Source organism: Myodes glareolus, chromosome 2 (genome assembly GCF_982192425.1).
Source record: "Myodes glareolus chromosome 2, mMyoGla1.1, whole genome shotgun sequence".
In the NCBI taxonomy this organism is placed as follows: Eukaryota; Metazoa; Chordata; class Mammalia; order Rodentia; family Cricetidae; genus Myodes; species Myodes glareolus.
In genome coordinates, this window is record NC_142027.1 from 70,588,797 (window position 1) to 70,656,933 (window position 68,137).

At 46.4% G+C, this 68,137-nt stretch overlaps 2 protein-coding genes across 2 annotated transcripts; one reads left to right on the forward strand and one right to left on the reverse strand.

Annotated features, from left to right (window-relative positions):
- Nucleotides 1-11,481: 11,481 nt before the first annotated feature.
- Nucleotides 11,482-14,667, reverse strand: Fam43a (family with sequence similarity 43 member A). Its single transcript, XM_048453970.3, has one exon. The coding sequence runs from the start codon at nt 13,649-13,651 to the stop codon at nt 12,371-12,373; it is 1,281 nt and encodes a 426-aa protein (XP_048309927.1). The 5' UTR covers nt 13,652-14,667; the 3' UTR covers nt 11,482-12,370.
- Nucleotides 14,668-26,768: 12,101 nt separating this feature from the next.
- On the forward strand, nt 26,769-55,580 carry Lsg1 (large 60S subunit nuclear export GTPase 1). Its single transcript, XM_048453969.3, has 14 exons — nt 26,769-26,929; nt 28,633-28,759; nt 32,838-32,958; nt 33,522-33,608; nt 34,567-34,653; nt 43,615-43,675; nt 44,724-44,888; nt 46,418-46,816; nt 48,433-48,534; nt 48,621-48,764; nt 49,532-49,655; nt 51,968-52,047; nt 52,520-52,693; nt 55,133-55,580. Exons 1-14 carry the CDS (start codon nt 26,831-26,833, stop codon nt 55,310-55,312), a joined length of 1,950 nt encoding a protein of 649 aa, XP_048309926.2. The 5' UTR covers nt 26,769-26,830; the 3' UTR covers nt 55,313-55,580.
- Nucleotides 55,581-68,137: the final 12,557 nt, after the last annotated feature.

The window sequence follows — 68,137 nt, forward strand, 5'->3', positions numbered from 1 at the left end:
TACCTGAAAGTGATTGTCCACCACTAATCTATGCTGAAATTATAGTGAATCCCTTTTTGTCCTGTTTCGTAGAGGAGCAGGGACAGACCAATTACCAGAGCAGCTTTTGTGGGTGACACTGGAGGTGCAGTGCCTATTTCAGGAGTGCCATTCGATGCCCAGAACGCAAGATCAGTCCCTGAGCAATGCACTTGTCATTAACAAACAGGTATTCGATCAACAGTGGTAGACGGACGCAAATGGGCAGGTGACCAAACCACGGGGGACATATCTATCCTGAAGTGACGTGGAATCCTCTGATGACGGGAGACCCTGAATCAAAAAGCATGACTTACTTTTTGTTCCCACCACAGACAGAGTTAGCCAGGGCCACCACTGACCAACAACCCAGGAAACACGGCCTGCTGGGAAATGGACGAAACCAAAGCCCACAGACGTTTGGTGAACTAAATCACATTAACAACATCTAACACAAAGTCCTTGGTGTTTCTAAATTAATTTACAGATAAGACTGTACATTTCCCTTGCCTGCCATCTCCTAGGACAGCCTTACTGATTAGCATCGTATTGAATTATCCCATATCAGTTCGAAAACAGCTGCTAGCCCAAGCTCCTCCGTGGTGTCACCAGGCTACCATGTCTCCTCCGTGAACCCTTCCCCTCCTACGTTCACACGTGCCCATGATCTAGTTACTAAAGAAATAACACTTTGCTAAGTAAGGAGAGGACCTAAGGCAGGCCCCTATCTGGGCCAACGACTGTTTAAACTGGGGGTGCCCACACCCTGCTCTGTGCCTAATACTTTGCTATCACTGTGGTTTTCTAGGCTGAGTCATTGCACACAGCCATTCGGGGTGCCTGTGGTCTTTGTGTCCACACTTGGACAACTGGGTCTGGCTGGAGGGGACCTCGGCATAGCCACAGGGCAACTGCCTAGAACCTAAGCAGGCCCTGCATTAACCCTGAGGGAGGAGTAGGAAATGCCCTCTGTGACTAGCACTTAGTGTGGCCTCTTTCCCCTCAGCTTTGCCCCAAAGCCCCACATTAGGTGCCTCTTAAAACCCAGGAATAATAATACCTAACAGCTATATGGGCAAGTCCTTAACCTCCTGTCTGCGTCCCAGTCCCTCAGCTCAGTCCAATGGCGAGAGATAATGACCTATCTTGGGTTTAATTAACATCTGGGCCCTGCTGCTGGGAGAATCTCAAACCCACTTCTCCCTGTAATTGCAAGTCTTTATTTATTTGGACACTTTAATGACGGTCGCATAATAGAAGCCATGGCCCCAACCCCACCCACTCCCTTGTACTTTCCAGCTGTCTTCCTCCCCATATTTCCCTCCTGTCTCTAAATCTTCTCAGTGCTCCTTAGCCATTCCGTCTGGCCTGTGCCATTCTGCCCTTATTGAACACTTAGAATCAGGAGTCTTGGACTTCCAAGCCTGGGTCTGCCGTGGATTATTCCCTTACAATGAGATGCTCAAGCCTGAAGTTGGCAGTACTTTGCTATGTACAGTGTGCACTATCTAGCCCTTCCTGCTCCTCTCCATTCTTTGCCCCCTAGGTCTTTTGCCTAAAAGCTGAGTTATTAATACTCTCCTAGCTGTGCAGCTCACCGGATGGCTATAAACATCATGTAGAAATTAGCCAGGAGCATTACTGTGTTAGGGCAAATGTGCCATGCACACAAAAAAGTGACTTCCTCAGGACCAGCGTATGGATGTGACCTGCTGACTGCAGGGTCTAGCCTTTACTATCATGAGTCCCAAGGAAGCACTTTGTTTTGGGATATTGTAGTTGGTGCGGGAGTTAAATGAAACAGAGAAGGCAGCAGTGATCAGAATTCCTTGCTGGCATCCGCCTCTGCCCTCCACCAGGCTGAATCACAACCTTAGCCTGGTGATCCCATGAGATACGACTTCTGTTCATGATTTCCTTTGAACTGAACAATGCCACAACTCTCCCTATTTACAAATGGTCCTGGGTTGGACACCTCAGAACTCTACCACCTGAGACATGCAGAAGGAGCTGCTAACAGTCTCTGAATTGCTGGCAAGCTTCCCCTCTGGGTTGTGCATTCACCCAGCTTGCTTCCTTGGCTTTCTTTATTCTTTTCACCCCTTCTTCCTGTCTTCTTTTGTTTCCTTGACAATGACACCTTAATTTCAATAATTTACAGATTCACCACTAAAGCTAGCAAAAGAGAATTGTGGGGAAAAAAATCCCCGTATTAGTCAATTTCCAAGCTATCCTTTTAGGAGCTATAAACATATTGAAAAATGTCATGCTAAATCAAAGTTTTCCTGGATCATATTATCTGCCTATCTCCACCTACCACTTCCCCAAACCCCGACACTGTGCTAGGGGTTACAGGCGTGAGACCATGCCCAGCTTTTTACATGGGGGTTAGGGGTGATCCAAATTCAGGTCCTCATGTTTGCTTAGCAGAGACTTTATCAAATGAGCCGTCTTCCCAGTCATGGAAGAGAATTTTTAATATACAGGCTGATTAAAGTTTCATCTTTCAGGATTCAAATGTGCAGCATGTGGAATGACCAGCCATGCCCCCATTTTGGCATGTTGCACGCCCTGTACCTCTCTTCTCCGCATCTCTTTCTGTCCTTATACTAGAACTGAGGGGGGAAAAAACTCAGTTGATACAACGCCTCCATCAACTTGCCTACAGACACTTGTCCGTGGGGCATTTTCTCGATTAATAGTTGATATGGGAGGGCTCTCACCTATCAGTGGCACCACTCCTGGACAGATGGCTCTGAGCTGTAAAAGAAAGCAGGCTGAGCAAACCATAAAGCACAAGCCAGTAAAATTAAAACCACTCTCCATGACCTCTGCTTCGGTTCCTGCCTTCAGATCCCTGCTTTGAGTTCCTGTCCAGCCTTCCCTTCACCATGGGTTGAGCTGCATGATGAAATAAACCCTTTTGTCCCCAAGTTGTGTTCGGTCATAGTCTTTATCACAGCAGAAGAAAACCAAACCCAGACACTTTCCTCTTCTCTAAAGAACAAATATGACTTCCCTTGCATTGACAGGTACAGCTCCACTCTGGGCTCTGGCAAAGGAAATGTGGGCAGAAGCCATGGGCGTCACTTCCAGGCTTGACCGATTAGAGCCTTGTGAATGGCCGTGACCACTATAGGACCCTCTCTGCCTGGATGTAGAGGGAAGAACTCTTGTGTCAACATTTCATCTACAAAAACAAGAATCTTGCCTGAGGAAATGGCAGAGCCACAACGTAGAAGGAGTCTGGATTCTTGAATGGCTGACTCCCTGACAACCAGAATTCTTCATATTTAATGTCACCCGATGGAACATAAATCTTCATGCCATCAAGCCAGCAAAAGTATGAAACTTGTTCATGTAGCTAGTATTCTTTACCCTATTTCATTAGGACTGCCATACTCTCTCTTTGCAGATGCCAAGTTTTAAAAAAAGTGGACCAGTTGGGTGGTGGTTGTGCCTGCCTTTAATCCCAGCACTCAGGAGGCAGAGGCAGGTGGATCTCTGTGAGTTTGAGGTCAGACTGGTCTACAAGAGTTAGTTCCAGGATGTGTTCCAAAGCTATAGAGAAACCCTGTCTCAGAAAAAAAAAAAAAAAACGTGGACCAACCAAAGTGAACCAAAGTGGAGGTAAAGAGGGAGAGAAATGGAATGTTCTTCTAGAGACGACCTTAGCTAGCACTAAAGGGTCAGGAACTTAGCTGGTTGAGAACTGGTCTAGCATGCATCCCTGTTTGGTCCACAGTACTGTATCAACTTAACATGGTGGCCTGTACCTGTAATTTCAGCACTCAGACGTGGCCACATGAGACTCAACTACATAGTGAGTTCAAGGCTAACCTGAACTACACGAGATTCTGTCTCAAAATATTTTTTCAGCAATTTATCTAGAGAAATACCTCCGTGGTGCTGAATTTGCCTACTAAGCACAGAGCCCCGGATTCAATCCATGGCACAGCATAAACCATGCCTCCAGGCCTGTAATCCCAACACCAGAGGTACAGCCAGAAGGAAGAGAAGTTCAAGGTCACCTTCAACTATGTGGAAGTTTAAGGCTAGCCTGAGACACGTAAGCCTCTGTCTAAAAGCAAAACAAAACAAAAACAAACAACTCTCTGGCAGCCAGGCTTCGCAGTATGTGTCTTTATCCCCTGTGACATAACCCCACCACCACCTCTCTTCCTCTCTCTCTCTTCCCCTCCTCTCCTTCATTATACCTCTTCTCATGTTGGAGTGGTATCACATGCTTGGTACATAACAAGGGTGCTTTCAGAGCGGGAGAGAACTGAAAGCAGTGAGAGTCTGCACACACTCAGATGGAAACTGCTTAGGTTGCGGATGGGCAGTAGTATCGTTCTGAGAATGGAAGGTGCTTTCGCTATAACTATGCAAGGGCATCGGGTATGTGCCAGGGCTGCCTTGCGCAAGCTGCGGTCTGCAGCAAGTCTGATGGTCTAACGTTTCTCCAAGTTATGGCCTTCGGCAATATAAAGCATTCCCAGAGGGAACTGGTGATTTTTGATTAGCCAAAGGACCCCTTAATAGTAAAAAAGCAAACAGAAATTGAGACCGGCATGGAGAGGAAAGGGTGATGTGGTTTGGAGTTTTTCTTGGCAGGGATCTGGGAGGATCAGTGTGGTGCTCTCCTTGTCCTGCGTTCTCACCATCCATCGCATGGAAGCCAAGCGCGACAGCTGGAGCGTGCTGCACAGCTTGTATTCCGAGCGTCATTCCAGCCGTGCCCACCCACAGGGCGCACACATGTGGACAGACATGTGTGTACGCTCATATTTGTTTGTGTGTGAGCGTGTGTGTGCATGCATGCCCGCGCAACCCCCTACGCACTGTTTTCTCTTCACAAAAGAATCCTAAAAAGGCCTGCGTGTACTCTTTTCCAACATATAACGTCTCCAAGATAAGCCTCTGACCCTCCACACTTCTGAAAGACTCTCTTTCTACAGAATTGCTTTAAGAGGATCTGTGTGCATTTAAGAGGCAAATATTTATGGGAGGGGTGTGTGTGTGTGTGTGTGTAGCATTAATCACACCAGCAATATAGCAACATTGATCTGGAGTGATAATCAAATGATAACATAATACACCCATTCCATGGAACAAATACAAATTCATACAGAGAACAGGGCAGTGTCACACTCCTCGGCCACGGCTGACAGAAGAGACCAGTATATGGATGGCACAGAACCCATGCAGACACCTAACATTTTGGTAGGAATGTTAGCCCACCAATTTTCCTTGTGCCATGTTAACACTTACCTAGAGTTTCCTACTCTTCATTCATGATGTCCTCATCATCACATGTTTGCCCTCCTTGGGCGCTGGAACACAGTTCATGGAAACTGTCCCTGTCTGTGGACACCTGGCTCTCTGGCCAACCGCCATTTCACCTGACTATGGTAGCAGCAACCGCTCTCCTTCCCTACACGCCCTTTCCCCAGCATTTACTCATCCGCTGGCTAGGTCCCCAGCCCGAACACAACCAAGAGAGTGTTCCGTCAGGTTTTAGTATTTCCTTCCCACAGAAAGAGCTGCCCCCAAAGGAAAATCGCTCAATGCAAAAGAGCTGCTCTGTGTAAAGCCAGGGTTAGAACTAGATGAAAAGCTCATTTCTGCTTCAGCTGTGCCTTACAAATTGCCCACGGGAACGTGCCTCTCGCCCACCCCAGTCTCCCAGTCCCACGCCTGATGGCTAACCTTGGACATTTGCTAGGATCTGGATCAGAAGAATTGAATAGAAGATTTGGGGCACATGATTAAAGTCATGAAATCCCATTGTGAACATGTCTAAAGGGGCTGTCTGGTTATGGATTCTGCCCGTTCCTTCACTGACCAATTACTAGCTCAGGTGTGAGAAAGGTTGGTCCACACATGACGTGGTGTGTCTGTAAATCTCTTCCGGACCAGCCGTGTGCTGTTGTCTAGGTTCAAGCAGAGGCTCTTCCAAAGAGTTGCGCTACTCTCCTGGAAATCAGATGTCTAGTTGTGCCTAGGATTCAGGACCCCAGAGAAGAGATGGCCCACAAAGGATGGGTTTCTCCTCAGAGGAAGCCTCGGGAGAAGACATCAGCAGCTGTGGCTAACTGCTTGTGGTTCTCTTGGTCTGTAGGTGCTGTCTGAGAATCATTTGCAAGCCCTGATCTGGAACACAGAACCGAAAGTGTGCTGATTCAGGACCTGGTGGCCCTACCCACCCTCCTTTGAGCTCCCGTGACATTGGAGGCATCCCTTTCTCCTTCTCCAGGAAGGAACTCAATGCAAGATTGATACCTTCAGGAATGTGGCATCTGCTGTGAGGAGAGCATCTGTGACGTTATGGGAAGTACTCCCTGCCTCAAAACATTCCTTACTACCCACTGCGTTACCCTATCTGACTTCCTGAAATCCCCATATTATTATAAAAGAATCCAGGATATCCACTAAGCTTAAGGAGACCAAAGTGGGTACTTTAGCAATTGGGGAGGGAGCAACACCCTTTTCTCTGACATCTGCAGCTGGCACTTGTTCCCAAGGCCGTGGGACTCCCTCATTACTGCTGCGAGGTTCTGGGGGGGGGGGGATTGTAAGACAACTTGGAAAGAGGCTGAACTGGGTTTGCCCCAAATAAATTCTAATCTGGGCTCTGCTGTGGGTTTCTTGCAACATGTGTCTAAAAATCTGTCTTGGTCTCAGTTTCCCCCATCTATAAAATTAAGGAATTAGAGTCTGGGGTGCTGTGTGGCTCTCAGAAAGGACAGAGGACCCTGGAAGTGAGCCTAAGACCTTGTCAGCCATGATTGGCTCACCCTGGAATTCCAGCGAGGAAAGAATATATTGTTGGGGTCTGAGAGTTGGGAATGGGCATGAATCCCAGAGAGGCGAGCCCTACTGTTGGTGTGAAGCATCACCAAGATCGCCAGTTCCTACCTATGTGTAGACTTGCCTAAGATGGGTCTTAGGTTCTGCTGTGACCAAACCACCCTGCTAATCAGATGCCTGGTGGTCCTTGACAGCATGCGTACTTTGGTAAATTTCCTCAGACAGAAATTGAACTGCTTCCAAATTAATGAACACCATATTCTATGTATGCAGAGTCTAAAACCTGGACTCAAAGAGTCTCAAATTCCGGTCTAGTTTACTGAGTGATTTTAGGCAAAGATTTGAGCACTAGAATGCTCAAATTAGAAGCAGGATACCAATTTGTTTCAGAGCCAATTCCAAATGAATCACCTCTCCCTAGAAGGCTGGGGAAGTTACAGAAAATAATCATGGCAACCAAAGGTCAGGCAGAAGTGAGAAATTGAATCAACTTCCCATCTCACCCAACACAGGGCCTCGGAACTTGAATCTTCCGTCTGGGTGTGACCTTGAGATTTTTCAGACCCTACTAGCCTGGAGTAGACTGGCGTCTCCCCCCCCCATCAGAGTCTTTTCTGGGCACCTACTAGATGCAAACCTCTACGTGCTACAGAGCGACTCAGAGACACCTAAGACACATGGTTGACCTTGAAGAAGTCTGTCCAGCAGGAAGGATACAGATGATTAATCACCATGATGCAATGGGAAGGACTCCTAGCTCTTGCCTGAGACCTGCTCTTCTAGGGCGGGGTCTGGCTAGGCTAGATCTCAAGGGTAGAAGAGCAGATTAAGCTGCTCTCAGGGCCGCCTGTCGCCCACCTACCAGCAGTCTTCTTCTCGAAAGCAGGCCCTTGACGCCTCTCACCTCCAGCCCTGTGCATTTTGTTTCTATTCGTTCACATATAGTGGTGGTGTGCTAACCAACATCAAAAGCATCTATCCTCGAGTGTCTTCTTAATCATGCTTGAAGGGTGGAAAAGCTTCCAGTTCCTGGCATCCAGGGGCCAGTGAAAGCAACTTTGACTTAGGACCTGAACCCTGGGGCCTTCCTGTGTGGCTTTGACCAGGACAAACCCTTTATGTTCCAGTTTCTTCATCTCTTAAACTCGGGAGCGGGGTCACAGAGGGGGCCTTAAAATTTCATGAGCGGCGATGACTGACAATAACTTTCTTTCCCTTTAACATTCGGGAGTCTTATTTTGCTTTTGGGTAACTGAGTTTCTGAGCATATCTGGGGAAAGATGGGAAGTGAGGCCAGGACTGGGTGCAGATTATAGTGATAGAAGCTGAGTTCGCAGTGGGAGTAATGTATTAACAGAAGGAAAGGGGATGGGAGAGAGATGAAGAGGGAGACAGAAATGCAGTCTGCTGGAAGGGCCACTGTCCTTGGGAGCTGGAAGCAAAAACTTTCATTGGTGCCCCTGAATACCACAAGACAGAGGAATGTTGGAACAGCTGCCACCTAGCTATTCAAACCACCAAAATAGTGGCTAGCCATGACTGTTCAAGTTGGGTCGCCTCAGAGCTTGCAGAAAGATATGGTGGTGGCAGGGACCTTTGGGCTATGAATAGAAGGGAGCCGGCAGGAACAGGAAAATCCCTGACTCACAGTAAAACCAGATCCAGATGTGACCATGTACACAAGAGCCAGGAGCAGCCAGCACAGCATGCCCTGGCCCCCACCTGCCTTCAGCTGGGAGGAGTTTCCCAGGCATCTGATGTGGCTGACCTGGCTCCTGCGGTCCACGCTCACGGTCTAGCTCTGTCACGCCTTCCCAGGTCAGCAGTTGCTGGGACTACTGATGCAGGCCACACAGAGGGGAAGGGTCTGCCGATTAAATTACCAAACCCTGTTAGAAAACAGGGCAACTCACTCCTAATAGAATTTTTAATGTGTCTCATGATCTTCGATGACTCCTGTGAGATTTTGAAATCTCCAGTATGGTGCCGAGGGGTAGTGTCTTCCCAAGGGTTCATTCTCCTGCAACAACAGAGCCCTCAAACACAGCTGTGTTCCCCGGGAAGAAAATGTGCTCTCTCAGAATACCAGAGCCTTTCTAGCTTGTTTAAGAGCCACTGCGTTCCTGGGGTGGGAATGCAGAGAGAGAGGTTTCTTTAAGGAGGCATATGTGTGGGGATAAAGGTGTGGGGTGAGGTGGGGGGTGGTGGGGTGGGTGTTCTCTGACCCTACCATAGCTGAGCATGTCTGTCACGCCATTGTTTATTTTATACAGTCCCACTCCTCCCTCGTTCTCTCTCAACACATTACAGATCCCGACACGGGATGTTTGCACTGGGAGAAGCTGGCAGATGCCCGCTCCAGGGACTCAGCCACCACCTCCTGCCAGCAAGCTCTCCTTCCTCCAGAAATCACTTGGGGCTCACACAGTCAAAGCTGCACTGCTGGACTCGGAGCATGACTTAGGATGCAAAAGAATGTGCAGGGTCTTGATGCATTGAAAACACCACCGGGTTACATGCATGAGGCACCTCGCCTTGCAAGAAGGAAGACGTCAAATGTGAAGACTAAACCAGCCTTCAGGCCGCTCTGGGATGTGTGTGTCACCCAGTGGTCTGAGTTGGCTTGTGTCACACCATTACAGCACCTCCAGGTACCAGAAACAAATGAAGTTTTGTTTTGTTTTCATTCGAGCCGTTTCTTCTTTCTCTAATGATATCATCCCTGGAAGAGGGAGACGCAACGAGAGGTGAATCATGTATCACTTTGCATCTCTTCTAAAATTACGTCAGCCCGAGAGCCCTGAGGAGCAGTGACAAAAGCCGAAAAGCCAAGAAGGGCCAGGCTTTGGAGGAAGGGAGCCGGTTCTTTTCCCATCTGTGTGGTTTTCATGCTCCTCAGGCCACGCCCTGCCTGCTACTCACAAAACCAATAAGAAGAAAAGGAAAACTTTAAGGAGATAACTGCTTTGTACTTTTTGGTGGCATTGCCTTAAATGCCACCTATCCTATGTACATCCATCACTGATGAAAGGCAAACTGGCACGTTGTCTGGTTAACAGTCAAGGCCCCACTCCCCAGCAGTGGCCCCGTCATCTCCACTGTCTTATGCCTGGCAGAGGACGTTGGCAGTGGGGAAATAATGAGAAATGCTAACTCCGTTGAACAGAAGTTCAACAATGTTGGTCAAACGGCCCATGTGGCTACCTGCTGGGACAGAGAAGGCCACAGCCGGGTGGGATGTGCATTTCCTGACCTCCACCTGGACATTTAAAAACGTCATTCGATGAATATACACCTGAGGTATGCTGCGAGAAGGACGAGAGCTCAACCAAGACAGAATAGAAGATTAAAAGGTGTGGCCTGTGGCCTCAAGAAGACACTGAGTTGATTAAAAAAATATTACCCACCCCCACCTCTTTGCTTGTCTTTTTAAAAGATAGACTTATTGCTGAACCACTCCCATTGCTTAGGAAGAAAATTTCACCCTCCCTTCCTCTCTGAGTCCAGTGCATTCCAGTCTCCTTGGGCTCCTTGGGCCTAGCTGTTCAGAACATATTTATGAAGAAAACAAAGCAAAGTGGCCTCTGGACACCGGGGAAGGCCGGGAGGCAGATCCATTTCTGCAACACAGGAAAAGAGGCCCAAAAGGGCAAATGGAAGAATGACTGGCAGCGGGCAGTGTTGGCAGCATCGTAATACCACTTACAGCTGATTGGGTGTAGCCCAACTAGAGACATCTGGTTGGAGTTCACAACAGAAACAAACACAGAAAGCAAGAACAACCTGCAGCACACACCCCCACACCAAGCCAACAGCTCCTCTGCTTTGTTCCCTGATGGGTTCCCACTGGGCCAGGTTGGGCTGTAAGGGAAGGAAACAGGCTATCTGAGCTGCCTCCCCTATTCCCACCTGGGCCACGACTCACTTCTGGGTATCTGGAGCCTCTAACCTTTCTATTTGCTTTTTTTTCCCCCAGCGAAAAACAAAGCAGGTCCCACTCCACCGAGTCCCCTTTAGGGTGCTAGTTGGTCTCCAGAGCACCATGGCAAGCTGCAGAGGAAAAAGATTATGTATTATACTTGTACTTGATCATTAAGCCAACCACAGGAGGTGGGGAAAAAAAAAACAGAACATGGCAGTCACTCAGTAAACACCAGACCCCTCTAAAGAGCATGGGCAATTGGGTTTACTCTGATCTCTCCAAAAACTGACTTGAAGAAAAACAGTGCATATGTCAGCATAGTGGCTCACATCTTTGATCCCAACACCTGAGAAGCAGAAGCAAGTAGATCTCTGAGTTCGAAGTCAGCCTGGTCTTATTATGGAGTTCCAGGCCAGGTAGGGGGTTACAGAGTGAGCCCCTATGCTCAAAAGCAACAAACACAGAAAACCCCACACATACAATGAGAATATGAAATATTCAGAAGCATCCTGATCGTCTAATCAAAAAAAAAAAAAAAACAGAAAACTCTAGAAGACGGGTAGTAGGGTTTCACCTTCTCCCTCTCCAAGCCCCATCCTAAGGGTGGAGGCACACCCCCACCACCACCTCACCGCCAGTGATCTTCGGCAGCATTTCCAGAGGCTGTTCTAACGACTTTTCCTCTTTATTCTCACCCCACTGACATGCACACAGAACCAAAACAATGCTGCTCAAAAAAATAACAAAATGTTTTATACACATTTCCGTATGTACAACTGAACAACATTTTACAGCTATCTTTTGCACAGCAAAAGATATATAAACATTCAGCTCTGAGATCACAGTTATGTACAAAAAAAAGTCAAAAATACTTCACAAAGGTGCAAAAATATCTTACACAGCATCATGGAGTATGCTCTTTGGAACAGGAGGAAGGTGTGTATTTCTAGAGGACAGTTCCTTTTTATTTTTTAAAAGGTATTAGATGTCTTTAACTGTAAACAAAACACAACTTTCATACTCTGCCCCTCACCCCAGTAGAGTTATTTGAGAAATTTGGCAATCTTTAAAGAGTTTTGAGTCTGAGGTAAACAGCCCAAGCTCTCATATCCGAAAGAACTGGGGGCAGGTAAGCTGGAGCCACGAAAGCCTCCAATATTATGAGAGTGACTTTGTTAATGAGATATTGGTGACAGAGAGAGGCCTCCCAGTCAGGGGGTCTGGAGAGGAAGTTACCCCTCCTTCCCAAGCCCCAGCTGCCTCACAAACAGGAAACTGACCGCTGGGCACCTCTAGCCCGCCCTTGGCCATTTCCAACTTCAGCCAGCTTTCCCTGTCCCACACCCTCGCTGCCCCCCCCCCACCCCGGCCCCCGCCCGAAGAAGGCCTGTCTCTCGTTTGTAGTGTTTCTCTCTCCTTCCACATCTCCAGACTCACAACCTGAACCACCTCAGAGCCAAAAATACTGGGGCAAGATGGGAGAGAAGCCCCTGGGAACTCCAAACCCAGGTCTGGCCCTCAGGTGCATAATTTTCCCTTTCCCGGAGGTTAGGGGAACAGAACTAAGCTGGGGAGCCACTGTGGGGTGCCGGGCACACGGAGAAGGTTTCTGGGATCTTAGCCGGAATAGGGCTCCTCTAGGCTGGTGCTGTCAGCAGGGCCGGAGGGGCTGCCAGAGGTGGCAGAGGTGGCGTCCAGGACTCCGCCCTCGATGGAGCTCTCACTGCCCGTGCTCTCGCCCGACAGCAGGCGTGTCACCCTTAAATCGGACTCCAGGGTGCGTACATCATTGCCAAAGCTAAGGTCGCCCAGGTCACTAATAAGTTGCGACAGTTGGGCCTTCATGTCGGAGGCACAGCCTGGCAGAGGAGGTGATGTCCCAGAGCTAGGGCCCAGCGAGACCCCGCTGCCCCCCAACGCCTCCTCGTGGCCATTCTCTAGTGGATCCAGCAAATCCCCACATTCCAAGTGCATAGCCACCACCAGCGCCCTCTGCGCCTCCGCCTCTTCCTCTGCTGGATCCCCATCCCCCACACGGTCCTCTTCTTCCTCGTCCTCCTCCAGGCAGCCCTCGAGATGCTCCTCTTCTTCTTCCTCCTGCAGCTCCTCCTCCTGCTGTTCCCCAAGCAGGTCCTCGGTGATAGAGCCCAGCTTAGGAGCGCTACGACTGCGCTCCACCGGCGGCTTGTAACAGCAAGGTCCGTGCAAGAGCAGCTTACGCAGCGGCACTAGCGGGATGGTGTGTGCACCCACCAGCTCCTGCTGCTGGTGACGCGCATCGTCCCGCCGCTTGAGACGTTTAAACTCTGCCAGAGCGTTGGCTGACGTCTGGTAGAGCAGCAGGGCCATGGCCTGAGCCTTCTCCGGCTTGGACACCAGCACCGCGTGGCAGCGTAGCATTACCGCCTTGTGCTTCAGCTCATGCCGGTACACCCAGGCGAAGACTTTGGGCAGCCGAGAGTCTGCCACACAGTAGGTGACGCGGTGCAGCAGGTAGAGGTGGCCGGGGCGCCGCAGCGCTCGCTCCTCAGCGTGCACCATGCGGATGCCTTGCGCGCTCACCGTCAGCTTCATCTTCGTGCCTTGACGGCCTGCCTCACTCTTGCTCCATATCTTGCCCACCGCTAGGTCCGTGCAACCGTCGCCGCGCGCCTGGATAGTAGTAGCATTACCCAGGTAGAGCACAGTGTAAGTGGGATCTTCACTGGTGATGTGCAGCTTCTTGCGCTTGGAGCGGAACATGCTGCCCACCCGGCTGAGCGCGCCTTCCGGGCAGGCCCTCGCCAAGGAGCTGAGCGCAGAGTAGTGCAGGCTCACAGCGTAGCCCTTAGGCTTGGACGCCTGCCGCGGCGGCGCCTCGGCCAGCAGCTCGAACTTGTGCTTCTTCCACGGCAGCATCTCCGGAGGACGCCCGGGAGCGTCTGGGCGGCGGCGGCCGAGTGCGGGGTGTGAGCCCCGCAGGGCCACCAGCCCCGGCTGCGTTTGGCCCGGGCAAGCCCGGAAAATAAAACTCGAGCTGGGAGCACAGCCGGGACAGGGAGATGGAAGCAGGAGAGGCCAGATAGTGTTTGAGAACCCCGCAGCGGGTGGGATAGAATCTTAGAAAGAAAAAATATACAACTTTGAGTGTGCAAGAGAGGTGTACGAGAGAGAGAGAGAGAGAGAGAAAGAGAGAGAGAGAGAGAGAGAGAGGGAGGGAGAGAGAGAGAGAGGGAGGGAGAGAGAGAGAGTATATTACAGACGCCTAGATGAGAAGGACCAGGACAAAAGTCTCAGACAAGCAACAAAATAAGAGAGAGCGGAGCGGAAAATGATTTTAGAAAAAAAAACATATGAGTGCGTGCAAATAAATAGAAGGGGAGCCTCGGCCAAAGCACCCGGGCTGGTGAGAAAATAAGCAGGAACTCTTCTTCAGCGAACGTGACACACACACAAGTCTTGGGCCAGGGCCAGGAGCCGCGGAAACTACAGCAGTGCGCCCAGGAGCCGGTGTACCCTACCCTCAGTAGGTGCCGGGGAGGGCGAGCCCCTCGGCTGGACTGGTCCCGGAATGAGCAGCTTGCCTCAAGTACGGTCCGAGTGGTCCGGCTGGCCGCGGGGGGCTCGGCACAGCAGTCCCGCGGCTCACTGCATCCTCGCTCCGAGGGGACGCCGGGGACTCGCGCTCGGCCGGCTTGGCCAGGGTAGCGCGGGGCTCCGAGGGCAGGACGCGCGCAGCGTCTGCTCCGGGGACTGCCGCTACCTCATTGCTTCCCTCCGGGGGTGTCCGACTCCGCTTCGGGGTTCTCGGCTGTCTGCAGCGCGCCCTCTGTGGTCGTACGCACGGTAGCCGGCTCGCCCGCCTCACATCATTGCCGTCCGGGAGGGAGATCTCGGGTTAATATAGGCCGGCGCGAACCATTCGCAGCGCGGACAGGGGAGGAAAGCCGAAGAGAATCTATAGGGCTGCGACGCCGGACGTATTTCTGGCCTCTTAAAGGGACCCGGTTACAAGCACTGGACAAGGCCAAGGAAGACTGGTCCAATTAGGCAATCCCGTCCCAAATTTATCAGCATCTCTTTTATCTATATAAACCACAAAGACCTGGAGTTACCCGGTAGCAAAAGGAACTTTGACACTCCACCCTAGGCTAAATTGCAACTCCCTGAATAAATGCAAGTCTAGATCGAAACTTCTGGAGGAGGTGGTGGAAGATGAGATTGTAGACGCTATTTTCCTGTACGAAAAGATTGGGAAATGTTTTTTCCTTGCGTGACAACTTCAAGAGAATTTGCAGGGTCTGTTCTCTTTTATTCTTTAAATGTCGTCTATTAAAAAAAAATCACAAGAGCCAAGGCCTTAGTTGTTATTGTCTTGGTGTCATTTATCCACAGGTGAAGTGTGGGCCGTGAAGAGTGGCTGGTAGGGTAACTGGAGTGAACAATAGTGAACACAATGGTGAACGGTCGGTACGTTAAGGGCTTCCAGTTCCCTCCAGCCCCTCGGAGTGTGAGGCACTTTTTTTAGATGTATGGAATTTCTAGGTAAGGCCGCGTTGCTGTTTGTTTATTAAATCACTAGTGCACTTTGGATGAGAAGTCTTAGGAAAATTCAAATGACATTTTTCATGCTTTTTTTTTTTAATGTGCTAGCTGAATAATGTGGGGTTTGTTTGTTTACCCTTCTTTTTACTCTTCTCCCCTGTCCTTTGAGACAGGATCTTGCTATCTAGATCACGGTCACCTCAGACTCGGATCCTCTTGCCACCAGCTCCAGAAATGTAGGCGTGCATCACCATTCCTGGCCCTGGAACAGGTACTTTTTAGTCACTGGCCAGCTTGCCCCTCTGCCAGTAAGTTATTTCTGGGCCCTTGAAACAACCTACTTGACACTAAGGGCCATTCAGCCCAAGCAAAATGACTTCTGTTTGATGAATGAGACATTCGAGTGAACAGAAATAATTTTTGCTGGGCTAAATTCAGTCAGGAAAAAAAAAAAACCAAAGTCCTCTGAGAATGTGGGAGAAGAAAGAGTTCGCTGTGACTAAGAAAATCAAAAAGACTCACAGAGGAGCGATGTTTGAAAGATGATTTCACCAAACAGGAGGAGAATTGGAGGGCTTTCTGAGCGTAGAGGATGACAGAATTACAGCCTGAAAATGCAGGCATTTGTACAAGATACGACAGAGTCGATCATGGTAGCAATAAAAGAATGTTTCCTTATCAAAGAACTTTCTTGATAATGGATTAAAAAAACCCTCCTATTCTCTGGAGCAGTGATTCTCAACCTTCCTAAGGCTTCAACCTTTTAATACAGTTTCTCATGCTGTGGTGACCCCACCCCCACCCCACACCCATAAAACCAATTTTGCTGCTACTTCATAGCTATAATTTTGCCACTGTTATAAATTGTAATGTAAATATCTGATATGCAGGAAGGCCTTAGGTGACCCCTGTGAAAGGGTCATTCAACACCCCCCACCAACAAGGGGTCATGACCCACAGGTTGAGAACTGCTGCTCAGGAAGGAAGAATGGCCCTTTCATGGCTGACTGGGCCTGTGAAGCCTCTTAACTAGGCTCCTGATGCCTTACTTGCTGACTGTCTGAATGGGTTATGGGGGAGGGGGGATTCCAGACAGCTCTGTGGAATGAACTAGAATTACAATAAACCACCAAGCCATCACTGATTTTTCTTTTCTGCTGAAATGGCTGATATATCGGGCAGTGTCAATTATGATAACTTACAATCCAAGGAACAAAACTATTCTAAAGGAAGCATCCCAACATAACCTCAGCTGAGTGGCCTTTTCCTCATCTACAATCCCAAAGCCTGAATTCTAAATTCAAGCAGTTAAATTTCCACGTGGCTGGGATGTCTGAGGGTCAGAAGGACTTGGGGGAGGAAGAAGGGGACCAAGACCGATCTCACAGCCCTGGAGGCACGGCCCTGAGCTACACGTGGTGACCCAGAAACCAGAGAGGAACGCTAATAAGGAAGCATCCCCTGGCTACCACAACTCTTGGTGGCAGCCAGAGTGCCAGTGTCGGATGTACAGGCTGTGTCATGCCTAACTACCTATTTAATGAGCTTCTTTCGACCTTGGAAGAACAGAAGGGTTCTAGGTGAATGAGAACATCCCATGTGTGAATCATGTCCTGGGCTTGTGCTCTTAAACCAGGAGGGAAACCTGGCTATCTCCTCCAGGCCTGGACCTGGGCCAGTCTCTGGGGACTGCCTACCTTGCCTTCTGGAGAACCTGGCCACCTTTGCTGAAAGCACGGATCACAGACAGGCTACACCTCCGCAGTGGGAGACAGGAAGAGGAGACAGGCAAGCATACATTGTAGCATCGGAGATTCAGGGCAGCTCTGGGAGAGAACCTCCCAGAGTCCATTGAGAAACTGGTTAGACACTATGGCTGTACTTTTAATGACACTACTCCACCTACTGGTGGCAGACCAAAGTGCCACTGGGTGATGTTTCACATAAAACTGGACAAGTCTGTGATTGAATCGATAGAGCCAAGGCACATCTGAAAGGAAGCGGTGCCAGCAGGAGTGCCAGGCTCTCATCTGGCATCTGAGAATCAGCCTTTTATCTCCTAGAGAGCTTTTGGACTGGCTCTCGGTCCACCTTGTGTTTTACATAACGTTCCTCCATCTCTACCCTCCTCCCCTGATGAAGGACCCACTAAATGGACATTGACTTCAGGGGAGACAATGGTAAAGCTGGAGTCTTCAAGTCCTTTGAAAATATTTGTTGAGTGTCCGCTGTGGTGATGATGTCGCTGGGGATAAAGCAGTAAAGATGTCTGGGGTGTTTGCTTTCCTGGGAGTGATAGCCCATGGATAACCAACATCAAGGAATAAAGTACCAGCTAGTGATGTCGCCGGTGAACAGGTGGCGGGACTAGGAGTCAAAGTGGCTTCTTTCAAAGCAGGAACAGAGATAACCTGAGGGAGCCAGACGCTCAAAGGGATGAGATGAACACTGACCTGCACCAGCCAGGAAAGTCGGCATGTGCGGCTGTTGAGCACCCAGAGGCAGTTGGCTCAAGTTGAAGCCACAAGCATGCATCTGATGATTTAGTAAGAAAAAAAAAGTTGTGATGTTTTTATGTGAATGTTACGCTGAATAACAATCTGTAGGCTACAGTGAGCTCGACTGAATGCATTGCACTGAAATTAGTTCTGCCTGTTCCCCTTCCTTCCTTACTGTGGCTATAGGATTACACACAGGCAGTGTTGTCCTAAGCAAAAGGCATGGCTAAGGTTTTGTAATGAGTGAACTGGCTCGAGGACTTCCAAGCTTCTTCGTCCCACTCCATGATCCTAACCTCTTACTCTTCCAGCCCTTTGTCCTTGATTCCTGTCACACTGGTTTTCAACCTTCTTGGGGTCACCAGCACCTACACTAGCATTAACAAGAGGACATTGAGTCGTTGGAGGTGTTGCCCTTAGAAGAGGTTGCAGAGTTTGTGTGGGACCCAGCTAATTTCCACCAGAGAGAATTGCTATGAAAGAGAAAGCCTGGCCCTCGGACCCTTTCCCAGCTTCGTGTCTCACCGCATGGTTGCTCTGCCGTGTGCAGGCTCTCACATGTGCCATCTGCCATGATGTGCTGCAGCCAAGGGACTTCTTGGTGGAGCTGGTGCCATGTTGTTTAGATTTGGGGCTTCCTAAACTGTGGGCTCGATAAACCATTTTCTTTAGGAGTAGCGAGCTTTGTGCGCTTTGTTCTAGCAATGGGACACAGGTTCGTCTTCTTGGAAGATGTCCCTCCACATACAGTTGTGTTTCTAGTGCAACCAACCAGAGCTAAACTGATGCTTCCCCAACGAAAGGGAAGCAGTTAGAGAGGCTTTGACTCGTGTTCCAACTCAATTAACTACAAACAGCACGTCTATGCGCATGCCCACCTCTTTCCTGATGACTCAACAGTCTCTCTTGTTTTGAGCCTGTCTTCTTCACCATGGCCCTGGACTTGTACCTCTTCCTAGATTTAACCCTCCCAGGCACAGCACCTCAGCACAAGGGTTCTGATGTAGGGCCCCTACCTAGCTGCCTAGCCTCCTTCACCTTTCCTGGCATCATAATCTGTGCTAAGGGATGAAGGATGGCCTGGACTTCCCCTCGGGCACCTAAGGCTGCTTCTTCTGTTTCTTTTTTAAAAAATATTTATTTATTTATTATGTATACAATATTCTGTCTGTGTGTATGTCTGCAGGCCAGAAGAGGGCACCAGACCTCATTACAGATGGTTGTGAGCCACCATGTGGTTGCTGGGAATTGAACTCAGGACCTTTGGAAGAGCAGGCAATGCTCTTAACGGCTGATCCATCTCTCCAGCCCACTTCTTCTGTTTCTTACATTGTGTATATGGTGCCATCTAATCGAAATAACTTGTGTCACTTCTCCTGGCTGGTCCCTAGTTTGTCTGTCTTCTACCGCCACCACCCTCCTCCCCTTCCCCTTCCTCCTCTATCTTTCTCTCTCCTCCTTGTCTCCTACGTTGGGAACTAACCTAAGGGCCATGCTATGCAGAAGCCCGACTACTGTGTTTCAGTTCCAGCCCTGGTACTCACTTCCAAGAGCAAGCTCAGAAAATGAGCTGGTTTCCTGGTTCCTTCCCCAGGAAACATTCCATGTCTACCCAGCTCCTCAACCTCACTCGTGCCCTAGGATATAGTTCTTGTCTGGCTAACAGCGTTGTCTTGGTGACTTTCCATTTCTCCCACTCCTTTAGGGGGTAACTGCATTTTAGCCACTGCAATCTCTTTGACTCCTAGCTCGGGCCTGCCACCAGTGTACGGTCAATGTGTGGCATGTGAAATGGACACAAGCCACGTGAGTATTGTCACAGTAACAGCTGACAACACGTGCTGCCGGAAGTAGAGAGCCCTGCACCATAATCTAGACAAGTCTCTCTGGTTTTGTGACGTAACTGAGTCCCAGAGAGTGCATGTGCATGGCCAGAGCTGGGGCTCCCGTATGATTTAAATCTTAATTTCAGCCCCTTACTTCTGCTACTTATAGAGCCACGGCTTTGAAATAAATATGTGTATAGATTCCATGCACTACACTCAGTGAAAGGCTATGCTTTGGGGCTCTCTAGTTCATTTTATCAGCTAAGCCCAGGCAGCCCATGCGAGCCAAACAGTGCTCTCCATTCACTGGTCCCATAGTGCACACCTTTAATCCTAGCACTCAGGAAGCAGAGGTTTCAGGATCTCTGTGAGTTCAAGGCTAGCCTGATCTATAGAGAGTTCCTTCCAGGACAGTGAGAGGTACATAGTGAGACCCTGTCTCAAAAACAAAAGATTACACTTAGGTTTATGAAAGTGTGATAGCCATGGAATTCCTCTGTTCTATTTACTGATTTTGACCTCTTCCGTATTTTTAGCTTCAAAAAACAATACCTGTCCAGTTCCGGTTCTCAGGAAATATTAAAAAATAGCAATGAGGCTCACTGAAAATGGAGGTGGTTGCTAAACAAACCTGTGTTTTACTTGCCTTTTGTTTTTTTTTTTTTTACATGTGGACTTGGCACACCTTTAGCTAGGTCATATCAAGAACTAACGGCATAATAGCAATTCAATGTAGAGATTAATTCAGATGGCTTCTATATGATTAATACTGGGAGATTATGGACAAGATCATATCCCTTGGGGATTCATAGCTCCATATTCACTGATCTGGAGAGAGATGGAAGAGGTGGCTTTTAGTATGCCTAGGAGATGAATCACAAATGCCAATGCCTGATCTGAGGGGATCACACTAAGTACTCTGGAAACTCCCCGGTGAACTTCTAGTGAACACTGAAGAGATCAGAATCTCCTTCATGAAGCCTTGCCTTGGAGGGCAGGGCACTTCACGTAAAGCACTGGAGGACGGGCAGATTGCTACAGAGGGAGAAGTCCGGGAGAAAACAGGAGGGAGAAGTCCAAAGGCTTTCTCTCTCTCTCTCTCTCTCTCTCTCTCTCTCTCTCTCTCTCTCTCTCTCTGCCGGGAAGTCCCACCTACACGTTCTGCCTAACTATTGGGCATTCAGCCTTTATTAAACCAATCACAGAAATATATCTTCACACAATGTACAAATATCCCTTAGCATTCACCTGTCACTTAAGCCCTTAAGTCCTCAGGAGATAAACTCTGGCTCAACTTAAACACATACACACACACACACAAAAGAAAAAAAAAACACTGACTGACTTTGGCCATCTTGAAAAGCTCCTAATCCCCAGTACCTTCGCAAGTGATCTTGTGAAGAGTGTCTTTGCAAATATACTCACAGGAAGGTGAACTTACAATGGTTAGAGGGGCCCCACAGCAATGACTAACGTCCAAATCCCCACTGCATCTTTTTGAGGAACGCCACTGAATTCAAAACCCTCTGGTCTTAGAGTTTCTGATGTGATTAAACACAATGACCCATGACTAAAAGCAAATGTGGGAGGGAATGATCTATTTTGTTTACACTTCCACACTGCATTCATTATTGGAAGAAGATGGGGCAGGAACCTGGGGACAGGAACTGATGCAGAGGCCATGAAGGAGTGCCGGCTGTTAACTTGTGCCTCAGTTCATGTGGAAACCAGGACCACTTGCTCAGGATTGGCACCCCCACAGTTGGCTGGGCCTTCCCACATTAATCACTAATTAAGAAAATGTCCTACAGACTTGCTTACAGCCTGATCTCATGGAAGAATTTTCTCAATTGAAGTGCCCTCCTTCTCAGATGATTCTAGATGAAGAAGGCAAGATGTGGTCTTTTCAGTTTACATGGCCAAAGCACTTCCCTGTTGTTGCCAGCGCAGGGGCTTTTTCGGAGGCTGCCTATATGGACTTGCTATTTTAGACACTGGGGTAAATCACGGGGCAGAATGAAGAGGAAGGGTACCTACCAGGGTTAGGAGGCCACTGAGCACCTTCCACACCTACCCTTGGCATCCTGGAGTCACTGGTTGTGAGCAAATTCAGACCTATTTAAATCTCAAACTGTGACTCTGGTCTCTACCTTGTATTCTGGTTCTATAGGTCTTGCATCCACTTAGAACAGTCTCCTTTCCTTGCTATATGAATAGAAATGGCCATAAATAGAAATGACCCCTGCATTCCCTCGATATGCTGGCCTACAACATAGATCTACAGCATCACCGATGATAGTATATTTAGGGTGATTTAAGAGGAGAAGTCATAGAGACAAAAAGGAAATACTGGTCTGTAGGGGTGGTGGAATGGGAGCTACCTGATGGTTCAGTTCATGGTGCCATTGCTGATTTGAGCTACGTAGCCCCTGTATGATTGCTACTCATTGGATGATTGGATGATTCACCAAGCCCGTGGGAACTCACGAACTCTAGACTGACAGCTGTAGAGCCTGCAAGGGACCGAACTAGGCCCTCTGCATATGGGAGACAGTTGTATAGCTCAGTCTATCTGAGGGGCCCCTGGCAGTAGGACCAGGATCTATCCCTGCTGCATGAACTAACTTTTTGGAGCCCATTCCCTATGCTGGGACACCATGCTCTGCCTTGATGGAGCGGGGGAGGGGCTTGGTCCTTCCTCTACTCAATGAGCCAGGCTTTGTTGACTTCCCATGGGAGCCATTACCCTTTGGGAGGAGTGGATGGGGGAGTGGTCTAGGAGAGGAAGGGGAGGTGCAGGAGTAGGGGTGGGAGGGGCAATGTGGTTGGAATGTAAAATGAATAAAGAATAATAATGAAATGCGCACTCATTCAGGCAGGAACTTGTTCAGTGCTGACTCTCCAGAGGCCAGTGGTCCACAAATCAAGGGGGGAAATAAATGACTGAGTGGGAACAGCCTCGCACTTTCTATCCATAAACTTTTGATTTGGTTATTACTAAACCTCTATCTAGAGCATTTAACTTTGATTAAACTTTTTGACAATTTCTACCACTCTTAGGTGCGAAACAATAGTGATGCCCTTTCTTACCTGGCTATTGTAAAGGGAAGAGTTAGTTTTAAAGTCATTTGTGAGAAGACCATAGATACTTCACATGCAAGAGTTGATTTTTTTTAGGAACTGATAGGTATAAGGGCTGGCAAGACAGCTCGGGAGGTAAAGGTGTTTGCTGCATACTTGGTGACCTGAATTCAATCCTCAGAACTTTTGTAAAGGGGAAGGAAAAACCTACTCCACAAAGTCGTACTCTACCCACTACAGGAGTGCCATGGCACACACATACATGTACACACCACCCACACACACTAGCAATAAATGTTTTAAGTTATTTTCATGATCTATAGGCATAGATACAATTCACAGAGGATCCTATAGCTGTTATATGCTATATATGCTATATATACTATGTAGAGAATATCCTATAGCATAGGAGATATAATCAAAACAAGAATCTCTTGATAGTTTTCCATGCTTGTACAGTTTACACAAGCAGGCAATCAATGTTTAATTGCAATGACTCAATCATCAATAATAAGCACCAATAAATGTCTGCAAAATTATTTAAACTCACTGGCATGTGAGAATCCACCCATTTCCAACCAAGATAAACTGAGAACAACAGATAATAGGAGGGAGTTTCCCTACTGATTCATTGACACTTTGCAAAGATGAGCAGAATTTAGTTTCAAAACTCTCAGGCTTACGCAAACTGCTTTACTGTTCCTGAACGAGAGGTGTAGAAAGTGAGCGATGGACGACGGCACTCTAGGCTGGCCTTGGGAAAATGTCAGCCACTGACACATTTTGGGCAAACAGGTGATAAAACTAAAATAGAAGCCGATCGGCTTTCCTGCTCCCTCCCCTGACAGAAGTGAGAAGCAGGAGCTCAGCAGTGTGGAGCCAGATTGCTGAAAGCTATTCCCAGATTTCTTTCTGGCTGTGAGTACCGAGACTTGTAACTACATTTGTTCAGATGAGGTAAATCACCTATTATGCAACACCATGACCGAGGAGCACTCCCTGTGCTGCTGTTTGGAAGGCAGATACAGGCTTCCGACCCCAAATCAATGCAGCCTTCTCCAGGAATCAGCCTCTCCGAAAATCCTCGTTTCCGTGGAAGAGCTTAGCTCTGGGAATTGAGATGATCTAGCAAGTCTTCAGATGGAAGTCTGGTAGTGGAGCATTTCCGGTGGCATGACAAAGCAGTGGGCGTTTGGCTGGGCTGTGTTGTTCCCTGAAGTGTGTGGGTGGAATGGCTCCTGCAGTCAGAGGGCAGGGACCTGGGCTGATTCATCCCCACAACAACTCCCTCCTTCTGGCAGCAGCCAGCACCTTGTTCAATCCCTCATCACCGTGATCTCCTCTCCTTTCATATTTGCACTTTGTTCTTCTGGATCTGGGTACTGTCCTCTTGCCTCATCAACACCCTCAATTACTTACCTCTTTGCTCTTGTTCCTGAGCAATTATCTAGCTGGGTTCTCATTTATATTGATCAGTTGGGCTGTATTGAGGGGGGGTGTAATTAAGCTGTGCCAAACTGGTATCTCCACAAACTACTAGATAATGATCTTACAAAATTATTTCGTTTATTACATTTGAGGGACAAAAATTATAGCCACCATTTTAGTTGTTTTGTTTTGACACAGGGTCTCACGATGTAGTAGTCCTGGCTGGCCTGGTATTCTCCATGCAGACTAGGCTGTCCTCGAACTCATTGAGCATTGTGTTGTAGGGTGCGGAGTTCTTAGAAAAGGCTGTGCTTTATTGTTCATCAGCTTAGAATAGTTGCTGCTAATTAATCTTACAATGTGGATGCTCTTTGGCATTCCCCAACAAATCTTGATTGAATTTTCACTTTGACTTATTCTCTCAAGATATTTTAGAGCCCTTAAAAGAGTGGCATTAGGACTGGAGAGATATTTTAGCCATTAAAAGGCTAGGCTTGGGCTGGAGAGATGGCTCAGAGGTTAAGGATGCTGACTGTTCTTCCAGAGGTCCTGAGTTCAATTCCCAGCAACCACATGGTGGCTCGCAACCATCTACAATGAGATCAGGTGCCCTCTTCTGGCATGCAGTCATACATGGAGGCAGCACACTGTATTGTATACATAATAAATAAAATCTTTAAAAAAAATCTAGGCTCACAACCAAAAATTTAAGAGTGATGTTAGAAACCCAAAGCGGCTGGGCACAGTGGTAAGTGTCTATAATTCCAATCACTTGGGAGGCAGAAGCAGGAAGATCTGAGTTTGAGGTTAACCTAGATTATGAAGTGTGAATCTGTCTTCAAACAAACAAACAAACAAATAAAAAAAACCAAGAGTGTTCGCTTTTTCGAAAGCTCTGGAAAAGGAAACTAAGGTGAAGCATTGAGTTACTGACTGAACTCTAGGAATGAGATAACCGTTTTCTCTACACTGTCTATTATTGTTGCCTTTATTAACGTGTATAATCCTTTTCATTTTCTTGAGTTAGGGTGATCTTTAACAATGCCAGGGGCTCTCGCTAATTCTATCCAGGTGTCTTCTCCTTACCTTCTTGATGGAGATTGTGTTCAGAGATTTTACAGTCATGCTTCTAAGATTGGGATAGAGAAATCATGTTCTTCTCAGAGAAAAGCATTCCTTCTCTGGTGTGTTAGCGCTGCCTTTCCCAATGCCTTTCAAACCTCTACTGGGTTTGTCAGCTCCCCTAAGTTCCCTCCAGTTAAGGAATGTCCAGTGAAGATACAGCACACAAAAAGGAGGTGACAAAGAGTCAGAAGTGGGTGAGTGATGTGGCCCCAATTCTGCCTGCTGTGAATGACCTCTAGTTAGTTTACTGAAGTGACTTCATCGGCACCAGAAAGGAATGGGCAGCTCTTGCTACTTAAAGTGTGGTCTGTGAGCCTTTCACATCCTTGTTACCTGGAAACTAGGTAGAATCAGAGACCCTGACCCAGCGCTTATCAATCAATCAACCTGCTAAGGAGACTTTTGTGTCCATTCAAGTTGGAAAAGTACTAGGCTTCTTGATTCTTACGATTTTTCTTTATTATTTTAACTGACAAATACAGTCATATTTTAATGTTAGACATAGCTCAGTCAAGCAAGTTAACACAATGAGTTATCTTGATCCTATGACTTCCACAATACATGTTTACCCCAAGTCCTCTCAATAATTTATGGAAAAGTAACAAGATTTGGTTTGATACCTGACACTGCATATCTTTGATCTATAGCCAGTGCAAACATCTGTCAGATCAGCACATTGTAGTGGTCTCCCTAGCAATAAGTTGTTCTGCACACACATGGCTATAAACTGATGGGCGGGATGGGCGGAGAGGAGGAGAGGGAGGGAAGAGGTAGTTCAAGACAGGGTTTCTTCTCAGCCTCCCACGTGCTGGGGTTACAGGTGTGTGTCACCATGCCTGGCTTAAACTGACTTTTTATATTCCCATTATAAGGAAAGCTGACGACCGGTGGAGGCCACTAAATATCTATTAGTGGAGCCAGCTCACTATTTTCGCTTTAATTTTAATGATAGGAAAATATTGATACAACTCTCACTGAAACGGGTAAATATATTTGCTCTTCAAAAAGCGGAAGGGTGCTGTCGGCTTCCAGTCTCATCTTTCAAGTTCTAGAAGTGGTTTTCAACTGCTCATTTCAAAATCTCAACGAGGCGGGAACTTTTCTCCCCGCTTCACAGCTATAGAATGCTAGGAAAACAAAAACTAATTTAATTACTGAGCCTCCTGCCACCTAGAGTCACAGAGGCACCCTACACCCGAGTCCCTTCCTCCGCCAGACGAAAGCGGCAGCAGGGAAGGTGGAGTTAGTCCTGTGAACTGGAGCGGGCATAGTTTCTAGTTGTCCCAGTTTCCCACCGAACTTTAAACACTGACGTACAAATCTGGAATGTACCATTCTCTTAAGTAGGTCGGCCCATCCAAAATTGAATAAGAAAGTCCCCAGAACAACTTTAACACTTCTTATCTATATTATTTTCAAACTCGATATCTACCAAAATCATTCTGAAACAAATCTAAAAGTCTTTCCATTCCCCCAGCTCAACTTCGGACCAGAGCTACTTGGACTCGTTCATACGTCACTTCCTGATTTAGAGCCAGGGAAACCGGAAACCTCACGCGCAGTGAGGAGGGTATTCGTACCACTGCAGAGTTGTTATGGGCCGGAGGAGAGCACAGGGTAGTGGGTCTCTGGGCCGGGTACTTATCCGGCATCAGACTCAGCGAAGCCGCAGCCACCGTCATACTGACTCCTGGGTAAGAAAATCCTTACTATCCGTATCCTTTCCGTCTCGTTCTGGAAGCCTCCACGCTACAAAAGTTAGAGCAGAGTCACGCCTGAACAGGATTTCGAAGCGGGTCCTAGCAAGGCGCAGGGCACAGAGGGACTAGCGTGTGATGAGGTAGGAATGAAGACGTGTACAGCCTTTCACGTCGGAATGTTTGCCTATGTTTGATAAGTTCTATCCCAAGGTTTAGCTCACGAAAATAACGTTGTCTCTAGGAGTTTGGGGAAGGGCGTAGTAGCAAAATGAAATGAAAGCCGGGCGGCGGTGGCGAATGCCTTTAATCCCAGCACTCGGGAGGCAGAGGCAGGTGGATCTCTGTGAGTTTGAGGCCAACCTCGTCTACAAGAGCTAGTTCCAGACAGGCTACAAAGCTACAAAAAAACACTGTCTCGAACACACACACACACACACACACACACACAGTAAATGAAGTATAGAGATTACTTTAATCGCAGCACTCAGGAAGCAGAGATAGGCAGATCTCTGTGAGTTTAAGGCCAGCCTGGTCTACATAATGAGTTGAAGGCCCACCATGGCTACTGTCTTTTTTTAAAAAAAAAAATAATAAATGAAGTGGTTGATTTTTGTTTATTGTTCTAGTTGTCATTTTTATTCTCCAGAATATTCGAAAAAAATGGTGTTTTCTTTAAGATCTTGTGCTGAATTTGTTTGTCCCCGGTGCTAATTTGACTGCATGTCTGTCACACTATCCCAGGTTTCAAACAGTCAATCTGAGGAATACACACATGCTTCTCAGTATTCAAGTCTGGACATCTACTCAGTAGTCATTTAACTGACCTTGTGGTGACTTTTTAGTGTAGTACCCTTTGGGGAGTTGTGGGGTGGTTGAATCTAAATGGTTTTTTTTTTTTTTAATTCTAATCTGTATCCTGACTTGTATAAATTCTAAGCTTTTGATTTTAATTTCTTTTTTAAACTGTTTGTACCTGTATGTAACTGTATGTAAGCATTTACCAGGATGGTAGTTAGCAAACTCTGGGTTGTATGAGAAAATCAACTTCATCGTTTGCACCTAGATCTTTTTAATGGTCATCCCAGCCAATCCAGTCTTCCAGCCTTTGGGGGTTTGGAGGTGGAGGAGACTAGGGGGAAGTGGGGAGTAGATCTCTACACAGTTCAGGATGGCACTTAGACCTGTGGCCTCTGTATCTCCTGACCCTGTGGTGACAGCTTGCACCACCACGCTTGGCTTAAAATACCCTTCTCATAAGTCCCTATGGAAACTTTTGGCGACTGACTGGCAGAGTCAAGATAGTCTGGATTCTAGTTCCTACCTCTCTTCTGTAGACAAATTAAGTAGGTTTTACCTTCTTAAACCTCAGTTTCCTAAATAGTAAAATGAAGATGTAATAAAATTCACTTCCAAGGAGTCAGGGATGAAATTGAATGATGTAAGGGAAGTGCCCTTGCCTGAGGTAAGGAAGTGTTCGTTTAAAATATTTGATCTGGGGTTTTGCATTGCTGGTGACAGCAAAGGGTAAGTATCCTGCTGAGTGTGGCCCAGCCTACCTAGTGTTAGTTATTCGTAGTGTACATTCCAGAAGAGTCAAAGCACCCCAGGACACAGACCAGTACCGGGAACGTTTAGAGCTATTCGGATGCCAAGAGCAGAGGAGAGCTGCTTCAGTCTGTGCCGTGTTTCACCTGCAGCTGCACACGAGTGAACTCAACGATGGCTATGACTGGGGCCGTCTCAATCTGCAGTCGGTGACGGAACAGAGCTCCCTTGACGACTTCCTCGCCACTGCAGAGCTTGCAGGGACTGAGTTCGTAGCTGGTAAGTGGCTCATTACCTGGTGCGTGCAACACTGGTCACTGCCGTCTTGCTCCCTTCATATGAACAGGCTTTCCTTAATCCAAAGTCAGGGTGGGAAAGTTCCATGCTTCAAAGGCAAAGTCCACACTGGTTTTTAAATTCAGCCATAGAGAACACTTCAGATGCCAGGTGTGGTGGCGCACGCCTTGAGCCCCAGAACTCTGGAGGCAGAAGCAGGCGGATCTCTATGAATTTCAGACCAGCCAAGTTTATGCTGTAAGACCAGGCACCTGGTACATACTCCCTGCTGTGTGTGTGTGTGTGTGTGTGTGTGTGTGTGTGTTCTAAGCACTTAAAAGAGTAACTGATAAAAAGTGTTGTAAGTTATTTCTCTTACTGTTATGAATGGCTGGCTGCTTAGCAAGTCATTCATTTGTTCAAAATGCGTTTATTTGGCACCAGTTACTCTCAAACATTGACCTGGCTACTCAGAATAGTGTTAAAAGATAATTTTATGTCTTTAAAATGTTCTTTTATACGTTTTGAAAGAAGTCTATAGAAAACAATGGACTGTAAAAGATGGAGCTCATAATAGCTTCTATCTGGCAGAAGATTGATAAGTAGGTAATAGGCCAGGAGATAGCCATTCATAGTAGTACAAACTTGTAATTCCAGCGCTTGGGCGAGCTAATGCAAGAGGATTTCCCTAACTTTGAGGCCAGCTTGGGCTACAAATAGTAAACTCCTAGCTTGGGCTATATAGCAAAACCCTATCTTCAAACAGAAATTAAACAGGTAGCGAGAGCATCCAGACAAGTTGTGAACTAGCAGTGTGCTTTATTCAGAAATTGTTATGGGTTTGGTGTTGCTGGTGCAGGGGACTAGCTGTAATGAGCACAGACATCAGGGGGGTGGGCAAAGGCCAGATTCCAGGGAGGATAGAAGTTTTAGCACGTGTTGCCTTTTCCTATAGAATGCAAAAGCAGAATGTCACTGAGTTTGATACTAGCCTGGTCTACATACTTAATTCCAGATTATCCAGGGCTGCGTTGTGAGACCTTGTCTTTAAAGGGGGGAGGAGGGTTGTGAAGGGTTCCTTTATAGGTGTTTTAAGTAATAACATGATTTCAGAAGTTGTTCTCTATTGTGTTTTGTTGGCGGGGGTGGGGGGTGAGCAGGGTTTGTTTTGGTTTGAGGGTTTTTGTATGGGGAGACAGTAGTCATGTTCCTACCTCCTAACTTTATACAGTTGTGGTGCACAATGTGTCCTAATATTCACACACAGTGTATAGGTGGTGACTTTCAGGCTGACCGACAGATCCATCACTATACGCAGTTCTTTTGTGTGGTAAGGTAGTCTACGCTCTTGGTAGCTTCAAGTGGACAATACACTGTTCCTAGGTGAGGTCGCCATGCTGGCCGTGAGCTGTCTGGAGCTCCTCCTGCCTCATTCATTTGCACTCTGATGATCTCCCTCCTGTTTCTTCCCCATAACACCGTCCACTCCTGCTTGTACATGCTCCACCTTTTCAGTTGTACATTCTTGTGAGGTCACTGCTGCTCTTTGCCTGGCTTATTTCCATTAGTGTAATGCTCATCCGCGTTATTACACATGTCAAGATTTTCTGTCTGTTAAGGCTGAGAAATCCTCTTTTGTACATGTATACAGTTTGTTCCTCAGTACAATCAATCAATTGTCCCTCAAAACCTGTAGAAATAGTTACAGCATACTCACCCCACCCCAACACAGGTTCTTAATTCCCTTATTTAAAAATGTCATAGCATTTTATAGAACCTCTACATCGCCTCCTGTATGGTGTGTGTGTGTGTGTGTGTGTGTGTGTGTGTGTGTGTACGTGCGTGCGTGTGTGCATGTGTGTGTGTGTGTGTGAAGGGGAGAGGTGTCTGGGTGTTTTACTGCATGTATATCTGCACCAGATCTGTGCGTGGCTGTCTCAGCCCTTATTTCTTTTACTTTTTTTTTTTTTAATGAAGATATGGTTTTCACTATAGTACAAGCCAGCCTTGGGCTTGCTGTGTAACCCAGTCTTACCCCAAGCTTGTGATCCTCCTGTCTCACCATCCTAAGTGCTGGAATTATAAGCATGTGCCGCCACCTTGGCCCTATATTTAATTTTTTGAGGAACCTTTTTCTGTTTTCCGTAATTGCTGTACAAGACTTGAGTGTTCTAAAAGTTGCCTGGTGGTTTTAAGAAAGAAAGATGAATTCGGAGACATGTCTTAGTCAAATAAAGAAGCAAGTCAGAACTGGAGAAAGAAATGTGGACAGAATGTTGGGTACAAGAATGAGCCAGGCCTGCTGGACAAAGCTGGCAAAGAGTAAGGAGCTGAGAGTAAACTATTGGGCTTTCCCCTGTCACAGTTCCTCACCCACTGCCGTCGATGACCTCACAAAGACTGTTAGGCAGATGTTGGTGAGGCTGTGGAGAAATCAGAACCAATCCATCGTTTGCTAGATAGTGCAGCTTCTTTCAAAGCTATGTTGGCAGTTTCTCAAAAGGTGAAAATGTGATCCAGCAGTTTCCCTATTGGATATATACCCAAGATAACCAAAATCATGTCTACATAAATACTTGGACATGGATATTCTTAGTTGTATCATTTGCCATTAAAAAGCAAAATGAAAGCACCCTGATCTCCTTTAGCTAATGATTAGATAAACAAGATGTGACACTCATATACAGTTGAGTATTTGACCATGAAAAGAGGGGAATCTGTACCATGTGGACAGTGCCATTCAGGACCTTTTAAAACATTCTGAACTGGGGATATAACTCAGTGGTAGAGCACTTGCCAAGCATATGCAAAGTCCTGAGTTCAGTGATCAGCACCAGGAAAAACTAAAAACATGATTCTACTTATATGAAAAGTCCAGAATAGGCATATTTACAAAGCCAGAATAGAGAATGGGAAGTACCTGCTAATGGACAAACATTTCTCTTTGAGATTCTCTTTGAATGTGGATTACCTCCATAAAGCTGAATTTTTAAAAGGCTCTTAGTACCTTTTGCCAGACCATTTTATTGTGGTTTTAGGTGGGTGAACGAGAAAGAATGAGGATGAAAGAATCATGGATTATGTTATATGGGTTGAAAAACAGCACACACTTTTAATCCCAGTAAGGAAAGTGGATCTCTCTGAGTTGGACCAGATTGTCTTCATAGTGAGTCCAGTACAGCCAGTGCTACACAGTGAGACCCTGTCCCTCTGAAAAGATGATTGTTGGGTTTGCAGGATGAGTTAGGAGCTAGAAGTGTACATCGTGAACCAGCATGCCGCTTCTCCGAGAATGCTCTGAGGGGTTCTTCTCCTGTTACTAGGCAGCAATTACTCAGAGACCTTGTTCATAAACACACTCCTGGCTGTTCTTCTGGAACCTCTAATTCAGCAAGTGAGGTCTAGACCAAAGAATTTCCATTTGTAACAAAGGCGCAGAAAGTGTTGCAACTGACTGGGAAAGTGTGGGAGTTGATGCTCTGTCAGCACGAAGACTACGTGTTTAATTCAAGGGATTGAATTCTAGGACTTGGAGTGGCAGAGAGAAGGTTGGAGGTGGGTCGGAGGGAAGGTTTACAGGGAGAGCTTCCTTTGCAGTTGTGTGGTTTTTACTGAATCTTTATAACCCTTTGCCATTGTGACTGTTGCTATTTCCATGAAGTCCGTTCACCACATAGACTTATAACATAGTACCCAAAGAAGTCAGCTTTTGGGGAGTTTTAGTGAGGTAGTAAAGATCTCTTTTTCTTGTGAAGTTATCTCTGTAGAAAAATTAATTTAGAAATTAACCTAAGAAAGCTTAAGTTCTGTTTTAAGGAGTAGTTAGTATTCAAGCTTATCAAAATGATCAGCATTCAGTATTTTAAATTACCTTTTTTGGATTTTGAGTCAGAATCTCAAGACTAGCCTTAAACTCAGTTTGAATTCCTGAACTGGTCCTCCTGCCCCACTCACAAGTGCTGGGACCACAGGTGTGTACCACTCCTCCCGTCATCCACTAGGCAGGCGCTGCAGCAACTGAGGTGCTTCCTCAGCCTCTGAACTGCATCTTGACTAATAGCGCTTTTCTTTTCGTGAACAGAGAAGCTTAATATCAAATTTGTGCTCCCTGAGGCTAGAACTGGACTGTTATCTTTTGAGGAGAGCCAGAGAATTAAGAAACTCCATGAAGAAAACAGGCAGTTCTTGTGTATACCAAGGAGGTAAGTTGAACAAGAATTTAGATCATTAGAAGACATAGGACGGGCCAGGTGGTGGTGGCGCACGCCTTTAATCCTAGCACTTGGGAGGCAGAGACAGGCAGCTCTCCTAGTTCGAGGTCAGCCTGATCTACAGAGTGAGTTCCAGGACAGCCAGAGCTACAGAGAGAAACCCTGTCTCAACACCCCTGTCCCCTGAAAAAGGTTGACATAGAATGGGGCTGCAGGGATGCCTCAGTGGTTAAGAGCTGACTGTTCCTCTAAAGGACCAAACTCAATTCGCAGCTCACAACTTTCTATAATTCCAGTTCTGGGGCATGTGATACCCTCTTCTAGCCCCTCAAGCCCGGCACCAGGCACACACACGGTGCACAGACATACATGCAGGCAAAAACAGTCACAAACATAAAATAAGTTATTTTTTTTAAAAAAGAAGACATAACCACTGAATATATTCTTAGTAGTTCATAATTTTCCTGCTTCCTTCTCAACTGCCATTTATATCCAAATTCTCTTTTTATTTTGGTATTATATATAAAATTTCTTCCTTTCTGTGATTGTTTCAGACCAAATTGGGACAGAAGAACTAGCCCAGAAGAACTGAAACAGGCAGAGAAAGATAACTTCCTAAAATGGAGACGCCAGCTTGTCCGGTGAGTACTGGACTCTGAAGATTTGCCTGGAAGCCCTGGGTTTGGACATTTTATCTTGTGTTGCCATTTGCCTCCTGAAATTTTGATTCTTTTAAAGGGGAAATACTGGGGCTAGTGAGATAGCTTAGCAGGTAGAAGCACCTGCCAAGCTTGATGAACTGAGTTCAGTTCTCAGGACCCACATGGTGGAAGGAAAGAACCAACTCCCGCAAGTTGTCTGTTGACCTATAAACATGCATACAAAATAAATAAAGTGCATTTTTGGGTGCAGGGGGGTGGTGGTGTCTATTACAAGTGGATTTTGGTGTGTATATAGACAGCATTGGTGGGTGCAGGGGCAACTGTGCACAAAGGTACTTAGTGGTTATTCTGCTCCATTCCTAGTCTTTTCTTACTATTTTATGTGTGTGTGTTTGCCTGAGTATGTGTGTATGTACCATGTGCATACATTGCCAGCAGAGGTCTGAAGAGGGCATCAGATCCCTGGAACCAGAGTTGTAAGTGGTGTGAGCTGCCATGCACATTCTCTGCAGGAGCAGCTGGTGTTCTTAACTCCTAAGCCGTCTGTCTGGCCCCTCTTAGGGGGCCCTCTGAGCATTCTTCCGTGAGAGTTGTGGGCAAGAACCGTCTGCAGTATAAGGATATAATTTGGATTTGGTGGAACTCTTATATTGACTCAATAATAAATACATTAGAATAATTGGACAGAGCCTGGTGTAGGCCTGCAATTCCAAGGCCTTCCTAGGCTACAAGAAAAGTAAGAGGAGGGCTGGGATGTGGCTGAGTGGTAGAGCACTTGGTTGGCACGTGCAAATCTTGGGTATAATCCCAGTATCATAAACAACATAATAATTTGCAGTATTTATATGTCTTTTTAATGTAATGAATTTGAGTGTGTATAATTCTTTAAAAACTATTATGATCAGATAGAGATGTAACCTTCTCATTCTAAAGCCAGGCTAGAAGAGGAACAAAAGTTGATATTGACTCCCTTTGAAAGAAATTTGGACTTTTGGCGCCAGCTCTGGAGGGTCATTGAGAGAAGGTGAGTAGTAATGATTTCCATGTTTAATGAAGACATTGCAGTGATGTGACTGAGCCCAGTGTTGACATGTGCTCCCAGCTCTGGATCCAGCAGGAGCAAGATTAAGTTACACAATGGGCTATTGAAATCTATGAAAACAAGACAGTGGCCCTGGCTAAACTAGAAACAATCACAAAATTAAACCAAAAGCCTAAATCTGGGAAAGGGAAGTGTTTATAGGCTGGGGTGGAGCTAAGAGAGGGAGAGAGAACATGAAAGCCGGGCAGTGATGGTGCATGCCTTTAGTCTGAGCACTCAAGAGGCAGAGGCAGCCCTGGTCTACAAGAGCTACTTCCAGAACAGGCTCCAAAGCTACGGAGAAACCCTGTCTCAAAAAACTAAAGCAACAAAAAACTGAAAATATAATATTATATTTTATTTAAATTGTAATGGCTTGGGGGCTGGAGAGATGGCTCAGTGGTTAAGAGCATTGCCTGCTCTTCCAAAGGTCCTGAGTTCAACTCCCAGCAACCACATGGTGGCTCACAACCATCTGAAATGAGGTCTGGTGCCCTCTTCTGGCCGCAGACATACACACAGACATACCATTGCATATATAATAAATAAATAAATAAATAAATAAATAAATAAATAAATAAATAAATAAAATTGTAGTGGCTTTTTTAGGTCTGAGGAAGTAATTGAGTTTTAGAATACTAACCTAGGTGTGTAAATTCCTAAGATTATTCTTCAGTGCCAACGGAGGTGGGTGTGTGCAGTTATTAGATGAGTACATTTGACAGGTGTGTAAGAATAGTGATAGTGCTGGAAAGATGGCTCAACACTCAGGACACTTGTTGGACTTACAGAAGACCTGGGTTCAGTTCCCAGCACCACATGGCAGCTCACAAATGTCTAACTCCAATTCCACTGGAGCCAGCACCTTCTCCTGGCCTCCAAGGCAGCACACATAAAATAAAAATAAGTAAGTCTTAAAATAAGTAAATAATAAATGTTTGTATGAGGTGAATTCTAGAGCACCCGTGGTTACTTCAGTAAATATGCATTGAGTTCCTCTTGGTAATATGGAAAACAGGCGCCGAAAAGCGCAGCTTCAGAGGTGTGTGCTGTGAGGGAGACTGCTCGGCCACGCTCCAGGGACACGTGGAGGAGTGAAATGCAGTCCTTAAACTCAACACGTGGCACCTAGTGAGAGACCAGGGCAGTATAAGTGTAGAGAGAGGGGAGAAAGCGTGATTGCTAAGGATTGAGGACAAACAAGGTGTGGTTTTATTTTTGTTTGGGTACAGGTTTTTTCTGTGTAATCCTGGCTTTCCTGGAACTCATTTTGTAGACCAGGCTGACCTCAACTTCAGAGATCTGCCTGCCTCTGCCTCCTGAGTGCTGGGATTAAAGTCGTGCATCACCACACCCGACCCAAGTGACTATTTTTTAAATGTTTTTTTGTTGTTGTTGTTGTCGTTCATTTGTTTTTTGATGAGTTGGGGTGGAAGGAAGACTCATTCCTTCCCACATGCCACCAAAGAGAATTCCTGAATTATCATTCTCTATTTCTCCTCTTCTGTTTGGTTAGGATATGTTTTTCTCAAAGAGTTTCTGAATTACTTTCAAGGATTTAGTAAGAGACATTCGGGTTGTATCCATAAAATATACCTAGGAAGAACAGTCAGAAACAGGTTTATTTAATTAAGATTTAAATTTAACTTGTAAAAAATGCGTTTTCTTTTATGGTATTGAAAACCTTCAAGAGTTAGGTAGTGATGGTGGCAGAGCTTTGTGAATATTCTTAAAACCACAGAAAGGGCGAGTGATGCCTCAACCTTTAAAGCCACTGTACCTCCCACCGGGCAGAGGTTTGCTGCTGCTGGCAAGGTGTGCATAAGCTCCTCTTCAGTCTTAGGCTCTGCTGAGCTTGGAGATTCGGTACCATGGGGGGTCTTTGGCTGTGCAGAATGGACTTGTGTCCTTCAGAGCTTCCGCAGCAGTTGAGGGTGTGTGTATTTATTTCCAAAGAGAAGGGGGCACAGCTCTGCAGTGCTGCACTGTTGGCCTTGACAGAAAACACCGTCCGCAGACTTTCCAGACTGTCTTTCCTAGTTCATTTTTCTGTTTATCCTGGCTTCTGCTGTTTACGTGTGAGGCTTCCTGAAATGACTGGCATTTTTATCCATTCATATTTAAGACTGAAGTATTACAAAGCTGTTTAGATATAGTTTGCTAAGTGGTGAACCTCTCTGTAGAGAGAATGGGCAGGGATTAGTTGTATTTGTTTGGAATACTCTAAGATCTTTCCGTAGTGCCTGTCAGGGTTTTTTGTTGTATTTTTTTTTACATTTATTATATTGTGCATGTGTGCCACATTCATGTGTGGTCAGAGATCAACTTCAGGAAGTTGGTTCTCTCCTTTCATCATGTGGGACCTAGAGGATTGAAATTGTGTGCTCAGGTTTGATGGCAAACACCTTTACTTATTGAAACCTGTGTGTTTTTTAAAGTTAAAAAAAAGAAAAGGAAAAAGGAATGAAAATGAAAACATGGCATACCCAAATCTATGGCAAACGCCAGTTCTAAGTGCCTATAGTAAGGAATCGGGGAAGGAGAACACATGGTGGCGAATATCTTTAATCCCAGCTCTCCAGAGGCAGAGGCAACTGGATCTCCTGAGTTCATGAGTTTAAGACCAGCCTGGTCTACACAGTGAGCTCCAGGTCAACTACAGCTACAGCATGAGACCCTGTCTCAAAAACAAGCAAAACCCAGTAGGGGGTCTAAGACTGTTGCTCTGTTGAGAAGAGTGCTTGCCTATCATGTACAGACTCCTGGCTTTGATCCTTAACACTACATAACTGGACTTGGTGTCTTAGCCAGTGTTCTATTGCTGTGAGGAGACACCATAACCATAGCAGCTCTTGTAAAAGAAAGCATTTAATTGGGGCTGGCTTATAGTTTCATTGGTGTGGTTCATTCTCATCATGGTGGAGAACATGGTGGCACACAGGCAGCTAGAGAAATAACTGATAGTTCTACATCTAGACTCACATGCAGCAGGGAGAGACGAGGATTAGCTTAAAGGCGTGCGCTACCACTGCCCTACCTGCCTATAATCTCAAAAGATAGAAGCAGGAAGGAGAGAAGTAATTCCCAAAAGTGTCCTTCTCACTTTCATATGTGTTCTATGGAACACACCTGATTACATAAACACACATAAAATACATACTTTAAAAACTTAAATTTTGCTTACTTGTTTTGAGAGAGGGCTCTCTCCATAGCCCCGGCTGGCCTGGAGCTCAGTGCTGTGGACCAGATTGGACTTGAAGTCGCAGGGCTCTTCCTGTCTGTCTCCCAAGCACTGGGATTAAAGACTTGTGCGACGTGACTATGGCACCTTCGAGTCCTCCCTCAAAAGACAAAAAAAGGAAAAAAAAATCAAATAGCTTAAAGATATACTTCACCGAGTTGGGAAAACAAGAACAAACCAAACCCCAAATCAGTAGATGAAAAGAAATAATTAAAGTCAGGGCCAAAATTAATGAAATGGAAACGGGGGAAAATATCAATGAAATAGAGTTGATTCTTTAAAAAAATAATAAAGATGAACAAGTTCTTTGCCAATGAAAGAGAAGACTCACCAGTAATTAGAGGCAAACAGAAAGCCATTATGACAGATAGCAATGAAATTTAGAAAATTGTTAGTACGTAACTTAAAACATATGCTGCACCAAACTAGAAAAATCTTTAAAAAAAAAAAAAAAAGATTTTCCAGGATGGTGTGGCAGAGTGGAGCAGGAACTTCACGGCACTTTATGTTTGATCCCTCCTCTCATGTGCATCCTCCCTCCCTTCCCCCATCTGGTCCCGAGTCTCAGTTGGAGATCTCAGGTTTATCTGTCTGCAGTACAGAGTGCTGTTGGGTGGCTGAGCTGGAACAGCAAACCAGCCTGGAGACCTGCTGTTCAGGCTCCTTACAGTCTGTGCTCAACTCTTGCTTGGGCTGTCATTCTTGTTCTTTAGTGAGGGTCATTGCTTTTGTTCTTGTAGGTTGCGGGGGAGGGGGGGGGACGGGACAAAAGCAACCATGTATATCCCGTCCTCCACGACTAACAAGTTGTACTATAGTTACTTTTTATGCCCCTAAGTTAGCATCTGGGTTTCCCCAAGAGAGCCTTGTTAAAAATTGGAGGTTCAGTTGGAGTATAGTATTACTTGCTGAACTATTACTGTATTTCCTTTTTAAATTTTTTTTCATTACGTTTAACTATTATGAGTATACACATGGTGGGGACAGACATTGACTGCCGTGGTACACTTGTGGAAATCAGAGAATTGTGAGAATTGGTTTTATCCTGCACCATATGGGTCAACATTATTAGGGTATCAGACGACAACAAGCACTTTTACCAGCTGAGACATCTTACCAGCCCATTCCTTAATATAGCAGTATGTTTTAGTCACACAGTATGATTTGTATCGCATAGAAATAGACCTGAATTATCCAGAAATATTAGTGAAGTGATTGCTGCCACATCATTAATAGGAAATATTTTATTGATATCCTCCCTATGGCAGATGTCTCCTGTTTGCTAACAGTCTGACTAAGCCATCTGTCTCTTTAATTTCAACAGCAATTATCAAAAAAGATTTGATACATAACACAGAGGAAATGCAGGAAAGTGGCTGAGGCTCAGGCGAAGAACATTCTGTTCCAGTGAGGCGTTTCTCCTGTACTGCTGCCAAATGCCTCCCGCAGGCTAGCCTGGAGTGTCCTCCTGTGATTGGAAGCTGTTTATCCCTCTCTGTGTTGGTAGATAGAGCTAGTGTTTTGTTTGTCTTGTTGTGGTTTAGGCTTATTTTTTGCTAAAACAGTTTGTTAAAAATTAACCAATCTAAGTCAGCACGTGCCTTTAATCCCATAGTTGTGAGGTAAGCACAGCAGATATAGTTCGAGACCAACATTGTGAATTCTGCCTATAGAGTGAGACCTTTTTCTCAAAAAACAAAGTTGGCTGACCAAATTAGAATTTGGTGAGAGCTCTGTAGGGGCGTTGCATCTGCAGTTAATCTCTTTCCAGTGGTAGCCACATGCCCTGACCATGTTCCTAGGTACAGAGGCTGAAGGAAGGGAGGGACCTCTGAGAGACAGGAAGTAAATGTTCTAAGGAAGAAAATGCTACAGTGTACAGCATTCTGGCCTGTTTGTCCCTTCTGCATCTGGCTGAACTGGAGAGGCTTGCTGTCGCATCTTACATGTGGACAGACATCTTACATGTAGACCTGACACCCATGCTTCACTGTGGTACCTTAAACTGACAGTTGTATTTTATTGTTTAAACACATCCGCTGAACCGGTGGGTGATCATTGACTAGGTGTGTGCTCTCCTGTTTGGCAACCTTTGAGTTTAAATACAATTCTGGCTTATAATGGGAGTCAACAAGTGTTGAGTATGAATTCAGATCAGACTGAATACTTCGTAAACTTCACCTTGAGGTAGTTAGGATGCTCTTATCTGACCCAAAGTTACTAAAAGAAGTAGTAGAAGGTTAGCAACGAAAGGTCATTGAGTCCTCTAAGCCAAACTAGAACAGTAGAATGTTGAAGAGCGTGGCCACTGGTCCAGACTGCCTGGGAAACCATTCTGGCTTCATTGCTTATTAGCTGATTTGGGGCAGATTATATAATTATAATACACATTATAAAAACTGGAAATAATATGCCTTAAGGAATTAGTATGTCGACTACTTAATGTATGGAAAGTATTTCCTATTATTACATTAATATATGCAGTGGTTGCTTTTTTAATGCTTTTCTAATTTGAGAATGTTATGCATACAATTTTTTTGATAACCCACTGAGTCCAGTTTGTGCTTCCCATATACTCATGGTTATGAGGGCCTCCACTGGAGCACGGTGGGGTCCTAAAGAAAACAGCCTCCTGAAGCCTTCGGATATCATTAGTCCCTAGGCTACAGGAAGAGTTCCTGAGCCCCCGTCCTACTCTGAGCAGAAGTGGTGACTGGCTTGATCTTGCTCAGGTCTTGTGCAGGCAGCCATGCTGCCGAGTTCGTGAGTGTACTGGTCCTGCTGTGTCCCGCGCTACCGTCTCGCCAGCAAGAACCACACGGAACACTAGGATCCTTCTGCAGAATAGCTTTATGTCTCTTGGGAGCAGAGCATAAGCCAACACGGCCGTGGGGACCCAGATAAGATGGAACCCATCCCTTATAAAGGAAACAGACCCTGCCCTGGACGTGTCATTCCCGGATTGGCTGACTGCTCCCAGTCCCAGGTGAAACCTCGGGAGTAGGCAGGGACGCAGCGGTAGAGAGTTACAAAGCACGTGCGCTGAGATTAAAGGCGTGTGCCGCCACACCTTGGGGTCACAGAGGTCAATCTCTACCTTTGTTCCTAGAAGCAATGGAGAATGTGGTCCGGCCCTCCACATATCCCCCTTTTTTTACTTCTTTGCAGAAAGGCAACTCCCTAGGAAGGTAAAGATAGAGGTCGCACTTCCCAAAATGAAAACATAAAAATGGGCTTACACGGAATCTGTCCCTAGGCTCATGACACCTGGAACCTATCCGGCCTGCCCTCTGCCATTTTTCTGGGAAAGGGAATATACAGCAGAAAACCCTTAAGCAGAGCGACTTATCTCTCAGAGAGGGCCATTCTCTGTGCGATGCTCTTCAGCTCGACAACCTTCAGGGCTAGCTAAGCCAAGCACTCCACCTTGTGCAATGGACCACAGTCCTAGGGGTGCAGGAGCTGGTTGGCTTAAACCCTACTGCTTTAGATAACCACACATCAGTAGAGGCCCCCTGTTTCAGGGCAGCCAGCGCTTGTGCAATAACCACTTTGTCCCTACAATTTTAGGATTTGAGTCAGCAGACCATCCATAGGAAAAACACTAATCCATAGCATAGGACTGTTCCAAAACATTTCCACCCCCACCCATTCTTTGAAGTAGGGGAATGAGAGACACGGCCCAGGACTGAAGTCCTACGGCCAAGCTTATAAATCATCTCTAGGACAGTAGGGAGGGGGCCCAAAATCTTATTGGTTGTAAAAAATCGGGGAGACACAGCCATCCTATGGTTGACTGGTAACAACTTCAGGAAGGCTGAGAGTGTCCTCCATCAGTGCTCTGTCATCCATCCGCAAAATGGCAGGAGGAACAGCAGCCAGGTCCTCAAGCGAATCCGTGTGTTGTGGATCACTCTTCACTGTTCGGGTCAATCGCTCTGGCAGCCAGAATGGGCTTTCTTGATCCTGTGGGAAAACACAAACAGCTCCCCTGGATCTCAATAAGATGGGATCCGGGCCTTTCCATTCATTAGAAAGCACACTTACAGCTGTATCGGCTATCTGGCGGTAGGCGCCGTAAGGGTAGTTTGTCTGGGCAGCGGCATAGTGCCCTCGCCCAGTCAGGAGGTCAAATGTCCATTGCTGTTGTTCTGGAATTAAGGCCTGAGCGTTAGCTCTGGCCTGTTCCTGGGCTGCCTCGTGCCACAGCGCTTTCCATTCCAAATATTGACCCATGCTGATGAGCGATGCTTTTGCAACTGTTTCCCAGTCCGCTGGAGTCATGGCAGACAAGGCCAATCTATCCAACTGGGCTAAGGTAAAATTAGCAGTCACTCCATACTTTCTGACTGACTCTGCTAACTCTTTGATTTGATTGTACTCCACAGGTGCATGTAATCACCCGTTTTCCCCTTCATAAACGGGGAAAGCCAAGTGTAGCTTTCTCTTGACCTTATCAGGGATAAATGAAAAGGTCTTTGGCCCAAGGCTTTCCTCATAAGGAGGCGCCGAAGGGGCAATTGAGGGAAGGTGTAGCCTATAATGAGGCGGATGGACCGTTTGGGATAACCTCATGGCCCTGCCGTTGGCTAATTCTACTTCCTCCTCTGTATCCATTTCTCCTTCCTCTTCTCCTGCAGAAAACTTTTGGCCTTGTGGGCCAATATTCTCCCCCATTTCTACTTCCTTAGAATTCCTGGAGGGTCCTTTTTCCTTAATTTTTTCTCTCACGCGCGCGTCTAACCTCCCACTGCATTCAGTTTCTGATATTCTGTCCTGAATTTCCTCCGCCCTTGCAACAACCGCTTGGCAAGATTCATCTTTTAAGCAATTTTTGATGGAAAATAAGAGAATTGCTAAGATAAGCATCAAGGCCTGTATGAAACCTTCCCAATGCGGAGACAAGTCGAGCTCAAAACCGAAAAATCCAGGAACAGACATTACCTCTCTGATATGCAGACCCTGCAGTTCTGAATCCTTCCTGAATCCAAAGTGAATCCAAGAGATCCCCGTCGGTGCGGTGGTCAAGATTCCTCGGCGTCCCGGGTTTCGGCACCAGATGTCACGCGCTACCGTCTCGCCAGCAAGAACCACACGGAACACTAGGATCCTTCTGCAGAATAGCTTTATGTCTCTTGGGAGCAGAGCATAAGCCAACACGGCCGTGGGGACCCAGATAAGATGGAACCCATCCCTTATAAAGGAAACAGACCCTGCCCTGGACGTGTCATTCCCGGATTGGCTGACTGCTCCCAGTCCCAGGTGAAACCTCGGGAGTAGGCAGGGACGCAGCGGTAGAGAGTTACAAAGCACGTGCGCTGAGATTAAAGGCGTGTGCCGCCACACCTTGGGGTCACAGAGGTCAATCTCTACCTTTGTTCCTAGAAGCAATGGAGAATGTGGTCCGGCCCTCCACACTGCTGTATCTAGAAGACATGGCTTCACCCTGGCTCTCAGCTTCTGGCTCTTACAATCTTTCCCCTCTTCCTCAAGGGTTCCTGAACATTGAGGGAAGGAAATGGGATGTATGGGAAATGTGGCTGCGCGTTCCGCAGACACCTGATCTCTGTGCTTTAACCTGTTGTGAGTTTCTGTGCTAAGCACTGTCAGTCAATGGTCGCTTTTACTTTAGAGTAACTAGATTGTCTCACTTTTTCCCACAGTGATATTGTGGTCCAGATAGTAGATGCTCGAAACCCACTCCTGTTTAGATGTGAGGATTTGGTAAGTAAAGTTTGATTTAGATCCTTGAGACAGTAAAGAGAGGAAAGATTTCCTCACAACAGTAACTGAGCACGCATTCTGTCTTCTCTGGCTTCCCTCTCTGTGCAAGGTCAGGTTTGCTCCAGCACTTGTTTTCATCTGTAGAAAGCACAGAGATTTGCCTGTGTTCTAGCTGCTGGGCTGAAGGTATTTATTGCTAGTCATCTGCTGGTGACTTGTTTTCAGGAGGCAGCAGTCAGAATGGCATATTGCTTTTTTTTTTTAAAGATATTCCAGTCACTTTTTAATGCATCACACTAAGTACTTTCTTTTCACATATTGTTACACCTATGCTATTTTACAAATGAACTAAGCTTATAAAATCCAGAGTAGTACTAAGGCATAAGGATCACTTAAAATGATGTAATGCATGAACCCATGAAGCTCCTTACATATGTGATGTGCATGTTCATTAGAAGGCCAACTTAGTGGTTTCTCTAACTCATGAGCAACAGAAATCGTAATGATTCTTTGAAAGTTCTTTTCAGAGCTCACAGAAAGGATCAATTAGTAGAATGTATGAAATTTTCCAGTATTTAAATTAGAAAGTGATTTAAGGACCTCCCTTGAGGTGGCTCAGCAGGTGTGAAGGCACTTGGTACAAAAGCCTGATGACCTAAGTTTGACCCCTTTTGAAACCACGTAAGGTGGGACCAGTAGAACTGACTCCTAGTTCTCCTGTGACCTCCACATGCTGACACACTTGTGCACTCACGATAATAAATAATCTGTTAAGGAAAGTGATTTAAGCCCCGTGTTGGTAGCAGTGGTGCACACCTTTAATCCCAGCACTTGGAAGCAAGAGGCAGGTGGATCTCTGTGAGTTCAAGGCCAGCCTGCCTCCAGAGCAAGTTCTAGGGCAGCTGGGGCTACACAGAGAAACCCTGTCTTGAAAACCCAAAATAGAAAGAGTAATTTAAAGTAGGGGAGGTCATAAAAACTTAAATTGAGAATCTCTGGTGTTTGTCTCACTTGTTTGAACAGACTGAAAATGCCTTTGTCTTTACAGGAGTGTTACGTGAAGGAGATAGATACCGCTAAGGAGAATGTTATCCTGATAAACAAGGCAGACTTGCTGACTGCTGAACAACGCCTAGCCTGGGCCTCACACTTTGAAAAAGAAGGTGTAAAGGTTATTTTCTGGTCAGCTTTGGGAGAAACCCTTCACTCTAAGGTAACAGGGCCTGGGGGCCTTTCTCAAGGTGGATTTAAGGAATTACTTTGATTTGATTAATGTGGTTTGTTTATATTGGCAATTTGTAAGAGTTACTTTTGTATGGGGAGTTCCCTCCCCTAGTGCTGTGTTTGTAGGATAGACTATAGAAAATACTTAGAATAAGAAAAACTCAACTTATATATTATGCTATTTCTTTTACCTTTAATCCAGATTTTACTAAAACAACTTTAAAAATTAGTCATGGGATCTTTGATATTTAGAAGACATTTAGAAGTAATATTCCCCTTTTTTATCTCTATCGGTCATCTTTTGACTTTTTGATGGTTATGTAAGTGCTATGCAGGCTGGGTGTTGTGGAGAACACCTCCAATCCCAGCATAGTCAGAAGTATCTCTCTGAGTTTGAAACTATCCTGAGCTACGTAGAGTCCTGTGACAGCCAGGGCTACACAGGAGACCCTGTGTCCCTCCCCTCCACCCACCCCCGCCCCGGCCAAAAAGTAGATTCTGTGAATATAGCACTTTTTCCTAAATGAGCTCATAGCTCCAACTGAAAGAAGAAATTCCTTCCTCTGTTTCCTGCCAGATAGTCATGTTATCTCCCACTGTCTGTTTGGACTAAGGCTGTAACTCGGTAGAACAGTGTCTGCCAAGCATGCAGAAAGAAGGCTCTAGTCTCTAACACTAGCAATGACAACTGCCTTAAGACCAGGCAGCATATTCCTTTTCATCTGTGGCTTTGGAAAGTTTTTCCTTTCTGAAGCTAAGTTAGCTCCCTAATCTTTGATCTGAGAATTTATTGTGTCTGCTTGGTTCCTTCCTATACATTTTTTCCCTTCCGATAATCTCATACACACTATTTTTTGGACTTTCATCTTGAGACTACCACTAAAATTGATGGCACCTAATTGAACATATTTATTCCATGTGTTGTCTGCTGACATATGTGGATAGATTCTAGAGCTGGGAAGAAAGCTCAGTGAGTTATGTGCTTGCCTTCAAGGGTGCATGCCTTTGATCCCAGCCCTTGTGGGGGCAGAGGCAGGCAAACCTCGGTGAGTTCAAGGCCAGCCTGGTCTACATAGTAAGACCCTGTATCTATTAGTCTATTAGTAGTAGCAGTAGTAGTAATAATAATAATAGCCAATCTAAAATGAAATTTTGCTATTCCAGAGTTTCATACACAAGCATCTGCTCTGTAGTACTTTTTGATTTGTTCAAAGCAATTATAAAAGCAAAGCAAGGTTGGAGTATAGCTTGGTGGTATAGTCTTGCTTCATATGCAAAAACGCAGTCATAGAACAGCAGAAACAGAGCAACCAGAGCGAAGGTTCTGCCTCTCTTGCCCTCCCGAGGGCACTCTGCCGACAGCCCGTCCTCCTGTGTGCTCGTGTGGGCAGATGGCTGTGCTGCGCCCTGTGAACCGCACGCCTGTCTCCGGCATAGTTCCTGTTTCCCTGTAACTAGTCCCTTGAATGACAAGCGCACTTACACAGGTCTGAAGGTTTGTGACTGCTATTTTATCAGGACCAAGAAAACAGTGTTGCTGAAGAAGCCAACAGAACTGAGTCTGAAAATTCCAGTTCGGATGAGAATGAACTTCCACGCAGAGATTGGCTCTCACTCGGTGAGGAGTCCGCAAGTGACGAGGGTGACAGTGAGTATGAGGACTGTCAGGAGGAGGAGGAGGACTGGCAGACATGCTCAGAAGACAGCAGCCCTGAGGAGGAGGAAGATGAGGAGGGCCGTGCTCAGGACTGGAAAGAACACTGTCCTGTTGATTCTGAGGCTCAGAACAGGAGAAAACCAGAAAACCAGCCAATGAACAATTGTAGCCAGCTGGTGTCAAAGCAGGAACTACTGGAGCTCTTTAAGAAGCTGCACACTGGGAAGAAGGTGAAGGATGGACAGCTAACTGTTGGGCTGGTAAGATGGAGTAGATCACGAAGCTAGCACATGAGCGTCTTCATTCCCTGTCCTTCGTAGCTACACATACCCCCAGAGAGTCAGGCTTCTGGCGTCATAGGGAGCATGCTGCCCACTTGTTGCCTCTGGCATCATGGGATGAGGACCAGGATCCAACTCAAAGAAAACATTTCTGGGTTTATAGTGTTTACATACATAGTTATATTAAATGTATTCAGGGATCTTCTTCCAGCTCAGTTCTTTGTCACTGAGAAATGAGAATAAGTTTTTGATGTTGTTGCCAGACTTCAGTGCTGTGTTCTGTTGAGAGCCTGTGATCCTTGCCAGATTATACTGTATCATATACCGTTAGGAAGAATCCAGTCCTGTGAAGGCAAACCATGACAGATGTTTTCATTGCATAAACATAACAGAAATGGGAAAGTAGATTATATCCCAACTATAATACCTAATTCTGAAGGTGACTGTGGAACTGCCCACACCCCAAGGATACTGCATGAATCTAGGGTGCAGCACAGCTCTCGGATACGCAGCATGGCTCTAGGGTACACACAGCGCGGCTCTAGGGCACGCAGCACGGCTCTAGGATACAGCACAGCTCTAGATGACCCATCCTTGGCCAAGGACACATAAGCTGTTAGAGAAGACATTTATACTAAAGATCTTTCCAGGGAAACAAAACCGTGGAAGGTCGCAGCAATGTGTAGTCTCTCAGCTCTTCAGATAAAATTAGGTGTAACTAATCCTAATTGTATTTAGACTCTTTCCTGAGTTCCATCACCTAAAATAAAACAAGAGGCCTACTTAAAATGTAGGGTCTACAGAGATGGCTCAGCAGCTGAGAGCACTGGCTCCTTTTACAGAGGACCTGGATTTGGTTCCCAGCACCCACATGGCAGGTCACAGCTGTCTCTAATCCCAGTTCCAAGAAATCTCAACCCTCTTCTGGCCTCTGGGTATTACCTGCATGTGGTGCACACACATAAATGAAACACTCTTACACATAAATAAAAATAAAACCTTATTTAAAAAGATGAAGTAAATGGTGTTTTGGTGTATTGTTCTTGCGACAGACCTGCCTTTGGAGTTAGGCGGACTTGGTGTAATTCCTAATTTCACAGTAGAACTAACCTGAACACAGAAAATTTCTTAATTTCTCTGAGTTTTAAGGCTATATTCTCTGTGCCCAAAATTTGTTTCCATGTGTATCAGAAAACGGGGTTTCTCTACATGTGTCTTCGATTTCTAGCTTTCTGAATTCTTAATTCAGGGCCTCATCCAGACGAAGCTTAGCTCCCTAATCTACAAACAACTCTACATAGCCTGCCACCTTCTGCTGGCCCGGACTAAAAAGCCTGGAAGTTTTCAGATGTTCGCAGCTTGTAATTATTGTTTCCTGATGCTCATCTCACCCCTAGTTAAAGATGCAGTGGGAACAGTGACGTGCCTACAAATGGACCATGAGGGGCAGGCAGAGGGAATGAGGATATTGTGGGCAACAGCAAAGTCTGCAGAAACAAAATCTGTGCGGCTGTGCCGTGAGTCTGTAAAGCCAAGAGAACGAAAGGTGAACAGTAGCATTTCTACCCCTCAGGAAACTTGTGGTTCTCTTCCAGGTGGGCTATCCTAATGTTGGTAAGAGCTCAACCATCAACACTATCATGGGCAACAAGAAAGTGTCTGTGTCTGCCACGCCTGGCCACACCAAGCATTTCCAGGTATTTCAAAGTTCTTCGCCACAGCACTATTTCTCTTCCCTTCCACTCGCCATGTGTCCGTCATAACCTGCTTATGTGTCTTTCAGACTCTGTATGTGGAGCCTGGCCTCTGCCTGTGTGACTGCCCTGGCCTGGTGATGCCGTCCTTTGTGTCTACCAAAGCAGAGATGATTTGCAATGGGATTCTCCCAATTGACCAGATGAGAGATCACGTTCCACCCGTATCACTAATATCCTTTCTGTTTCAGGACCACTCTGGTTTTTAATGTGTAAGGCTTTGAGAATTTTTAGGGCATTACCTCTAACAGCATAATTGTAGGCATTAGAAACAAAGACATGGTCCTTTGTATCCCCATTAGGACAGTCTCTCAAAGTTAGAGTTTGTTTATAATATTGTTCCTTAAAGTATTATTGTTAAGGTCTGTTTCCTAGATAATTTTCTTAGATTTATTTATTTTTATGTGTGTGTTTGTGCCTATATGTCTGTGCACCACTTGCATGCCTCGTACCCTTGAAGATCAGAAGAGAGCATTGGATCCCCTGGAACTAAAGTTACAGACAATCGTGAACTGTTTTGTAGGTACTGAGAAGCGAGCCCTGGTCCTCTGCAAGAGTAGCAACTGTTTTTAACCACTTAGCCATCTTTCTAGAGATGTTTTGTTTGTTTGTTTTTTAATTGTTTTTACAGACAGGGTTTCTCTGTGTAGTCCAGACTGCTCTGGAACTCACTTTGTAAGCCAGGCTGGCCTGGAACTCACAGAAATCTGCCTGCCTCTGCCTCTCGAGTGCTGGGATTTAAAGGTGTGCACCCCTCCCCCCACTATCCAGCCTTGTTAAAGAATGCATTTAATGTGATCATTGGTGTGTGAAGCTGTTTAAATGAATAAGTAACTATACTCTGCTTAGAGGGAGAACATGTGTCAGAAGCAGCAAAATAGTGTGTTTGGATGCTGTGGGAGCACAGTCAGTTCAAGAGTGGATTCCTTGACAAGTTTACGTCTGCCAGAATATCCCACGACGTGTTTTGGAAGCTACCTATGGTATTAACATTATAAAGCCTAGAGAAGATGAAGACCCTTGCCGACCTCCAACCTCAGAAGAGCTTCTGACAGCTTATGGATGTGAGTTGTCTGTCATTTTAAATCATGGGCAAATGGTTCATAGAAGTCTGGAAAGGGTCACTAGGCATCAAACCCAGGGCTAGCATGAACCACACCTCCACCACCACCCCTGTTTCATTCTAATCACATAAGTACTGAATTTCATCTGATACTTCCATATTGTCGGTATTTCCTGTTTGCAAGAACAAACGACCACACATGTACAGTTAGTTGCTCTATCGCTGTCTAAACAAAGCTCTGTAGAATAAAGCCTCTGGCCATGAATTTTAAAGGCATTTCTAAGTTACTCCAATTTTATTTTGTGTTTCTTTTTAAGATGTATTATTTTAACTTAAGTATATGTATGAGGTTATGTGTACATGAATGCTGGTGCCCCTGATAGTCAGAGGCATTGGAGCCTCCTTGGAACTGAAGTTACTGTGATTGTGAGCCGCTCAGAATGGGTGCAGGGAATTGAACTTGGATCCCTTGAGTCCTCTGTAGGAGACACACACGCTCTTTGCTACTGAACCCTTTCTCCAGTGCCTCCTTTGTATTTCTTTGATTTTTGTCTTTGCTTGAGGCGGTATCACTGTAACCCTGGCCAGCCTAGAACTCACAGATCACCTGCCTTTGCCCACTGAGTGCTGAAATTTTTGGTATGTGCCACAACACTCAGCTACTTTATCTCTCTTTCTTTCTTAAGATTTTTTTTAAATTTTATTTTTTGTTTTTCCTATATATGCTTGTCTGTGAATCGTGTGTATGCCTGGTGCCTGAGGAGGCAGTGAATGCTCTAGAACCAGAGTTACAGGCAGATGTGAGGCACTATGTGGGTGCTGGGAATTGGACCCTGTGCTCTGAAGAGCGGCCTGTGCTCTTAACTGCCAAGCCATCTCTCCAGCCCTACTTTGTATTTCTTTAAATGTTGGTGAAGTTGAAATATTTTCTCTTAACTTTTTATCTATTCTTTGTAGATTTCACATCATGCATTCTGATTCTATCCAAAAAGCAAAAACAAAAAAAGTGTTAGCGTGGAAGATACAGTGAGTCACACAGTATACCCGTATAGTCCACACATCTTCACTCACAAGTGTTCATTGCAGTGAGTCATTGGTCTGGTTTGCTACACCCTTGATACTGGGCCCTCACTGGGACTCCTCTTAGATATCCTGTTGTAGCCTTGTGTTGTGGAGATCCTACAGCTTTGGTCTGCAGGTCCGGCCCCTTTACATGCTCCAGCAGTTCATAGATGGGGTGGATGTTGGGGTAAAGTTGAAACATTTTTTTCCCCCAAGTTTGTTGGCCTTTTATATTGCTTCTAGAAATCATGGGGGTTTTGTTTGTTTGTTTCTATGCATTGTTTCTGCCTTAATTTATAAAGCTTTTTGTTGTTGTTGTTCTATATGTAACTAGATCTGTGTAATCCTCCCCACCCTACCCACACCTTCCACCCTCACCCTGTGCTTATGTTTGGTTTCTTGGGCGCTATAAAAGTTCCCAGTTATAATGCAATATTTTTCCTTTGGGACTAGCCATGGTTTGATGTTTTACATGTGGGGGTCATCCTTGTTCCCAGAGTGCAACTGTGTAATATTCAATGTGGGGGGGGCAGGTGCACGTGTCTCTGTAGGGGTTTGCCCATGAATACAGTGCCCTCAATGGTTACGAGTGAGGTTGGATTCCCTGGAGCTGGAATTACAGCTGGGAGACACTGCAGCTGAGACCTGAGCTTGGGTCTTCTGCAAGGACAGTGCATAACCACTGAGCAATCTGTCCAGACCAACATTTAGGTCTTTTAATATATCTAAATTTATTTTTGTGTGTAATGGGAATTAGGATTCAAAATCTTTTCTTCTAAATTGAAAAGACCAGCGTAGCTAGTGTGCACAGGGCTGAGCTTTAACCCAGCCTTTCTGCACAAACAGCGGTGCTGCTCACTAAGTGAGAGAGTTAGAGTGAGCCTCCTGGTGTGTTTGAGGAGCTAACGATCCGATGGGGCTATTAGGGAGTTTGCTATGTCGCCTTTTGTTCTGGAGATAATCTTCTCCTGCAGGTAGCCTCCATGAGTAAATGCCTGAAATCAGGGTTAGAAGGAATAACTAATTATGAGAAACTGAACGTGCCTGTCACAGTGCTAAGTGGTTAGATATCAAATAAGCTGCAGAGTCTGCTCTGCCTTAGCAGATGATGGTGATGATGAAGTATGTTTCACGGTGTGAGGAAATTAGTTTCGCAGAGGGCTGTGGGAAGGGACCCAGTGCACATCAGCTCAGTCGCTCCTGTTGTGCCAACTCCTAACTGAGCTCTCACGCTGTTGGTTTCTCTCACAGGCATGCGAGGATTCATGACAGCACATGGACAACCAGACCAGCCTCGATCTGCACGTTACATCCTAAAGGACTACGTCAGAGTAAGTGAACCTGTTCTATTGCCCTGAGTAAGCAAGCTCTCTTTTCCCTACACTAAGTTCTTAGCTCATGACAGCCTATTAAAGAGATATTTCCCAATGAGATGGACTGACGCCCAGGTGGGCTATTTTGACCTGTGGGCCTCACACATGCTGGACAGGTGCTCTATCTCTCAGCCCCAGCCCTCCAAAGTGACCTTGATTTCAAACTCCCACCTGATGTTCCCAGGGCTTGTGTGTCCTCACATAGAAGAACACTGAAGACTACTTAGTAGAAATGACGAGCAGGTGAACAAGGTCACAGAAAGGGAAGAGTCGCTGTCTGCTCCAGGGCCCTGGGAGAAGCTGGGTGTCAGAGTTAGGGCTCTGCATTTGCGGCAACAGAAAGCTGCTCCGCCGTCTGCCTGGTTGACACTTGCGTGAGGACCTTTACCCTCTTAGGGTAAGGCGGTTACGGTATGCTGTTTTGCTGCAGGGAAAGCTGCTGTACTGCCACCCTCCTCCTGGGAGAGACCCTGTGACCTTCCAGCATCAGCACCAGCAGCTCCTGGAGAGCAGAACAAAGGGTGAAGAAGTATGGAAGCAGCCGGGCAGAAACCAGAAAGCCAAACAGATTGAAAATGTAGTCGACAAAACCTTTTTCCATCAGGTAAGAAAAAGAGGCTGTATTTAACTCTTATCCAATGCATCTTAAAATCTAAAATGTTTACTATTTAAGTATCTAGTGGACTGGAGAGGCAACTCAGTGATTAAAAGCACTCGCTTTTTGAGAGAACCTGAGTTTGATTCCCAGCACCCACATCATGAGACTCACAGTCACCTGTAACTCCAGGTCTGGGGCATCTAATACCCTCTACTAGCCTTCATGGGCACTGTAAGTTCACATAACACACTTTTCTTTATATGTATATGAATGTGTGTGTCTGTGGAAATCAGATGAGGGCATCAGATCCCCTGCAGTGGAGTTACTGATAGTTGTGAGCCACCATGTGGGTGCTGATATTGAACCTGGGTCTTCTACAACAGGTACCCCACTGAGATCTCTCTCTGCCCCCACTTTTTTACTTTTGGGTCTTGTTTTGTGACTCTAGCTGACCTTAGCTTCCCTAGTGCTGAAATTACAGATGTGCATTGTCACATCTGGCTCCACGCACGGTTTATATTATGCTCACATTTGTGCAGCCGTTACCACCAGTTTTATGAGTTTTATCACTCCAAAAAGAAACCCCATGCCATTGATAGCCATTCACTTTCCGTCTCCCGTGTCAGCCACTAATCCGCTCTTTCTCCATATGTGGGGTTGTCTGCTGTGGACATTTCACGTGAGTGAAGTCGTGCTGTGATCTTCTGTTCCTTCGCTTAGCTGTTTCAAGGTCCACCTGTGGTAGAGCATGTGTCCATACGTTGTTCCTTTTTACTACACATAAGTTGCTGTAAAGAAGTCCCATTCACCAGTTGATAAAACATTTGGGTTGCTTTCACGCTTTGGCTGATATACCTAGGCTAGGCGCACTTGTGTATATTCGTGTAGTGTGTGTTTTCACATCTCGTGAGTAAGCACCGCAGAACTGGAGTGCTTCAGTCATTTGTAAAGCTGTGCTTTTAGCTCGTGAAGTGCAGCCATACTGTCTAGACATGGCCGTGGGTTTCATCTGTGCCGTGATTGCCATTTGTTGGTGCTGTTTCAGCCATCTGAAGTAGTCTCTGGGTCAGCTTTTATTTCCCTGGCGCTTCATGAAGAACAGCAACATTTCACAGACTCAGGGGTGCCTGTGCATTTCCTGTACAGAAACGAGTTATGAGAGGATTTTGTTGGTGTGTGTGCGCGTGCGTGAGCGCATATGTGTGTGTGTGTTTAGGGGGATGAAATAAGGTCTTGTGTGACCACCCTGGTCTTGAACTCCTGATCCTTCTACCTCCATATCCCGTGTGTACCTCCACATGCCGAAGACTTCTGTATACACCCCAAACAAGGTGTGTAGTGGTACACATTTGTGATCCCAATACTTGCATTCTGCTGCCACATCCACACATAAGCGTCTTCTCACTTCCACAGATAGGCATGCATGCACATGTACACGTAAAAAATAGGCGAGTGAATATTAGTAACTTGAATCACTTCATCATAACTGGTAGCTTTTTCTTTTTCTTTGGTTGGTTGGTTGGTTGGTTTTGTTATTATTATTTTTGCTTTTTTCAAGACAGGGTTTCTCTGTATAACAGTCAGGTTGTCTTGGAACTCTGTAGACCAGGCTGGCCTCGAACTTACAGAGATCCACCTGCCTCTTCCTTCCAAATGCTGGGTTTAAAGGCAGCCCCACTGCACCCAGCAGCTGGTAGCATTTTTTTCAATGTCAGGTTTACGTACAAGAGTTAAGTCATTTGGTTGTGTTTAATACTCATTTTCAATATTCTTAAATGGGGACTGGAGAGATGGCTCAGTGGCTAAGAACCCATGTTGCTCTTGCAGGGAACCTGGGTTTGGTTCCCAGTGTCCACAGTGTCCTACAGGACATTCAGTTTGTAGAGATTTCTGAAGGCATTGCATGAGAAAGCTAAAAGTTGTATTATGTCAAAAAAAATCTATTTTCACTTTAAATTAATGTCCATATCTAAACCTTTGCCCCTAAGAGTATTATTGTACTGTGTGTGACAGTCATGGGATATTACTTTATAATTTTTATCCATATTACTAAATAAACTGAATATTTCTTGAGCAACAGTGTCTAGTGTGAGCTGAAGTAGCTTGACATCCATGGAGATTCAAGCTTTATGTTGGGGGTACACCTAAAATCCCAGCACTCCAAAGGCAGAGAATCAGGAATTCAAGATTTGCTTGGACTACACAGTAAGACCCTGACTCAAAAAAAGAAAAAGTAGAAATTCCCAGAAATAGTTTGAATTGTGTGGGTTTGGATGGTTTTAGATGACACAGGAAGCTTCTGGACTAAGTGCTCCACAAGGAGGGTTGGGAATGAGGTGAGCTAAGAGGGAGTGCTGGGAGGCCTAGCATGGGGGCAGGGAGTGAGGCTGAGTGACTTGCTCCTGGTCCTGAGAAGCCTGCTCATGTCTCCCGTGTTCCTCCCAGGAGAATGTCAGAGCACTGACCAGAGGGGTCCAGGCTGTGATGGGCTACAAACCTGGGAGTGGCCCGCTGACCGCAGCTGCTGTGAGTGCTGAGATCGTGGCTGGGAAGCCCTGGAAAAAACACGGCAACAGAAATAAAAAAGAGAAAAGTCGTAGGCTCTACAAGCACCTGGATATGTGAATTGACTCTACAGAAATGGCATCTGCACTGTGCAGGTGGACAAGGACTGGAGCCGCTGCTGCACGTGGGGCTTTCCAGACACTGGCACTGTGGATTGCTCCGGAAGTCTTGACAACTGACAGCCTTTGGAAGCACCGACTGTGGCTACAGTAGTCACTGAGGTGTCCCCAGGAGTATCCTGCAGAAGACTGATGGATGTGTGTAAACATACATACAAATGCATATTAACTTTGATTTTGAAATGTTATTAAAATTAATTTTCCACTAATTGATATTTTTATTGACTTAAATAGGTAAGCTGTCATTCATATATTTCATGTTATAATTTTAACTTGCCAAAATATGACTAGGGGAGGGTCTGGAGAGATGGCTCAGCAGTTAAGAGCTCTGGTTGCTCTTCCTGAGGACCCAAGTTTGGTTCCCAGCACCCACATGGCAGCTCACCACCATCTATAACTCCAGTTTCAGGGGATCCAACAGCCTCTTCTGGCCTTGATGGGTACCAGGCACACATCCATGGATATGGTTCACAGGCAGAAAGAGCTGACTGGGAATGGAATGGGCTTTAGAAACCTCAGATCCCACCCCCAGTGACACACCTCCTCTAACACCTAATCCTTTCCAAACTGTTCTACCAACAGGGGACCAGGCATTCAAATCTATGAGCCTGTGGGAGCCCTTCTCATTCAAACCCCACTTAGGGTCGCCTCTAGGAAGCAGAGAGAGCTCTGAGTGAGTGAGTGTGTGCTGTGCAGTGGGCACAGCCATGTCAGGGACCTCAAAGCCTTGCGCCAGCCCCTGGGCCTCACCCAAGGGGAAATGGCAGCGGCTTCCCTTCTGGCCTGTGTGTAGATGGTGATGGTGATGTAGAAAATGTCCACAGTAGGTTTCTCCCTCTGAACAGTTTACAGTTCAAGCTTGCGCCTACAGAGGCTAGCTACACCTGTGTCGTTTATCCTGCTGTGTACCCTAGACCCCGCCTCCTCGCTCAGCTCTGTAATAACCCTGTCAACAAACAGGATGAGCTTCACGGGTGCAGTGGTTTCTCCATCAGCAAGCTCCGTCCACCTGACTCCAGTTCTTGTGTGTGTCCGTGTGTCTGTCTTTTCTTCATTCCCTCACTGTCCCCGTCAGGTGCCTGGAGCATACCTCCCACCTCAGTCTCCTAAGAGCTGGACTTACAGGTGTGAGCACCACACCCAGTAAGAAACTACAGTTAGCAAATATTTATCAACCAGCTGCCTTGTAGCAGGAAAATAATCCATAAAGAAACCAAAGTTGGGGGAGGAAGGTTCGTAGGAGCCAGTGGGGTCAAGAACACCACAAGAAAACTCACAGAATCAACTAACAGGCTCATGGGGGCTCACAGAGACTGAACCAACCAGGGAGCCTGCGTGGGACAGACCTCGACTCCCTGTCTATGTTACAGTTGTGTAGCTTGGTCTTGTGGGACTCCTAACAGTGGGAACGGGCTGTCTCTGACTCTGTTACCTGCTTTGGGGACCCTTCCCTCCTACTGGATTGCCTCATTTAGCCTTAATAGGAGACAAGGTGCCTAGTATTGCTTGATATACCATGGCTAGCTGATATCCATGGAAGATCTACCCTTTTCTGAAGAGAAACGGAGGAGTGGAGGGGAAGCTGCAGTCAGGATATAAGAAACAAAAGTTGGAAAGCCATGTAAACAGGAGCAAGCACTCGTCTGGAGGTTAGCTATAGCCAGATCACGTGGAGCCTTGACGCCCTAAAGGGATTCTAGGTATGGAAAGTAAGGTAACCGTGTATATGAGGGAACAATGAAATGTATTGCATTCTTCATTTAAATAATAAAGAACTGGACATAAGTAGGTCCTGCTTGGAATCCACCCACGGAAGCAGGAGGAGCAGAGACTCAATGTATCTCAGCTACTTAGAAATAAGTGAAAACTATGTATGTACCTGTAATCCCAGTTCTCAGAAAACTGAGGCAGGAGAATGACAAATTCCAGGTAGCTTAACATGACCCCATCTCAAAGCAATAATGGGTAAAATTAATTCTTCTCAAAGCTCAAGTAGACTTAAGCCCAAACCAAAGTTATGGTATCCATCTCCTGGACGGAACATGCCTCTTGAGACAGTCTTACTCTAGTTCAGGCTTGTGTAGTTACAGCCCCTGTGTAGAGCGCTGGCTGGCCTCAAATTCATGCCAATTCTCCTGCCTCAGCCTCCTGAGTCCTGGGATTACATGCATAAGCCCCCACACCTGGTTGTTTAGAAGGGGAATAAGAGTCGGAACATGAAAACCCTGGATGACAGACAGAAATTGATACCGATGGTCAAAGCCTATAGTGACAGAAAACCTACACTATGCAGTTTACTGGTAAGAAGCACACTAAGCATAACATGTTTAGAGTTCTGCAACTATAGTAAGTTTTAGAACACTTTTATCCTCCCATCCCCAATAAAGAGCCCAACCCAAGAAGCCATCAATCCCCAGTCTACTGTACTGACTAGTTTTTTGTCACCTTGATCAATCAGCTGGAGTCTGTTTAGAAGAGGGAACCTCAATTGAGAAAATGCCCCCTCCAGATTACACAAGCTTGTGGTGCATTTTCTTAATTGGTGTGGAAGGTTCCTGTGGGCAGGGACACCCTTGGGCTGTGGTCCTGGGTGCTATAAACACACCACACACACACACACACACACACACACACACACACACCACACACACCACACACCACACACACACACACACACACTCACTAAAACCACAGGCTGAGCAAGACAATAAACAGCATTCCTCCATGGCCTCTGCTTCAGTTCCTGCCTCCAGGTTCCTGCCCTGACTTCTTTCGATGATGAGCTGTGTTGTGGAAGTGTAAGCAAAATAAACCCCTTCTTCCTCAAATTGCCTTTGGTTTTATCACAGCACTAGAACCCCTAACCAAAACTTTGCTTATCCCGGATCCCTCCTCCTTGTCCTAAGCAGCCATTAGTCTATTTCATCTGTTGTATACAGGCTGCCTGTTCTGGGCACTCCACATAAACTCCATGGAGTTTGTAAGGATGAGGGCTGGCACCTTGGCTTCCCTGTCACACCGTGGGTTCCTTCTATATGTTCTTCAAAAGATGCTAGTGAAGTGAGCCCAGCCAGCTGCCCACAAGCTGGAGGCATCTCACGGTTCACCCTGCAAAGCTTTCCTCCTTTCCCAATACCACTTCACTTCTCGGCTTCCTGGGAGGAAATAGAGCAGAAGTCCTTGCTAGGAGTCTGAGGAGCCTGAGCTGGGGCATCCTGACAGGGGAATTCCCATTTTGACCTTTGCTTCTGACTGCATCTCATTAAGGCTTCTTTGCAGGATGCTTGGATGTCCGTCCGTGTGGAGGTTATGGTCTGGCTTTATGAATTAGTCAGCCTCACTATCACTTTCCAACATTTTATGAACGGAAACCCGCTATACAGCTGTCATCTGTTTACTTTCAGGAAATTAGAAGGAAGTTGAGGTTCTTCCCAAGAAGCCAATAGCCACATATGTCTGGTTCTTTTGGGGGGAGGGGTGGATAAAAATCTACTAAGGGACTTTAACAGGTTTTTTTCTCTTGTTTAGTTTGAAAGGGAGGGAAATTTATTCGAAAATCTCACCAGTGTATTCTTGCCACATGGCATGCTCAGCGTGTTGTTGCCAACTAAGAGTAGAAGACACTAAGGGAAGAGTTTCCTTGCCTCGCTCCCTGTGCAAAGGGAGGGCAATGTTGCAGATGACAATACCCACAGAAGTGTGGTTCATGGTAGGCTGGATTTCTTTTTATTTCTTTGAGAGCTATTCTTATTTTATATATTTTATATGTGTGAGTAATATGCCTTACAAATATGTCTGTACACCATTTGTATGCCTGGTGCCCTGGAGGCCAGAAGAGGGCACTGAATCTCCTAGAACTGGATTTACAGAGGGCTGAGCTGCCAGGTAGGGGCTGAGGATTGAACCCCGGTCCTGTAGAAGAGCAGACAGTGCTCTTAGCCTCCGCCGTGCCTTCATGCCCTAAGCTGGATTTTCACGGTTCTGCTGAAGTATATTATGTCTACTGAAAGTGCACAAGCCGCAGTGTACAGATAAACAGCACCCTAATCATGGCGCCAAGCCTGACCCACACCCAGAGTCCCCCCTTTCTTTTGCTTCCTTTTAGCTGCTCCTTGCCAAGGCAACAGCCTTTCTGTTCTGACTGTTCCTCTGCCTCTGTATTGTAGAGAAATAGAGTCTGCAGTATGTACTCTTGGGAGTCTCAATCCTGGAATGCAACATTGTGGAGTCATCCATAGTACACGTGATAACTAGATGATTTATTCTCATCGTTTCACAGTATTGTACATGCTCAGACTCGGGTTTCCCAATTGAAATAGAGCACCATCTACTTGACCCTTCTGCCGTAATGGATATATCCTGTGACCTGTGCTGACCAAGGTTGCTACAGTCATGGTGACTATTCAGTACTGAGGAATGACCAGTATGGCTGAGGAACTGAATCTTTGTTTGTACGTAAATATCTTTGGTATAACTAGCCACCGATAGCACTGGCTGCCCTATTGGCTTGTGTGTTGCTGTGGCAAAACAACATGGCCAAGGCAGCTTATAAGAGAAAGCATTTAATTAGGCTTATAGTTTCAGAGGGTTAGAGTCTACGATGGTGGAGCCAAGGCATGGCTGCAGGAACAGCTGAGAACACACATCTTTATCCACAAAAAAGAGGTAGAGAGCAGCGGGGTGGTGGTGGTGCACACCTTTAATCCCAACGCTCGGGAGGCAGAGACAGGTGGATCTCTGAGTTCGAGGCCAGCCTGGTCTACAAGAGCTAGTTTCAAGATAGGCTCCAAAGCTACAGAGAAACCGTGTCTCGAAAATCCAAAAAACAAAGAGGTAGAGAGCACTCTGGGAATGATGCCGGTTTTTTGAAACCTCAAAGCCCACCCGCACCACGTCTTTTCCAAGAAGGCAGTGCCTCCTGATCCTTCACAAACAGTTCCAGCAACTGGGCACCAAGTACTCAGAGCTCTGAGCCGATGGAGGACATTTCCATTGAATCCACCACATCCTGCTAGCCCTCATACCCGAGTGGAAGGAAACACTGCCTCTTTGTGGGGTGTGCATCCAGAGGCAGGACTGAGGTTGGGAAGTCGACATCCTTCAGCAGTGAAATTTAACTTTACCTGGGAATTTAACTTTCGTTCCTTTCTCATCTGTGGGACTTGGGGAATTAAAAGGATGGCATCTACAGCTCCCTACTTTCATTATGTTTATGTGGCAGGAACTGGAGCTGTGTCGTATAGACAAGCCTGCATATTCAGACTCACCTGCCCTCACAGGGAGGGGCAGTAAGGTAGGTGGGACTGTCATCTCCCAGGGAAAATCCAGTTCTCTGCAGGTGTCTCTGATGATCGGGGGCCTCCCCTTCCTGATATGCTTGGATCAGAACTGGCCCCCTGATTCTGAGTGTGGCAAGATCCACCCAGGCATTTGTTTAATTGAGGGACCTAGGTGGGCCGGGGCACTAAACTGAAAATATTCTAGGCCTGCGTTTCTTTTTGCTGATGGAGTCCGCTGCTACTGACTGGCCACTGGGTGTGCGTGTGAGTCAAGGTGCGGCCCTGGGTGGCTCCTCTCTGACTGTCCCTGGTGCCTGTGTGAGAAGCTAAGAGGTGCTCCCTCGGTGCATTAGCCCTGCTCCTATGTGTGCATTAACCCCGCTCCCTCCGTGTACCAGCCCTGCTCCCGTGCAAGGGGAAGCAGTGAGCAGATCTCTTTTGAGTCATTCCTTACACTCACAGGACAACTTGAATTCGGAGACACGGGACTTTATCCTTGACCTTCCTAATTTCACTAATCTCCGGCCTCTTATCTTCCCCGTGCTCCCTCCTTTAGATTCATCTTTACTTTTGTGAAGACAGGATCTCAGTATGTAGCCCAGCCTGGCCCCAGCCACGTGATCCTCCCGACTGGAGCTGGAGTGCTGGCTGCATCACCAGGTTGGCTCTTCCCTCATCTTTGTACACATTCCTAAATGTCAGATACGGATACCGGAACTCTTTCCAGGACACAGGTAGCTCTGCCGAACCCTTCTCCAGGAGAACCAAATCTAAATAACAGCTGGAATCGCTGAGGGCTGTTGTTTTGGTTTGAAAGCTGCAGTTAACTGGAGAGAGAAATGTAGAGAATTATTTTTTGGAAAGTGTTCTTCAAAACACAAAGCAAAACCAGAGCTTTTAATTTACTCTGTCGTCTGTCTGACTGAACTGGGGTGGCAATTTATATTTTCTTGGGTCCTGAATGGTCATGGGATAAAGAAGTAGAATAACTATTTCAGGGAGATAAAAGGAAGATCCCTTCCCAGCAGGTAAGATGGGCGCAGACTCAGGCTTTACCTGACACTTGACCACTGTTTGTATTTTCTGCTCTTTCTCTGCCAAACTGTCCCTAGCGACTCAAACCCAGCACCATTTCTGAAGGTTTTTTTTTCTGATTCTTTTATTAACTTCGTTTATATATATATATATATATATATATATATATATATATATATATATATATATATATAACTTCAAACTTGACTATGACACAGTCTGATTACTTCTCTTTGCCTCTCATCTCCCTTCTATCCATATCAACCCCTGCTCCCATTCCCTTCTCAGATTCATGGCTTTTAGTTGGTTATGTGACCCATTTGGTTTTACCAGGCTCTGTGTGACCATTAGATGAGAACTGTGCATTGGAGTCTGTTTGGGTCAGTGTTTATACGACTAGAGACAATGGCTCCCTTACTCCCTTAATCCATCAGTAGCAATAGTTTAAATAGTTTAGCAGGGAGGGCCAGGGCTCATCCATCCAAATCGGCTGTTGATGGGCCTGTTCTTGTGCAGATTCTGTGTAGGCATATAAAGCTGCTCTGAGTTCACGGTGTGAGGACCTGACTTTGTGAATCCCATTTTAAAGAAGGGGCTTTATCTTAAGCCATATAGTGAGCTGGCGGTGGGGGGGATCACAGCTCCAGAAATGTGCTGCCATAGCAGGAATTGGAACAGATGCCCTAAAAATGGCCAATTCAGAAGACAGGGAGCAGGGCCATAAAATTTAATGAGGTCCAGATGTTCTTGGGAGGCATCCTGTTCTTAAAGATACCTTGTCAATTATTAATGGCTCTTTCTTAGGTTTTTGTACCCAAAAACTGACCAATGGCTTCAGAAACTACCTTACCCTATGCCCTCCTTACCCAATCCCAAGATGACAGGATATGAACTCCCCTGATTATGGTGTTTCCCCTTTAAAAGTTCTGCCCTCCCAGGGCTCCCTGCTACACTTTTTGCACCCATGCTGGGGTGCTGGAAAGGTGTTAGTCCAAACTCGAGTTTGAATATTATTAAAAACCCTCATGCATCAGAAATCCAGCTCTGCAAATTCATTTGGGGACCAGAAACTCGGGCATAACAATGGTTGTAATGACTGCGTCTTTCTCAGAACTGACATTTTGAGTCCTTCTCCTTGTCTTCTGGCTCTTACAGGAGGACAGCCTCCCTGGCTCCCACAGTGTTCCCTGGGTCTTACAGGAAATGGGATAAATGCCTTGCTTAGAGCTGGGGACTTAATCTGCCACTTATGAGAAGCCCCTTGTGCAGCCATGAGCCCCCTCGTGCACTACCTTTTGCTGGAGACTTCTCTGGTTAAGGCTGGGATAAACATTTAAAAAGCAGTTTGATGCTGTTTCAATGACCTCCCCTGCCATGGGCATTTGACCAGGTCTGTGGTACCAAGTATCAATTTCCTCCTGTAGAGGAAGTGTGTCACTGGTGGGCTTTGAGGTTTCAGAAGCTCAAGCCAGGCCCAGTCTCTCTCTCTCTCTCTCTCTCTCTCTCTCTCTCTCTCTCTCTCTCTCTCTCTCCCTGCTGCCTGCAGATCCAGATGTAGAACTCTCAGCTCCTCTCCAGCCCCACATCTGCCTGCATGCCACCATGCTCCCCGCCATAGTAACAGTGGGCTAAACCTCTGAACTGTAAGCCAGCCCCAAGTAAGTGCTTTCTTTTATAAGCATTGCATGGCCGTGGCCTCTATTTACAGTGATAAAACCCCAAGACACTGAAATTAACACAATCACCAGCGAAAACACAGATCCAAGGCCAGTTTGTCAGTGGATGCTGAAACCAAAGATTCCTGGGGAACTGGAGTAGTGGGATTATATTTTCTTTCTTTCTTTCTTTGCTGCAGGAGCTCCTTCCGCTCCTCCAGCCAATCGCCACTGAGTTACCAGCCCATTGGGGCGTGGTCTCTCTCTCTTTAAAAAAAGCAGCGGCTGTCCTCCACGCTCTCTCTGGCTTCCGCCTCCACTTCCAGCTCCTAGACTCCTTTCCTGTTCGTGCAGAGGGGCTGTTGTCTGGGACGGTAATCTGTAAGTTTTTGCCCTTTGAATAAATAACCATTCTGTTAATCATAATTCCAAACTGGTGTGGAATTGTTTGTGACTTACGCCTTCATCTCTTTCTTTCTTTCTTTCTTTCTTTCTTTCTTTCTTTCTTTCTTTCTTTCTTCCTTCCTTCCTTCCTTCCTTCCTTCCTTTCTTTCTCTCTTACATTTATTCAGTATGTGTATTAGAATGGGTGACACACATACCATGGTGAACTTGTGGAGGTCAGAGGACAACTTGGGGCAGTCAGTTAACGCCTTCCACCGCGTGGGACCTGGGGATTGAACTCAGATTGTCAGGATTGGTGTCAGGTGCCTTTCTCCACTGAGCCTTCTCACTGGCCCTCAGGGGGTTTTAAACTATTCACTTACTTAGTGAACAAATCACACTTGTGGTGGAGAGATGGCTGATGTCACCTGAAACGAGAGACCAACGCTGGCAGGGAAAGTGGCAGCACTTGATACGTGTGACAGGAGTGCACACCGCCACAGTGTGTCTTCACAAACCTGTCTGGCCTCACCAGGCCCACAGTCCAACCTTGGACACAATACAAGAGACCTGGACTTTAGTACGTCCTTTAGGTCATACACTCAGCTACTAAATCTTGTGCTAGGAAAACCATGCATTATTAAAGTAAGCGAGCAAGTTTTCGTGCGGAGCACATATTCGGTGGCATTGCCATGTGTGTGGAATGGAAGTGGCCAGAACACTCCGTGTAGCCCAGGATGGCCTCAGACCTGTGGTGGCCGTCTTTCCTCAGTCTCCCACATGCTTGGACTGCAGGTGTTGGTCCACACTGAACTTTTCAAAGAGTCTTAGTTAGGTGGTGGTGGCACACACCTTTGATCCCAGCACTCAGGAGGCAGAGGCAGGTGGATCTTTGTGAGTTCAGCCTGGTCTACAGAGCGAGGTCCAGGAGAAACCCTGTCTCAAGAGTTGGGGGGGGGGGTCTTAAATCCATAGAATATTCAAAAAAGAGAGAGGGTATGTCCTTGGAGACACCAAAATCTGAGGTGAAGGGCCCTGATATCTGAAATTTCAAGTAGGGTTAGAACAAGAGAGCTGAGCAAATGTGGCCCAGTATTAATGACTGGCAATGCCAGCTGGCATTCTTTTACTAAAGATTTTCCTAATGATTAGAGTTTTTCCAGAGAGAGCCAAAAAGAGAATGTAAAAGGATATATAAACCACTAGAAGACCTCAGGAAACATCTTCAAAAGCAGACATGATAACACCAGAAGGCCTGGTGTGGTGGCCGCACATCTGAAATCCCAGCACTTGGGAGGCTGAGGCAGGAAGACGTCAAGCTCCAGTCCCTGACTCTAGAAAATGACGTCATGGAAGGAAGAATCCGGGCTATTGCTTCCGAAGGAAGGCGTCTGTCGGTGCCCGGTGCCCGTGCCTCTCTAGCAGGGACGAGACCTACGGGTTGGCTGTGTGTGTGGAGGGGATGTTTGGACCCTGCCTGGTCACAGAAGGCTGCTCGCAACCACAGCCCTTCAGGCTGCCCTTCTGTATGAGGTGGTCAGGAAACCCCGTGCCTTGGCCCTGGGCCCTCACCCAAAGGAAAGCTGCTGCAGGAGGCCCAGGCTCAGCCCTTCCTTCTTTGCAGGACAATGCCTGTGGCTGCACCGCCACTGCCAGCAGGAAATGCCTGGGAGAAGCGAGGTGGCCCACTGCCCAGGAAGACAAGAGGTCCAGGCAGGCGCTTAGGTTTTCCTTTCAGCAGAGTCTGAACGGTGGCCCAAAAACAAGGTTTAAACTCCCGAGCAGCTACGGGACTCTGCATAGCCTGGTAAAGGAAACAGGAAGCGTGGGAGGAGCTTCCAGGGAGGGATGAGGTTAGAATGGGTCTCAACAGTTAGAGGTGTTCTCCTCGGGCACAGACCCTCTCCAGGCTGTTGGCTGTCACTGTCTTGTCCCCCTGGAGCCCCGACCTCCACTGTTTGTCTTTCTCAGGAAGCCATTCTCCTCTTGTTTCTAACGGGCCTTTACAGGGCTGGTGCTGGGACCCTGGGCCAAAAGCATGAGATGGTCGGCCTGTGTTCTACCACTGTGGTGTTTTTACCTCAGTGGACACCAAGTGCTGGGACTTCGGGAGGAAAAACCAAGACTTTGGCTATGACAGTTCAATTAGAGAGCTGAGCCTGTGAATCTAAAGAATGAGAGAGAGAGGCCAATAACCCAGAGGAAAGAAACACAACTACACAATTGCAACCTGCTAAGGTTGAGTCTGAAGGAAACAGAAAGCCTGTGCAGCAAAGAGATGAGCAAATTACAAAGCCACTTGCAGAAAAAAGCACAGTGGAGTCCCAGCACACCGAAGAGCCCAGCGTGGTGCCCACACCTACAATCCTAGTGGAGCTTCCGGCCAGCCTGGGCTACATAGTAAGATCTTGTCTCAAAAACAAGCAAAAAGTTAGTTTGGGCGCATAAAATTCTAGCATTGAGGAGGTAGAGATAGATGCACATCTTAAATCCCAGCATTGAGGAGACAAAGCTCTGTGAGCTCAAGGCTGATCTATACAGCGAGTTCCAGGTTAGCCCGATCTCCTTAGTGAGGCCCTGGCTCAAAAAACATAAATAAATAAAACTTGGGCTTGGTAGGGAGGTTTGACACGAGATGAGCTTGTAAGAGATGCAGGAACAGGGGTAGCGGAGAAGAGAAAGGGACCAAGAGCTGAGCCATGATCTCCCTGCCTTAGCAGACAGTCTTCTCCACTGTCTTTGAGCCCAGCATCCTTAGGATGACAATAAGTGATTCTTTCCCCGCCAGTGTGTGTCACTGCTTGAACCGCAGGACTCTAGTGTGACGGGGACACTAAGGCAGGTGCCGCCGCCGCACTTGTGGTTTTCAGATCTTTTGTTTTTCAAGACAGGCACAGCCCTGGCTGTCCTAGAACTAGTTTTTGTAGACCAGGCTGGCCTTGAACTCAGCAATCCACCTGTCTCTGTCCCCAAGTGCTGGGATTACACGTCACTTTTAAGTCAAAACCCATACGAGTGCATCCTCTGTTCCAAGTCCCCGCTGTAGGGAGCAAAGGGTAAATTCCAGTCTAAGATGTCAGGTCCACAACCATGTGCTGACTGTGTGTGTGTGTGTGTGTGTGTGTGTGTGTGTGTGTGTGTGCGTTCACGTGCACGTGAGCACATTCAAATATGGAACTTAGAGGACAGCTTGCAGGGTCAGTGTCTTAATTACAGTTTCTACTGCTGTAAAGAGACACCATGACCACAGCAGCTCTCATAAAGGAAAGCATTTAATTGGTGCTGGCTTACAGCTCAGAGGTTTAATCCATCATCATCATCATGGCAGGAAGCATGACGACATGCAGACAGACATGTTGGAGGAGGAGCTGAGAGTTCTGCGTTTTGATCTACAGGCCGCAGAAGGAGACTGTGTGCCACACTGGATGTCGCTTGAGCATATGAGACTTCAAAACCTGCTCCCACAGCGACCTGTTTCCTCCAACAAGGCCACACCTACTCCAGCAAGGTCACACCTCCCCATAGTGCCACTCTCTATGGGCCATGAGTCTATGCGGGACGTTCCCAGCAAACTATCACAGCCGTTCGCCCCTTCCATCCGATGGGTCGCGGGGATTGAACTTGGGTCTTCAGGCTTGGCAGCAAACTCTTTCACCCGTTGACCTATCTCACTGCTATCTCACTGGCCTGGTATACTTTTTTTTTTTCCTGACAGGCAGAATGATTCATACTTCCATCTCCTTTCCCCTCCCCACTCCCCTTGACAGTTTCACCATATAGCCCACACTGGCCGGGACTTTGCTCCTCCTGCCTCAGTCTTCTGGGTGCCAGGATCACAGCTCTGTGCAACCACACATCTCGGGGTGACTGTCCTACTTAGATCTATGTACGCAAATAGACAATAACTAAATTATTTTTTTTTATTTGGTCCAGCCTTGGGAAGGCACGCTAAGCCTGAGGAGAAGCTGTAATAAGGAGAAAAGCAGATGTGGAACTAGGTGTGGTGTTGCAGGCAGGCCTGTAACACCAGCACTTGGGAGATGGAGACAGAGAGATCAAAAGTTCAAAGTCGCCTTCGACTATTTAACAAGCGGAGGCTAACCTGTGCTGCATACGATCCTGTCTCCATAGCAGAAACAGAAACGATAGGGTGTGTGAGGATATGGAGCCGATTGCATCAGGCTTCCCTGCCTTGATGCTCATATGACGGCGACATAGGATGGTTCCCATTTTAGAAAGACAGTGAATGGGGGTCTCTGGCTTCCTCAGAAAGTTAAGGGTGGAGCACCCACCGGCCAGCTCCAGACAAGGTTTCTCTGTGTAGCCCTGGCTGTCCTAGAACTAGTCTGGCCTCGAATTCAGAGATCCTCCCGCCTCTCCCTGCATCCCGAGTGCTGGGATTAAAGGTCTGTG

What these genes read in the sequence shown, in the direction of transcription:
- Fam43a (XM_048453970.3), bottom strand. Translation starts at nt 13,651, where the DNA reads ATGCTGCCGTGGAAGAAGCACAAGTTCGAGCTGCTGGCCGAGGCGCCG.
- Lsg1 (XM_048453969.3), top strand. Translation starts at nt 26,831, where the DNA reads ATGGGCCGGAGGAGAGCACAGGGTAGTGGGTCTCTGGGCCGGGTACTT. An exon ending in TGGAGGGTCATTGAGAGAAG is followed by an intron (nt 34,654 to 43,614) that starts GTGAGTAGTAAT and finishes TTTTTCCCACAG; the next exon opens with TGATATTGTGGTCCAGATAG. An exon ending in TCCTAAAGGACTACGTCAGA is followed by an intron (nt 52,048 to 52,519) that starts GTAAGTGAACCT and finishes GTTTTGCTGCAG; the next exon opens with GGAAAGCTGCTGTACTGCCA.